General features: G+C 41.9%; 1 protein-coding gene across 2 annotated transcripts; it reads right to left on the reverse strand.

Annotated features, from left to right (window-relative positions):
• Positions 1 to 3311: 3311 nt before the first annotated feature.
• On the reverse strand, positions 3312 to 27936 carry gjc1 (gap junction protein gamma 1). Of its 2 annotated transcripts, none has more exons than XM_060902660.1 (2): positions 27906 to 27936; positions 3312 to 4828 (listed from the first exon to the last, which is right to left on the reverse strand). In XM_060902660.1, exon 2 carries the CDS (start codon positions 4784 to 4786, stop codon positions 3359 to 3361), a length of 1428 nt encoding a protein of 475 aa, XP_060758643.1. In that variant the 5' UTR covers positions 4787 to 4828; positions 27906 to 27936; the 3' UTR covers positions 3312 to 3358. The 2 variants fall into 2 exon arrangements, with proteins under 2 accessions (XP_060758643.1, XP_060758644.1); XM_060902661.1 differs by lacking the exon at positions 27906 to 27936 and adding an exon at positions 26575 to 26603.
• Between the last annotated feature and the right edge of the window lie 44153 nt (positions 27937 to 72089).

A 72089-nucleotide genomic window follows, 5' to 3' on the forward strand; every position in this document is an offset into this window, starting at 1 on the left:
ATCTGATGATGTTTTAGGTCATATTTATGCAGAAATATAGAAAATTCTAAAGGGTTCACAAACTTTCAAGCACCACTGTATAAGTCTCTAGAAATGGGACACAATGGTGTCTTATGTGTATTTCATTTCCTATGAGCTCTTAAAAATACAACTGCCTTATTCTCTAAAATAGTTTTTAGAGCATATAGTTAAATGTCTTTTTCTGCAGCTGTAGTTGGATTTTCTCCAGTAATGTTTGGATATTTGCCGCCATCCTTTCTTCACGTTCTTCCCCCCCAAACGTCCAAATTCAGATTGATCTCTAAACCAATCACGGTTTACTACAAGATTTCAAGATCTAAAGATATCGTAAGCATGGCCCACTGAATAAGCAATGCACTGTTTAAAAAGTTTGTATCATCTATAGCATCATAAAAAAATGAGCTTTGTTTTTGTTACAAAATTGAATGTAATGAAACAAACCCTACAAAACCGTATTAACCAAAACGGTATGATAAATACTGAATTGAAGTCCACATACAAAAACAGCAATATTTTTTAAAAAAATTTAAATATTTGACTACAACAAACAAGTCAAATCTTGCCGAGATTAATCATTTCACCCTAATACACAATCATCTTTACTGAAAAAGTATTGCTGAAATATAAAGGGTTTGTCCTCTCCATCACTCACATGTAATACAGAATTTATATATGGCCTTTTCTGCTCCGTTAGCTTGATGGCATAGCAGTAGGACGAATCCATGCCAACATACAGTATTTGGTCTCCCAGAGCATTCAGGTTTTGCTGTCAGACTGGTGCAGAAAAAGGGGGGTAAAGGCGGGGAAAAGGCTCAGAGTTGGAATGTGGCCATACAAGGCAAAATGGAAGACTTCACACAATACACAGGCCTTGTGGGCATAAAAATATACCAGTGACATCACAGTGACTGGATATTAGGTGCCTGTAATCCTTAGAGAGTGAATAAATACAGTATATCTGAACATGGCAATAATTACTAGAGATGTACAAAGACAATTTACCGTAACAGACTACACCACTCAACTGCCTTTTTACCAAATCTCTGCTGCTGGCTGACTGAAATGAAATAAATACGGTTAAGCAGAAGGGGCAGTGAGACAAAACGATAAACCTTTTCATCGACTGTACACTGTTGTGTGGCTCTATGACAGTTTTCTATGTGAAGGCTCTGAGTGAGATCGTAACAGGGAATGGTAGAGTCCAGAGGGGAACCGTCAAGGCCTTCTAGGTCTTCAGAGAAGCCCAAACATATCAGCATTTCAAATGTTATATTGAATTTCTTTCATTGTTTAATTTCTTTCATAATTTCATTATAATTATTCTCTTCTCATTCTAATTTGGCCTCATTTTCTATCAAATTTGCTTCAGAAATGAAAGCGTTACTGTCCTGAGAACATTAAAATTGAATTATCCAAGGAGATTTTTTTGTTTGTTTTCTCTAGGCTGAGACAAGTTTAGAGCTGGTTCACTCCACTCATTGGTAAGGACTTCACTGTTGGGACTGAAGGCCATGGCAGTGTATGTTTATGTAGGAAGTGACACACGAATTCACCAATCAGATTTTGATTTATAGTGGGTGGGACCAAAAATTTATCGCCCGAGAACTTCTCGAAGACCAACACTAGTGGTCAAGCCAGTGCTATTGAGAGCAAGTAACACAGGCTAACAACCGAGAAACTACAATTTCTGTCTCCAGACTCTTCTTCCACGCACATGTGGCAACATCATAATTTCATATGAATAAAGTTTTGGGGTTTTTTTTTTTTTGGGGGGGGGGGGGGGGGGGGGGAACTTACCCAAATCCCTCTATTGTAAAATATGCTCATTTGTTTGGTTCTGTTAATGGTTCCACTATTGTTTCTGATGAGGCGTTAATTAGTGTAACACACCTGTAGACATTATTGTGCTCGGGACGTCTGGAAAGGGGCAAGCTGGCTTTGTGAATTCTGCATGGACAATATTCATGAATACAGTATATATTTTTATTTTTTATCATACTTGGGATGTGTGGAAAGGGGGATGCTAGTATTCTTTCCCCTGTTTCTGTGTGCTGATAGTCTTGTCATTCATTTTTTTCCAGGATAAATGCTGACAGATGAACTCTTCGCTTCCTTTGCATCATTTATTAGCCACACAGAGACTTTTTGTTAATATTAGAGTAACTGACTGGTTATAGTCGGTTACACACACTCGCCCCAGTATTTTTCACTCAGACTTAAGTATTCATTTCTCTGTATAATTTACTTAGTTACTTTTAAAATCAACATCGACAACTACACACAACAGAGCTATCTGGCAGCCTGCAGCTAATCCCTTGCAAAATCCTTTGCCCTGTTGCTTTTTTGGTGTGTCTGGCGAAGGTTTGACTGAGCTCAAGTCCCAGCTCTAATAGTAACGGTTCGTCACTGGTAGGACGTTAGCACTGACCTGTACTCTGGCCTGTCATGAGTCAATAAGCAAGAAAAAGAGCTGACACATGTAGGGTAAAAGAGTTCTTTGAATGCGTATGTACGTGGTCGGTATTTTTAAACAAGCTCCATCCTCCATTCTGGAAGGAAAAAAAAACACAGTGTGACATCATTGTGGTGCAATGTCACAGTGTTAGAAATCATTGTGAAATTTGGCATTGCAATCTCATTAAGGATGTACAGATCTGATACTAATTATTGACCCAAAATGCTTGATTAGTACTGGATCAGATCTATTTTCTGATTCAGTCCACTGAAGGAACAACACGACACAGGACACGATCATATATTGACCTAAAGCGTGTCACCACAACACCTTGGATGGTTCGCATAACTTGGCATTGCGTAGCAGCTGATATCCTAAGCCCTGATATTACATGGCAACTTGAAAGTATGGGATCAGGGCATCTATAGATGTTATAGTCCCAAGTTTGAGGATATATTTTGGTTTGGAATTACCCTGCCAAATCCCAGAAAGACTCAGGAGCTTCTCACACCAGTGACAAAGTCCTTTTATCAAATCAATTTTTTTTAAAAAGGGGGAAAAAATGGCCAAGTGCTGATATAGAAATGAGTTCACTTAGTTGAAACAAGAGGAAGACCAGAAGATCAGTCAGAAGTATACTTTCACTCTTCCAGAATTCCCTGGATCATAAGGCACAGAAGATGTTAAAAAACCCTACAACATGCTATGCCAACAACAGTATACAGTATACAACCATACAGTGTATATGGTCTACCTAAAAACCGTATTATCTGTGTGTGTGTGTGTGTGTGTGTGTGTGTGTGTGTGTGTGTGTGTGTGTGTGTGTGTGTGTGTGTGTGTGTGTGTGGAAGTAAATGGCCAAGGATTTGTCTAGAGATAGTGTCAGATCCATACAGATGGTTTGCCTTCTCCAGATTTGCTACTGCTGCTGCTCCCAGCACTGCCTGCTTTGCCATGTTTCAACCGATGTTTCCTCTCTTTCTGAGGAACAGTGGGGATGTTACTTTGTGGCTTATCATCATTATTGTGGTTGACATGCATCTCATTATGGCTATTGCTGGCATTGTGTTGGAGGGCATAAGCCTGAATAGCTGCCTCTAGCTGGACAGCGTCTTCATTGATTGGTGGTGGCCGAGCATCACTTGCTGAAGGGAAGTTGTCCTCATTAGATCCAAACTGCTGCTGCTCCTCTTGTGCGATGTTGGCACGGTTCTGCTTGCATGCCATCTTGGCATTGCTTAGGTCTGTGTAAGGCAGGGCTTCAGGCTTCATCACGATGTTATAGCCTGGTGGTGCAGATGGTGTGCTCCAGGAGAATGGATAACCAACGTAGTCTGCTTCCCTGACTCTGTTCCCGACATCATCCGCCATTTCTCCTTCACTCAGTGCAGGCCCGCTTACTCTGTCAGACATGGCCCCGGCCCCCAGCAGGCCCAGTTGGTATTCCTCTTCAGCTGTGGCAGTATGACGTTTTTGCAGTGCATCTCTAATGGTGCCCACTCCAAGGTGAATCATTTCCCACACATTGAGTAACAGGCAGAGGCAGCTGACGCCATACATAATGCGCAAGAAGATGGTCTTCTCTGTGGGGCGTGAAACAAAGCAGTCCACACGGTGTGGGCAAGGCTCGCCTGTACACACGAAAATGGGTGCCACATGAAAACCGTACAGCAGATATTGACCAGCTAGGAAGGCTGCTTCCAGAACTGAACGTGTCAGTAGCTGCAGTACATACACTCGCATCAGGCCATCATCCTGAATGCGCCGCCGTCCATCATGCCGCTCTTTGGGCTTGGGGCGCGGTGGAACAAGCTCCCGTTGAGTGTTATCTATCTCAGGCACCTCATAGATCATTGGGTCATCCTCTCTCTCCTCCCCTGAATTCTCGTGCCCTGCCCGATGCTGACGTGCCCCAAAGTAAAGCTTCCTTGGCCTTCGATGCGTGTACCCACCTTCTGCTCCACCCCCTGCTGGATCTCCATCCCCAGTCCCTGGCATCTCCTTGGTGTGGGAGATCTTATTGGCTGCATAACCCATGTAAAGGAGTGATGGCATGGCAGAGAAGATGATCTGGAAGACCCAGAACCGGACATGCGAGAGCGGTGCAAAAGCATCATAGCAGACGTTTTCACAACCAGGCTGGCCTGAGTTGCACACAAACTTGCTCTGCTCATCATAGTAGATGGACTCTCCACCCACTGCCGTAAGCACAATGCGGAATACGACCAATGTTGTGAGCCAGAGTTTCCCCACTGGTGTGGAATGGTTTTGAATCTCCTCCAGCAGACGCGTCAAGAAGCTCCAGCTCATGGTGTCGGACGACAGTGTCCCAGATGGCAAAGTTCACAGACTCTACAAAAGACAAAGTGGAAAGTGAATGAACGAGAGTGCATCTTAAGTTAAACATAGTATTTGAATACATTTCTGAAGGATCAAGATATAGTGTCACAGTGTTAATGACATTGAAAGCAACAGTTCGGTCATGCTACAAGACATGGCATGACATTAATTTGCAATTTGTTTACTTAAATATGTCATAGATTATGAGTTATAGTGCGTGTATTACAATCAACATCAGAAGTGCCTGAAAGTTTGAAATGTTTATGAATCTGATATTCAGTGATATATAGCTGCAACTGTTATTATTATATAACAAAACTGTAATGCTTATAATAAAGACAATACAATTACCCGAATACTTCAATTTGATTAGAACCAGCATGAGCCTACAGTGATGTAAGCAATATGATAAATAGGTTACTTTTAATAAGGACAAATCAGTGCAGGTCTGCAGTAGTAGATGACTTCCTGATTTAAATGAATATTGTGTTATCCTGTGTCTGTGTCCTTAATCATTATTAAGAGTAAATACTGATACCAAAACACACATACACCTCATACCTCTGCTAGAATTACAGGCTTTGCTGCTGCTCTGTGCTATGTTTACAGTCTCTGGTTTCTCTCCACTCATTTTTCCAAGCTAAATGTTTACATTTTGCCTCCCGATAAATCATTTAAGGTATCGATTGCTATGGCTATATAAGGACAAGTCTGAGAATTGTCAGGGCATTCAGAGCATATCATTGTGGGAGAGAGAGAGAGAGAGAGAGAGAGAGAGAGAGAGAGAGAGAGAGATGAGTGTTTCTGTGACTACTGAGAAATTTGGGTTGGGCAATTTGGCAAAAATGAAGTATGTTGGGTTCTGGTATAAATACTGCCAAATGATAGTACCACGTCCCAAGTGAAAGGCAGATAGCAGAGCCGCACTCAAATGTTTTTATATTTTTCAATACGCAATACTAATCACATACATCATTTTGCGAGATGTCAACTATGTGACACACTATCCATCCATCCATTATCTGTAACCGCTTATCCTGTGCAGGGTCACGGGCAAGCTGGAGCCTATCCCAGCTGACTACGGGCGAGAGGCGGGTTACACCCTGGACAAGTTGCCAGGTCATTGCAGGGCTAACACAGAGACAAACAACCATTCACACTCACATTCACGCCTACGGTCAATTTAGAGCCACCAATTAGCCCTGCATGTTTTTGGACTGTGGAAGAAACCAGAGCACCCGGAGGAAACCCACAAGAACATGCAAACTCCGCACAGAAAGGCCCTCGTCGGCCCCTGGGCTCGATCCCAGAACCTTCTTTGCTGTGAGGCGACCGTGCTAACCACTACGCCACCATACCACCTGCACGGATAGACCAGCTACTATCTATTCCTGTAATACAATCCTGGTGGCTGTAATTCTTAAGTACTTTGATCAAACAGCTTGTTGTCTAGAATTTGGCTTCATCAGTAGACATTGTTGGTGGAATTGTAGCCTGCACTGCAGTATCCAGCAGCATTGGCAATGCTTAATCTACCTTAAATTTGACGTCACATAGTTGACAAATTTTGGGCTTTTTGGCTTGCCATGTCAATTGGTATCAACCTATTTGTGGATTTCAGTTCCACCTGCAACACCATCATCCCAGCTCTTCTGCAGGACAAGCTCTCCCAGCTGAACGTCCCTGACTCCACCTGCAAGTGGATCACTGACTTCCTGTCTGACAGGAAGCAGCATGTGAAGCTGAGGAAATACGTCTCTGACTCCCGAACCATCAGCACCGGATCCCCCCAAGGCTGCATCCTTCCTCCTGTACTCTTCTCCCTGTACACCAACAGCTGCACCTCCAGTCATCAGTCTGTCAAGCTCCTAAAGTTCGCAGACAACACCACCCTCATTGGACTCATCTCTGATGAGGATGAGTCTGCCTAAAGGTGGGAGCTTGACCATCTGGTGTCCTGGTGCAGGCAGAACAACTTAGAGCTCAGTGCTCTCAAGACAGTGGAGATGATTGTAGACTTCAGGAGGAACTCTGCCACACTCTCCCAGTTTGACTTGCCAGTAACCTCTGTGGAGTATTTCCACTTCCTAGGCACTATAATCACCCAGGACCTTAAGTGGGAGACGAATACCTGCTCTCTCACCAAGAAAGCATAACAGAGGATGTACTTCCTGTGGCAGCTGAAGAAGTTTGATCTGCCAAAGACAATAATGATGCACTTTTACACCACCATCATCAAGTCTATCCTCACCTCCTCTATCACCATCTGGTATGCTGCTACCACTGCCACCAGGGACAAAGACAGACTGCAGCGCATCATTCGCTCTGCTGAGAGGATGACTGGCTGCAACCTTCTGTGTCTTCAGGACCTGTACAAGTCCAGAATCCTGAGGAGAGCATTAAGGATTGTGGCCGACCCCTCTCACCCAGGACACAAACTTTTTGAATCACTCCTCTGGTAGGAGGTTGCGGTCCATTTGAACCAAAACCTCATGCCATAAGGCCAGCTTTTTCCTCACTACAGCTGGCTTCACCAATCAGGTCAGAGACCCCCACTGACTCTAATCTCACACTTCCAATCTGTGACATTAATGCACTTTGTCTCTGAACTGCAATTTTGCACATTTCAAGGTCATGTCCTACATCTCCATTCTGTGAACCTTTATTGCACATTCCAGCTCACATTTTACAGCTTGGTTATTGACTTAGCCCATCCCATTACACATATTCTCTTCCTCTCACCCAACCTTATCATGCCTCTTCTCCATCTTCATCACATGACCCATTCTTGCACATTCCAGACATACTGGACAGCTCGGACTCCAACAGCTCATGCACATACCCCTTAAATATGTCCACTTTTCAAATTTGTACATTCCAGATTCTTCTGTTTCTTATTCTATGTACGTAGCTACTTCTTGTCTTTGCTAAATTGTTCGATTTTGACTGTTCAAGCGCCAACCACCAAAGCAAATTTCCTTGTACGGTATGTGAGAACGTACTTGGCAATAAACTTGATTCTGATTCTCGCCTAGGGTCATGTGCATGAAGGGAGTGTACTGCCACTTTGTTTCATCACACTGACTACTTACCACAGTTAATCACACAGATGGGCACTTTTTTACGTGTCAACACCGTCACATGGTTGACACGTAAAAAAGGTACGCTTCAATTTTTACACACTCAACTCCACACACACACAAAAAAACCACCATACCAAAAGCAGTACACACTATCGTGTGTATGAGATGTTGTTCTAGTGCCCTGCCCTGCAACGCTGGGGCTGAATTCAGCACCATCACAGAGTTGACCAGAAGTTCGTGGGACACCTACTTTGACTAAGCTGCAGTCGAAATGATTAAAAGCTGCATCAAGTTTAGTTGTATTTTTTTGAAACACGCTCATATCCATGACATGCACAGAGGGTAATCTTGTCTGCTGGCTTTCAGTGGAGAAATAACACCGTTAGTTCAAACCAAGGTTGCAGGTGGGACAAGCCAGGTTGGCCATTTTCACACTTAGTTTGACTTTTTCCAACAACTAAGAAATGTCAGAGAGGTCTGCTGAATTGTTTTCACAGTAGGCCCCAGGGAGTTCTTGCTGTATGTACAGGTTTTAGATCTCTCCACATTACACAGGCCTAGAGATGGCTCTGAGACACAAATTTCTCAGTATTCACATATTGCCCTTCCCAGAATCCTCTGCTCCAAGTAGCAAGTCAATATTTTCTACATAAGCAATATTCCTAACCAAGCCGCAACAATTTGGCAACATCCTAGGCCATAAGTCTTAAACTGTAATGTGAAATCGAAGCTATAAATTCTTTCAACCATCCTGTACTGTTTTTAATATTGTTTTTCCATTGTAAGGGATCAGAACGGGCCTCGGCCAGCTTGCGGGCAGCCGCAAAGGGAAGAAAAAGTAAGGTATATTTTCTCCAAAGTGTCCACATATGACATAGCTAAAGAAACAGTTGCGATGGGTTCTGACTGGATCACTAACAGCGAGTTTACAGAGGTTATGCTGCACAGAATGATGGAGACCGGGGCGGATCCAAGAAAATGGGAAGGGAGGGGTTCAACCCAGTAAGGCCAGGGTCTGGGGGCCGCCAGAAGCCCCCGGAAGCACCGCAGTTTTTAAATGCCTGAAAATGCAATTTGCGCTGTCAGAGACATGTTGTAAATGAAATCTCTGAAAGAAAATTACCATCCATCCATCCATCCATCCATCCATCCATCCATTATCTGTAGCCACTTATCCTGTCCTACAGGGTCACAGGCAAGCTGGAGCCTATCCCAGCTGACTACGGGTGAAAGGCGGGGTACACCCTGGACAAGTCGCCAGGTCATCGCAGGGCTGACACACAGAGACAAACAACAATTCACACTCACATTCACACCTACGGTCAATTTAGAGTCACCAATTAACCTAACCTGCATGTCTTTGGGCTGTGGGGGAAACCGGAGCACCCGGAGGAAACCCACACAGACACGGGGAGAACATGCAAACTCCAGAAAATTACCATATCAAATATATCTTTTAAAAGTAGGGACTTTCAAAACCATTTTATTAGTCACTGAAAATGATATTGTCAGAGTTGCAGGTATATGTGTAGAACATAATTACAACTGATATATAGTTTTAGTTAGTTTAGGCCGGGTTCTTGCCTGAGCTGATAATCACATCATCAGTTTTTCTCTGGCTAATCAGACACAAGGTATGACACCACAGGGTTTCCCATACATAGACCATTGTGTGGCGCAGCGCCACACAATGGATTCCTATTGCCACACAATCAGACTCGCGATTTTGAAAAAAAAAAATTCCGTTGCGTATCGTTCCGTTCATTCATAGTGCTCTTTCTTCTCATTCACATGCACGCGCAGAGAGAGAGAGAGAGAGAGAGAGAGAGAGATGGAGAGGCGTGTACACAGGCTTGCCAATGCGCATATACCCGGACTCCAAGTAGGCCTGTTAGGCTAATTAAAAATAACGCAGCCTTCCCGATTCGCCTCCGACCCCTTATTTTAAAAGGTAGCCTACGTCGTGCTCGTGATGAGCTTTATCATAGCCTTCTTGGCTTACAGGAAACGGATATCCCCGAGTCACGCTATAAACCAGTTTTGATGCATACAGTAGCAGCTTGATGCGAGGAACCGGCCTTATTGCATTATCCCGTTTATCCCGCTTCAGCAATGACTTCCCTTACGATAGGGCACTGGAGGGTTTTTTTTCAGGAAGCCACGCAGAATTAAATGTTCTGATAGGGCATGCAGGCTTTGCACCAATCAGGGTAATGCTTTTTCACTATTGTTAGTTGCCTTGGTGTTACCTTAAGTGGTTTCTTACGTCTCATCTCATCTCATTATCTCTAGCTGCTTTATCCTTCTACAGGGTCGCAGGCAAGCTGGAGCCTATCCCAGCTGACTACGGGCGAAAGGCGGGGTACACCCTGGACAAGTCGCCAGGTCATCACAGGGCTGACACATAGACACAGACAACCATTCACACTCACATTCACACCTACGGTCAATTTAGAGTCACCAGTTAACCTAACCTGCATGTCTTTGGACTGTGGGGGAAACCGGAGCACCCGGAGGAAACCCATGTGGACACGGGGAGAACATGCAAACTCCACACAGAAAGGCCCTCGCCGGCCCCGGGGCTCGAACCCAGGACCTTCTTGCTGTGAGGCAACAGCGCTAACCACTACACCACCGTGCCGCCGTTTCTTACATCTAATTATGATATTTTATTTTATTATTCTTTTGTTACATTATACTATTTATTTCATTTTAGTATTGGTTGAGGTAAGTGTTGAGTTCAATATTTAAAATAAAAACCTCCAGCTTGTTTTTTACAATTTATTCCTTGAATGTCAACTAAAGAATGATTGAAAGATTGCCACCAAAAAGGCAAAAAACTAAGGCCGTGGTTCTCAACCGGGGGGGCACGCCCCCCTGGTGGGGCGCGGAGGTACTCCAGGGGGGTCACGAGTAGGCTTCATGTATGGAGGAAAAAAAAAATCTGGGGCTAACAGGCTATAGTAGCTAAGCAGATGCAACACATTTACCCATGTCAAAATGCAGGACATTGGACTATTACATACAAATCAATACTATTATAAAATCTATCATCAATCTATCATAAAATCTTGTGTGTAGGTTATTTTAAGCCCGTGACGCGAACATGACGCAACGTCATGTGAGTGAGTCTGCATACACATTGCCACACACACACTAGTCTGGTTTCTTGCCGAGTTAACTCGTGCCGACTCTCGCTAGTCTACTATCATCAATCCATCGATACAGCGCAAAACCCAAACAGTCTTTTTAAAGACTACTACCCCACACTGTATTTTTGCTTTCCCCATTTCAGCTCTACCCAAATAATTTGTTGTTTTTGTTGTTTTCTTACTGCTAGTCTACTACCCCTTTGCCTTTTTCACCCTGCGTGTGAAAAATCCAACTGTCCCACACACACACACACACACACACACTAACACACACACACACACACTCACACGAGTAAGTACACCATTCACACCTCGTTAAAATTTGCAACTATAAAATCCCCGAATAAAGACATCGATCGTGTTTCTCACTGATAAGCCCCATACGTTCCCTCTGGTTAGCCCCCTTAGCCTACTACAGACTTAGCCTACTACAGACTTATTGTTACAACTTTATTACACACGTTTATTCACAAATACTTTAACAAAATGGATAGATTTCTTGTCAAAAAACCCAAGACAACTGACGTAGGTCTACCACCAGCTGCGAGAAAGCTTCGGAGGTACGATGAATCATACCTGCAGTTTGGTTTTACTGTCACCTCTGATCTTCATCCTCAGTGTGTCGTGTGTGCCGAGGTGCTGGCAAACGAAAGCATGAAGCCATGCAAACTTAAAAGGCACCTCGAAACGAAGCATGCTGGCCTGAAGGACAAACCGCTTGAATACTTTCAAAGAAAGCGTGATGGCCTGCATCAGCAACAGGCAACAATTTCCGTGCACAGCACTGTATCTAAGCAGTGCCTGGAGGCATCATATGTGGTGGCAAAAAGAATAGGTAAGCTAGGCAAACCGCACACTGATGCCGAGAAATTCGTTTTGCCAGCTGCGCAGGACATGTGCAGAATATTCTTCGGGGATAGTGCAGCAGCCAAATTAGGCACCGTGCCACTTTCAAATGACACAGTTGCTCGGAGAATTGCTGATATGTCCAATGATATCAGAGAGCAATTAATACAGTTTATTAAAAATAGTCCATACTATGCCTTGCAGTTGGATGAGTCTACCGATATTGCTGGACAGGCACAGCTTCTTACATATGTCAGGTATGTCAGGGATAAATTAATTGAGGAGGATGTCCTTTTTTGCCGCCCTCTTCAGTCACACACAACTGGAGAGGCCATCTTCAATGTCCTTGATTCATTTATTCGCGAGAATGGGTTGGCGTGGGACTGATGCGTTGGCTTGTGCACGGATGGCGCACGAGCAATGACGGGCCGTGAGCAAGGTCTAGCTGCTCGCGTTAAGCAGGTAGCTCCACTTGTAAAATGGACCCATTGCATGGTTCATCGCGAAGCACTCGCTGCAAAAAAAATGCCGTCTCTGTTGGAATCCGTGCTGAGCCAATCAGTAAAAATGATCAACCTCATCAAGTCACAGCCGCTAAACTCTCACTTGTTTGAGGTCCTCTGTCAGGAGATGGGGTCAGAGCACGAACAGCTGCTTCTGCACACTGAGGTTCGCTGGCTGTCCAGGGGGCGGGTGTTACAACGTTTGTATGAGCTGCGAGATGAGGTGAAGCGGTTTTTGACACAAATCAATTCAGACCTGGAGAAAAATCTGGATGACCCTTTGTGGCTGGCGTGTCTCTCCTATTTGGTTGATATATTTGACCACTTGAATGGCTTGAACCTGTCTTTGCAAGGCCGAGAAACTCACATTTTGCTTCTCGCAGAGAAAGTGGATGCCTTCAAGCAAAAACTTGACCTCTGGTGTGGCCGCATCAGTTGGGGGAACTGTGATATGTTCCCAAGCCTTGCAGACTTTATCAGTAATGCAGGCACTTCCCACGATTTCTCATCTGTCTTTCAAGCAGCGTCAGAGCACCTGTCGGTAATGAGAAAACAGTTTGCGGCATACTTCACAGAGGATTATCGCTCTTTTGCGTGGGTTCGAGATCCATTTGTGTGTACTGCTGACGAACTTCCAGTTGACATGCAGGAACAGCTTATTGAGCTGAAGAGTGACAGTAGACTTAAGGCAGTCTTCACCTCATGCCCTCTTTCGACATTCTGGGCAGCATTGATGCAGGAGTACCCGCAACTGTGTGACGTAGCCTTGAAACTGCTCATCCCATTCGCATCGACCTACTTGTGTGAGGCAGGATTTTCAAAAATGACTGCGCTCAAAACGAAATATCGCAATCGTGCGCAAATTGAGGATGACTTGAGACTGTGCTTGTCAAACATTTCACCAAAAATTGAGGATCTTTGTAAGGCAAAGCAGGCTCAGGTCTCGCATTAACGCAAATGCAGATCACAAAGGCACAGTAAAAAGTAAAACCTAAATTCACGCCTGGTCCCAATTCCCAATGATATCAATAGCCAGCTAATGATAAGCCTAATAAAATACCTAATAAAAACACTAATAATAATAATAATAATAATAATAATAATAATAATGATGCCTATTAATAATAATAGCATAATAATAATAATAATAATAATAATAATAATAATAATAATAATAATAATAATACAACCCCGATTCCAAAAAAGTTGGGACAAAGTACAAATTGTAAATAAAAACGGAATGCAATAATTTACAAATCTCAAAAAATGATATTGTATTCACAATAGAACATAGACAACATATCAAATGTCGAAAGTGAGACATTTTGAAATTTCATGCCAAATATTGGCTCATTTGAAATTTCATGACAGCAACACATCTCAAAAAAGTTGGGACAGGGGCAATAAGAGGCTGGAAAAGTTAAAGGTACAAAAAAGGAACAGCTGGAGGACCAAATTGCAACTCATTAGGTCAATTGGCAATAGGTCATTAACATGACTGGGTATAAAAAGAGCATCTTGGAGTGGCAGCGGCTCTCAGAAGTAAAGATGGGAAGAGGATCACCAATCCCCCTAATTCTGCGCCGACAAATAGTGGAGCAATATCAGAAAGGAGTTCGACACTGTAAAATTGCAAAGAGTTTGAACATATCATCATCTACAGTGCATAATATCATCAAAAGATTCAGAGAATCTGGAAGAATCTCTGTGCATAAGGGTCAAGGCCGGAAAACCATACTGGGTGCCCGTGATCTTCGGGCCCTTAGACGGCACTGCATCACATACAGGCATGCTTCTGTATTGGAAATCACAAAATGGGCTCAGGAATATTTCCAGAGGACATTATTTATTAACATAATTCACCGTGCCATCTGCCGTTGCCAGCTAAAACTCTATAGTTCAAAGAAGAAGCCGTATCTAAACATGATCCAGAAGCGCAGACGTCTTCTCTGGGCCAAGGCTCATTTAAAATGGACTGTGGCAAAGTGGAAAACTGCTCTGTGGTCAGATGAATCAAAATTTGAAGTTATTTATGGAAATCAGGGACACCATGTCATTCGGACTAAAGAGGAGAAGGACGACCCAAGTTGTTATCGGCGCTCAGTTCAGAAGCCTGCATCTCTGATGGTATGGGGTTGCATTAGTGCATGTGGCATGGGCAGCTTACACATCTGGAAAGACACCATCAATGCTGAAAGGTATATCCAGGTTCTAGAGCAACATGTGCTCCCATCCAGACGACGTCTCTTTCAGGGAAGACCTTGCATTTTCCAACATGACAATACCAAACCACATACTGCATCAATTACAGCATCATGGCTGCGTAGAAGAAGGGTCCGGGTACTGAACTGGCCAGCCTGCAGTCCAGATCTTTCACCCATAGAAAACATTTGGCGCATCATAAAACGGAAGATACGACAAAAAAGACCTAAGACAGTTGAGCAACTAGAATCCTACATTAGACAAGAATGGGTTAACATTCCTAGCCCTAAACTTGAGCAACTTGTCTCCTCAGTCCCCAGACATTTACAGACTGCTGTAAAGAGAAAAGGGAATGTCTCACAGTGGTAAACATGCCTTGTCCCAACTTTTTTGAGATGTGTTGTTGTCATGAAATTTAAAATCACCTAATTTTTCTCTTTAAATTATACATTTTCTCAGTTTAAACATTTGATATGTCATCTATGTTCTATTCTAAATAAAATATGGAATTTTGAAACTTCCACATCATTGCATTCAATTTTTATTTACAATTTGTACTTTGTCCCAACTTTTTTGGAATTGGGGTTGTAATAATAATAATAATATCAACAACCAACAACAGCAATAATAATAATAATAATAATAATAGGCCTAATAATAATAATAATGCCTGAAAGAACATAAGTCTTGTACTACTGCCAACAGCTTAGTAATGATAATAGGCCATAATAATAATAATAATAATTATAATAATTATAATTATAATAATGCCCGAAAGCAGATTAGACATGTGGTGCTACTGCCAATTATAACAATAGCCTAATAATGATAATAGGCCTATGTATTTCTATGGAATGGATAATGCTACTACTGCTGCTACTGCTACTACTACTACTAATAATAATAATAATAATAATAATCTAGCCCAGGGCTATCTATCTATCTATCTATCTATCTATCTATCTATCTATCTATCTATCTATCTATCTATCGGTCGATATAAGGTGCTGTAGGTCGGGTGGCGTCACTGCGGGTGAGTGTGTTTGGGGGGGGGATGGGGGCGGGCGAGAAGAGGGGCCCCCAACTGCAATGAACCAGCTTTGGTGGGGCCCAGGTTGCAAAAGGTTGAGAACCCCTGTACTATGGCATTTCATGGTGATTCTAAGTACTATGAACCAACCATAGCATTACTGTGGTTTATCCATAGTACTGCAGTAGCTGTGGTAGCATCATAGTTGTATGTGTAATAGGTCATAGTAACTATGAAATTAGTTTAAAAAGGGATAGTATGGTTTTTAAAAGGATGCACTAACTGTAGTATTACCATGCTTTCGTCCAACAGTCAATGCTGTAGAGAAGGATCTCGATTAGCCCAGATACATTAACATTTACCATAGTGAAACCATGGTTAAATCATGGTTAAACCATAGTCATGAACCATGGTTTTCATGGTTACCCAAAAAACCATGAAAACCATGAATAACTATAAACCATGGTAAAACCATGGTTAGTTTTCATAGTAAAACCATGGTTAATTTTCGTAAGGGTGAGGCCCTATGTCTGGTCGGAGTCTCATCACATCGCTCCTGTGGAGGACGGCCCCATATGGACAGTTGAAAGTCATACTTGGAAGACGCTCTGGACTCTTACAGTAATGCTTTTATGGCTGAGGACTACAGTTGACTTGCTAACTTTAGGACTGCAGTTGTCATGAACAGTTTTGCACTCAAGTTTCCATCAATAAAGAGTTATAACATCAACGAAACTGACTTCATGTTAAAACTATTAATGTTATAGTCATGTCTGTTGTCACCCAAATGAGGATGGGTTCCCTTTTGAGTCTGGTTCCTCTCAAGGTTTCTTCCTCATGTCGTCTGAGGGAGTTTTTCCTTGCCACCATCGCCACAGGCTTGCTCATTGGGGATAGATTGGAGATAAAATTAGCTCATGTTTTAAGTTGTTCAAATTCTGTAAAGCTGCTTTGTGATAATGTCTATTGATAAAAGCGCTATAAAAATAAACTTGAATTGACTTTTGGTCCCAAAGTTGTTTCTCTAACCATTTGGCCATGGCTTCCCCCTATATATAGGGTAATATTTATGAAAGTTGCATTGTCATGTAATGCATTACCACATGACACACTACAGCAGACCTGGGCATTTTACGGCCCGCTGTTATTATGGAAATGTATGAAGTTCCCACGCCCTGTTAAAATCCAACAGGACTTGCCCAGCTTGCTTTTCAGTGCATTCATGTCACGAGTGAAAAAACCTAAGCTAGGAACCTATTAAATATAAATTTATACCATAAACTCTTCAGCTCAATCAAACATAAGGATTTATTTTGTTTATTTTTACCTTCTTAATTAAAAAACAGCAGACATACCTCGGTATCTACAATACATCTCATCTCATTATCTCTAGCCGCTTTATCCTGTTCTACAGGGTCACAGGCAAGCTGGAGCCTATCCCAGCTGACTACGGGCGAAAGGCGGGGTACACCCTGGACAAGTCGCCAGGTCATCACAGGGCTGACACATAGACACAGACAGCCATTCACACTCACATTCACACCTATGGTCAATTTAGAGTCACCAGTTAACCTAACCTGCATGTCTTTGGACTGTGGGGGAAACCGGAGCACCTGGAGGAGACCCACGCGGACACGGGGAGAACATGCAAACTCCGCACAGAAAGGCCCTCGCCGGCCACGGGGCTCGAACCCGGACCTTCTTGCTGTGAGGCGACAGTGCTAACCACTACACCACTGTGCTGCCCCCATCTACAATAAAATTAAGTCACAATTCCAAATAGCCATGTACTAAAACTACCCCCCCACAAAGCCATGCCAGGAGACAGACAGAAGAAGAGAGAAAGAAATGTCACTCATTTACAGTGGTATTCCTGCCTTTTAGGAACCGTAATCCTGACGTGCACTTAAAGAACTCGGCCTATCAGGCCAGAGCTCGGACTCTTGGGGCTTTCCTAATGTCTCCTGCCGAGAGGAGAGCTGTGAATCTGGACATGGTGCTGACATCCTTCCCAGCTCTCCCCTTCCAGCAGACCCTGCTATCCCTTCACCTCTCATCTGTGTCTAACAATGCTAGTAGTAGCACTGAAGGTGACAAAGGACCTAGAAAATGATGAGTGAGTGAGTGACTGAGTCTCTCTCTCTCTCTCACACACACACACACACACAGTATAGCCTCAAACCCCCTGCCATTCAACTACACACAAACAATCACATTAGCCTCTGGAGTCACATAATAATATAACATTTTTTTAACAGTTATTCTACGAAATCGAGTCCTACATGAGCTGATAGCTGATGAGGTGCATAACGCTGAGTCGGCTATAAGCCATGTACAACGAGATTGAGTGGAATAACTGTTTTATTCTATCCACATTCACTGGATTTTGAGAAACGGAACATTTTTATTTAAATTTTTTTCAAATTCGATAAAAAAAAACTTGATACAAAATGTCCAACAAAATAATTTCCATATTGTTAGTTTTTTCTTTTTTATCAGACATCTAATTTTTTAGGTTTGTTTACCTCGGCGAAACTCCTTGATGCTTTTATCTCCACAACTTATTCTTAATCTTTCAATATAAGGCATAATGAACGTAATCGAAAGATTAAGAATAAGTTGTGGAGATAAAATAATTTCCACTTAGAATTAGGGATGTACTGAATCCTGATTTTTAAGGTTCTGCCGAATACCGAATTCACTGCTTAAGATTCGGCCGAATCCGAAACGGAATACCGAATCCTACTCCGAACATTAGCTAGTACATTATAATGCAGTGAAAAACATTGCACATTTCCTTTTCTTAATAGTAAGATAGAGATACTTTATCCAGAAGGAATATTTTATTATTTTATATTAAACTGTAAAAACATAGGCAATAACTTCTGCCACTATTTTGTATTTGAATAGTCACACTTAGGCCCAATCCCAATTCTAATTTCTACCCCTACCCCTCCGCCTTCCCCTCCGCCTTCCCCTTGGCCCTTCCCCTTGAAACTGAGCTACAAGGGATAGGGCTTGAAATTCAACCCTTACGTATTGGGATAGCCCTTCAACGATCGCATACGTCATCGCGTACCTCCGTCAGCGTTTACGTTAGCAAAACGCGACGCGTCATTGGCTGCGACCAGCCGCTACAGTCAGAGCCAGAGGCAGAAATCTCTGCTGGCAGGGTGTGATTTGTTAACTAACACCACTGAATGGGATATCTTTGGCGCTTCGTGCACCACATCCGACAGAATGAGGTGTCAGAACACTCATGTAAACAATAAAAGCGAGAATAACAGAACAAAACGTACGCAGTAAAGCAACCGAAAACAATACTCACTCCCAAAGCTTTTTAGCAGCAGCTTGGATTTCAGAAATCGCTGCTCATTCTCAGCTCGAAAGCGAATCAAGCGGCGTGTTTCCTCTGGATAACAACTTAAAACACGTAAATAATGGAGAAAATACATTTATGACAATCTTTCGCCGCGGGAACCGCCATCTTTCTGAAATCCGCATGAAATCTCGCTGAAATCCGCATGGCATTGTGGGAAATCACTCAAACCCCTTCGTTCGGAGTCTGCTCCAGGAAAATCTCCGTTTGGAGGGGTACAGAAGCCCTACGCCTTCCCCTACCCCTCCGCGTTAACTGGGATTGGGATACCCCTACCCCTTCACGTGAACGCGCAAAATGGAGGGGAAGGGCTAAGGGGTTGGTCCAAGGGGTGAAATGGGATTCGGCCTTAGAGAACACCACTGAAATTTTCAGCTTAAAGTCATTCAATGTACAGGCTTTAATATATTGTCCATTATAAAGAACAAAGAAAAAGAGCAAAAAGTGACATTATTGCTAAAAGAATAAGGCCTGTCAGTAACAGTGAGCCATTGCTGAAGTGCTCTTTGTTGAACAAAAAATAAAAAGTAAAAGAATCTCTGCAGATAGAATGCAGCAAAACATAGCACATTTACATTTTAACTCTTGCATACATGTAAGCCTACTTAATTTTCAAACAAAAAGGTGATATTTAATGCTGAATCTGTTTTCCTCAGAAAAAAAAAAAACTTACTGGGGATCTTGATCATGTTTAAAGGGATAGTTCGGGATTTTTGACATGAATCTGTATGGCATCCCCATCAATAGTGTCGTGCAAACACACTGACTTACCCCTGACAGCATCCTGTGAGTCCAGTTCTTGTCCAGTTTTGGTCCAGACGAAAGTAGTCCGGCAAGTTTGTTGGGGTCACGAAAGTAAAACGTTTTTCGTCTCAAAACAGTATGTGTTCAAAAGAGTGCTATATTTGCATCACAAAACCGTTGCCAAATAAAAAGTCAGACCTCGAAATCGCTTGGCACTATTTTCTCTCCCTTCTTATCACTGCGCGCTGCCGCCAGGTGACAGCCACGGCTGTTTCATTCATTGTTTACTAGTGATGGGAATTTCGGCTCTTTTGGCTCTTCTTACTATAAGGAGCCGGCTCTTTCGGAAGATTTTTTATAATTATTTCTCATGACTTGTACATTCACATCGAGTACACATATCAATGCAAATTAACACGAAGGGATTTACTAGACCAATTTATATCTGGAACTATTTTCAGCCACAGCACAGGCAAAGCACTGCTGCAGGCGCAAAGACACCGCGCAGCGCCTGAAAACGGGTTTTCAGGCGCTGCGCACCCCGTTTTCAGGCGCTGCGCGGTGTCTTTGCGCCTGCAGCAGTGCTTTGCCTGTGCTGTGGCTGAAAATAGTTCCAGATATAAATTGGTCTAGTAAATCCCTTCGTGTTAATTTGCATTGATATGTGTACTCGATGTGAATGTACAAGTCATGAGAAATAATTATAAAAAATCTTCCGAAAGAGCCGGCTCCTTATAGTAAGAAGAGCCAAAAGAGCCGAAATTCCCATCACTAGTAAACAATGAATGAAACAGCCGTGGCTGTCACCTGGCGGCAGCGCGCAGTGATAAGAAGGGAGAGAAAATAGTGCCAAGCGATTTCGAGGTCTGACTTTTTATTTGGCAACGGTTTTGTGATGCAAATATAGCACTCTTTTGAACACATACTGTTTTGAGACGAAAAACGTTTTACTTTCGTGACCCCAACAAACTTGCCGGACTACTTTCGTCTGGACCAAAACTGGACAAGAACTGGACTCACAGGATGCTGTCAGGGGTAAGTCAGTGTGTTTGCACGACACTGTTGATGGGGATGCCATACAGATTCATGTCAAAAATCCCGAACTATCCCTTGCTTACACTCACGGAACATAAATTATAGGCTATTTCACTTCAATTTCAAGCACTTACAACTGTAGGCTTAATTAGATACATTAAACAAAGTGTAGCACAAAAAACTCAAACATGTCTCTACGTAGGCCCGGGCTATTCGATTGGCGGCCCCCGGGCCGGGTCCGACCCCTGAGGAATTTTGTACCGGCCCTTAGAGTGTACTGTAATTATTACATATGGATAGTCTCATATAGCACATGCGGTATGCGCGCACGTTTAAGTCATGGTGGAAAAACAGGTAAAATATAGCTGGTTTAGCCGGACATAATTTTGGGGGATCTCATGACTTCCGCGAATGGCTATTTTTGATTGGTCATTTAAATGACCAATCAAAAATCGCCATTCGCGGCGCGGTCTAGTGCAACGATCTGACCGCCCTGACTTTCTTTCAAGCAAGAAGACAAGCTAACAAGACAAAATGTCTCTCTCTACCTTAAAGAAAAGAAAAACTGACTCGGAGAACAGGCACTTCAACAATGAATGGACGGAGAAATATGTGTTTACTGCTGTCGATACGAAGCCTGTGTGCTTAATCTGCAATGAGTGCCTCACCGTGTGTAAAGAGTATAATTTGAGAAGACATTTCAACACAACGCATGCTAACTTTAACACTACTTTCCTGCCGGGCTCTGCCGCTCGGAAGCAGAAGATATCGGGGCTTACATTTTACATTTGCGAAAATGTTTACTGTTAAAAGTGCTATACAAATAAATAAATAATAAACATTTTGTTATGAGCAAAGACTTCGGCTATTGTTCCGGACTTGTACAGATCAAGAGAGAGCAACGGCGGCATCGTTACGAGTGGCATGGATATTGGGAAAAAAGAAAAAGCCGTTTACAGACTCAGAGACAGTCAAGGAGTGTATGCTGGCATCCATTGATGAGGTGGTAACAGATGAGAAAACGCGAAAAAGCGTTACGGAGTCGATCAAGCAAATTCCAATATCTGACACGTCAAATATGAGGAGAGTCGAGTCCCTTGCATCGGATGTTTTCGAGACACTTTTGGACAAGCTGAGGTGATGTCTTTGCCCGTGGATGAGTCGACAGATAACAGCGATGTTGCGCAGCTGTGTCTTTATGTGCAATTTTTTGATGGAGAATGTTTTTGCGAGGATTTGCTTGGTTTAATTCCCCTGGAGGGGCAGACCACCGGTGAGATTTTATACACCAAAATTTCTGCATTCTTTGAGGAGAACAACTTGGATTTGGCGCGCATCAACATGCTGGTGACGGATGGTGCGCTCTCCATGGTGGGCAGGGATCAGGGGCTGGCCGCACGGCTCCGCAGATGAGATCGCTACATTGCCTTATCCACCAAAGCCTCCTGTGTGCCGAACTCAGTGGTGAGTTAAAAGAGACCATGGACTCTGTCATGGCAGTTTGGTTTTCTATTTGTTGATGCACTTGGAATTTAAGTTGTTTAAGTTGTCAGTTAAATTAATGAAAATGTAAACAACTGATATGGCTCACCTAAACTGGGTGCAATTTGAAATATATTGCCTTGATAAAATACCACGCACTGTTATGTTGTTATAATCCTTTTCTGTACCATACTACAGTATGCACTTTGGTTTTATTTTTGTTGGTGGAGATAAATTTGATGGTGCCTCTCACTTAAACGAGTGCAATCTTAAGTATCTGTAATATGGCTGACCTAGACTGATAGACTGTTATGATGTCTGATTCATGTTCAAAATAGACAAACGTTATTACAGTAGCAGTCCATGTGTGGATTTACGTGCATATGTTGTTCTGCATTTCTATTGACTCCTTCAGTATGTTGTTGTAATTTCTTTATTTGTGACTGTGATTACTTATATTCTCCGGCCCCTTATTTTGCCTCAGATTCATGAACTGGCCCCAATTCCAAATTATTTGAATAGCCCTGATGTAGGCTATTTTACGGAAGCCAAGAGAGGCCCTTCATATCCTTTTTTTATTGTTATCCCGAGATAACGACATAATTAATTTAGGATCTCGAGAAAACAAAACCATTATTTCAAGATCTCGAGAAAACAAAACAATTGTTCCGTGATCTCGAGAAAACAAAGCAATTATTTCATGATCTCGAGTAAACAGCTGAGAAATGGTTCATTCAGGTGCGCCAAGAGACTTGTGATATGCTGACTTTGGGGCTATTTCTCATTCTGTATAGACGTAACTTTGGTCATTAGAATGTCTGGAATAATCGATCACCTAATAAGGCAATATTTTGATCAGGGGTTGACACAGGGAGAGATTGCATTAAGTCTTTTAATAAGAGATAATTTCAAAATTAGTCCGCGGCACCTCCGCAGAAGACTGGCCCAGCTTCGTCTCTACTGACGGAGATACAGTGATCCAGCTGAGATCATGAAATAATTGTTTTGTTTTCTCGAGATCTCGAATTAGTTGTGTCGTTTTCTCGAGATCCTGAATTAATTATGTCGTTATCTCGGGATAACAAGGTGAATAAAAAAAAAGATTATATGAAGGGCCTCTCTCGGCTTCCGTACTATTTTGTGACTGTGCGGTTGCGGTACCTGAAGCCTCACTGACGTTAGATTCGGCCGTGCACAACTTGTCCTCCGTCGGATGCTTTGAGTGAAGATGTTTTAACAGCAGAGATGTTGTGTACTGTTTAGCGTCTTTCCCACCACGAGACAACTCTGTACTGCAAAGTGTGCATGCTGCGCCACTTGAATCTCCCTCTTTCACTTGAAAGTACTGCCACACAACACTCTTTCAGCTCACTGCTTCCATTTCGACTGCGAGCACAATGGAGGCGATCTTCTCCTAAACATTGACGACGTAATCGCATGCACGTGCGCCGCACGTAGGATTTGGTTCGGAAACCGAACCCCTTTAAAAAGGCCAAGATTCGGCCGAATCCGAAACCGAATCTTGGATTCGGTGCAACCCTACTTAGAATGTAAACACCCGGCGAAATGACAGGAGCAATTTGTGAAAAATGTACGGAAACCGAGAGAGGCGGTCCGTGTATCATCCGATCATTCAAGTATTCCATTCAATCTAGAAAACGAAAAACAAAAAAAACACTGAATATTTCATTTTCCTGTTTTTCTGTATGACCAAAAAATGAGGGATTGGTGTTTGTTTTCCTTTTTTCAACTCAAAACAGAACAAATAATAAACAGGGAAACCAAAACGAAATAATAACTCTAATTTACGATTATTGATTTTCTCTATTCCCCAAGCTACATTAGCCTTCCCATGATCCTCACTTTAACAGATTCTAAAATGGTTTTGAACATCACAACAAACATGTGTGTTCTTAAAGGCAAAGGGATACCAAATCATCTGGCAGGGACAGGAACGCTGAGAAAGATCACAGCAGATCTTATGCCAGATACCACTGTAGCAGCTGACATGTACGAGAGGGACATGGGATCTTCCCTCACCAGAATATCTTCATTTGGAAGTGACCCCTTTATGTCGGAGACAGACAAAGTGAGAGCAGAGCAGCTCTTTACACAGTATTACCCGGACCTTTCAGTTCTTTTTGATAATGCTGTCAATTACAACTACACTCCATTCAAAGACGCATTGATCTACCTCATTGATGTAACAAAGAGATGTTCTTAATTTCATTTGAGACTCTGATGAAGACGTGGCAAACGTCGAGAAAGTTGTTTCACTTCTGAGTTGCTCCGGTGAACCTCCTGTTCTTAATTTCATGTTTATCTTAATTTCATGTCATCTATTAAAGTACATATGTCTTAATACAAGTTTGGAGAAGATCTTTATGTTCTCTTTAAGTAGACCTACTGGAACTATGGCCATTATGCAGTCACAACTGTAAAAGTACAGGGTAGAGCTAATGTTGAGCCAAATGTTAATAACAAAAAGTCAATTCTATTTTTTTTTAATCACAAAAAATATTTATTTTGCTGGAAAACAAAAAATACTTGTAAAAAGAGAGAACAATGGAACAGACACACAGTCAGTGGGTCCAGCTTTGGGATCCTCCTCATGGAATGGAATGGCACATGAATACACACACACACACACACACACAACACAGTGTGGCGTTCCAAACAACACAGCTAATTCGAGATCTCGAGAAAACAAAACAATTATTCCGTGATCTCGAAAAAACAAAACAATTATTTCATGATCTCGAGAAAACAGCTGAGATTTCTAGCAGAGCTGAGACGAAGCCGGGCCAGTCTTCTGCGGAGGTGCCGCGGACTAATTTTGAAATTATCCCTTATTAATAGACTTAATGCAATCTCTCCCTGTGTCAACCCCTGATCAAAATATTGCCTTATTAGGTGATCGATTATTCCAGACATTCTAATGACCAAAGTTGCGTCTATACAGAATGAGAAATAGCCCCAAAGTCAGCATATCACAAGTCTCTTGGTGCACCTGAATGAACCATTTCTCAGCTGTTTACTCGAGATCATGAAATAATTGTTTTGTTTTCTCGAGATCTCGAATCAGTTGTGTTGTTTTCTCGAGATCCTGAATTAATTATGTCGTTATCTCGGGATAACAAGGTGAATAAAAAAAAGGATTATATGAAGGGCCTTTCTCGGCTTCCGTAAAAATGCGATGAACAATAATTCTTGAAAAAAAAAAAGATACGTTCTTACCATGAAATACTTTTATTCCATATTTTGTTGCCTTTTTGGCACAGTAAATAGTAAATAATAAAAATACAGTAAATAGCCCGATTCCATAACTGTAGTAATCCATATCACGCCAAGAACCGCTCAACTAAGAGAAACGACATCCATCATTACTTTAAGACATGGTGTGTTTTGATTCATAAAAATAAAGAAAAAACATTGAATTAGAAGGTGTGTCCAAATGTTTGACTGCTAGTGTCGTATAATTTCATTTATTTTATATTAAAGGTTGTTGAACATTCAGAAAAGTTAAGTTCCTGTTCTCCCTTAAGTTATATCAGTCTTTGTTCTCTCATCAGTCTCTCTTTTTTCTCTTTCTTGAAGTTAATGAGACAAAAATTTGCAGCTTGTCATGTCCTCTTTCAATCTTCCCAAGCTGAAAATTTAAGGTGAGATTTCCAGTTTATTCTGTTTATTAAAACACTGACACTTGAGACTGCTTTCAGAAAATGCTAGATATCGTTTCAAAGAAAGCGTCACCGTATCAGCAAATACACACGCTACATAAGGTTTCCATATGGTATGATTTCAATTTATAAGGCAACAATTCAAATCTGTGATGATATTATGATGTGATGAACTTTGTTCGGAATCTGGGCTAAGCCTACAGTTAATTTGTGAATGATGATGATGAGAAGGACTACATTAAGTATCAGAGTTACAGGCAAATCACTTTGCAAGCTAAAAGTATTAAAAAATGAATGTATCAATCCAAAATCATCCTTTCATTACAACCCTAATATGTTCTGCTCTAAAGCTGGGTGATATAGTCTGCATATCTGGCATTGATCTTACCAAATTAGACACTTTCTTTACTGCACATGAGCCACATTGTAGGGAAGAACGTGACCATACAATCCTTCATGCAGTGTTATAAAATTTGCAGGCAGCACCGTGAATTCAAAAATTGCTGAGTCCATTTAGTGACTATGTTTAGTAATGAGTTGTCTCATCACTTGTGCCCTCCCCTTGGGCAGTGGAGAACGACAAAAAGAGCACATGCTCAGCAAAACGCTCATCAGGGCTAACCTGCTTTCATAAGCCACCTTCATCTCTCTCTCAGCCTCCCTCTCTCTGGAAACGGAGGTGTGCTGCCACAGAATTACTGTCAAGACAAAGTCACTGTTAATTACTAGCGTTACACACAATTTCGGCTAGTTTTGTGCCACTGGCTCACCCCTGCCAAGCAGCACACTAAACATCATCACCACTAATGTCACTGGAGAAGGACAAGCTTTTGTCTTTCCAACTGCATTTGTGCATGGAGTCTTAATGAGCCTCTTTTCCAAATTAGCTACATTACCCTGTCTCAGAAGAGTATCACGGCTTCAGTATTATAAATTGGATTAATTTTGGTCTTCATGACGAATATCCTAATCAAATTTCTATCAAAAATTTAAATTACTGGGTTTCTCTAGAGGGGGAAAAAAAACTGATCACTTGCATCACTACTGTATATTTGAATAATACATCTTTTTGCTAGATTTGCTTTTTTGTCATCTAGCAAGGCATGCAACGACAACTAACTTTTACAGAAAAATGATTTTATACACACCAGGATTTCAGGGTTGTATAAAGCCGTGGAATGTTAGTTGAAAACCCTGGAAGATTTAGTTGGTTCCCTTTTAGCTTAGAGTAGTAAATAAATAAATAACTGTAGATATTTCTATGTACTAGTATGCAGGAATACATGGCCAAAAACCCATGATGATGACACATTTTTAAGGCAATGTTATAGAAAGAAAGAAAGAAAGAAAGAAAGAAAGAAAGAAAGAAAGAAAGAAAGAAAGAAAGAAAGAAAGAAAGACTTCATGTCATCTCGACTGAAACGGAATATTCACTGCATTGTTTTGTTTTGTTTTTTTCCCTCTGGAGGTCTGAAGAGGTCAGAAAAGAATGAACAGATCTTGTATTCAACAAAATGGACTAAAAATAGAATTTCAGACCATTTACGGGACTCGTGCAGCGCTAGGAGTGAAAAGAGAAAAAGAATGAGGCAGCATATATGTGTGTGTGTGTGTGTATGTATGTATATATATATATATATATATATATATATATACACACACATACACACACACAACCACTTGGTGTGGGTGTATATATATATATATATATATATATATATATATATATATATATACATATACACACACACAACCACACACACACACACACACACACACACACACACACACACACAACCACTTTGTGTGGGTGGGTGGGTGTGTTATGAATGGATTTGGATATGGGAATGCTCTATGCCATCAGAGTAATAGTTCCACCAGGAGTCTTATGGCACTAACACACACACACACACACACACACACACACACACATACACCAAACTATGTACTTACATACATTCGGGTGTCCCTGCTGCCTATCCTCTATTGTGTCTGCCTCTTCACCCCTTCTGGTTTCATCTCCTGCTCTTCTCTCTTTCTCTTTCCTTTTCATTCTTTCACAACCTTTGAGATCAGTAGCCACTGACCTTAAAAGCAGGAAGCAACTGGACCCCCATATTTATACGCGCAATCTGACAACCATGTGGGACCGCAGTGTGTGTGTGCGCGTGTTTGTGTGCGGCATGTACAATGAAGTGGGTGGGGGGTTGCATGTCTTCATTTCCTCCTCTTCTTTCTGTATGAAACACACACACACTGGACCCCTCTTACCCCAAAACTGGGTCACATACGGGAGTGAGGTCTATGTGAGAGGTTAATGTCCTTACAGGCAGGTGAAAAGGGAGTGAAGTCTGAAATTATTTTATACTGGTGTCCGGAGGAGTGAGTGTAGTGATGGGGGGGATGGGATGGATTAAAGGCAGACCCTTTCAGCATGATGTCTTCTCTACTCTGCGACTCAGAGACTCAAACACTTCCCTTCTTTAACCTCCTCAAAAGCCCTTCTGTCTCCTTTTTGCACTGGAACAATTACATCCTAATATCTGGTTTTCTATTCATCTTGCTATCTTTGGTCACGGTTAAAGATTCAAGCTTCCAGCTACCTCTCTATAGTCTTTGTCTATTCTTTCTTTTAAAATCATTTTCTTTCCACAGTTTCCAGAGAAGCCCGATTACAATCAGGGGATTTTCCAGCTCCACCCACATACAAGCCATAAGCTAAAATTGACTGTGCGTCTGTTGGGAAAGTGTCTTACGTAAGCATCTTAAATGTCAAGGTTTCAAATATAATATAATTTTTTGACATGAATGTGATCCTTAACTTATCCTTTGGGGATTATACAAATATTAGAGCGTAAGTGATAAAAAGAAATTGTAAAATGTGCACCTATAAATGTTCCAGAGACAGAAGGAATATTTATTGCTTTGGCTTAAAAATACATATACTGCGATACCAAAATCAGCCTTTTCTATAAACCACCCTCACTAATGCAAGACTCTGTACATCACCAGAAGCATACCAGCAAACCCCAAAATATACCAACAGATCTGGAGAAATGAGAAACACATCCATTATCCATAACCACTTATCCTGTGCAGGGTCGCAGGCAAGCTGGATCCTATCCCAGCTGACTATGGGCGAGAGGCGGGGTACACCCTGGACATCGCCAGATCATCACAGGGCTGACACATAGGGACAAACAACCATTCACATTCACACCTACGGTCAATTCAGAGCCACCAATTAGCCTAACCTGCATGCCTTTGGACTGTGGGAGAAACCAGAGAACCCACACATGCAAACTTCACACAGAAAGGCCCCCGTCAGCCACTGGACTCGAACCCAGAACCTTCTTGCTGTGAGGCGACAGTGCAAACCACTACACCACTGTGCCACCCCATCAGAACAAAATAAAGACTCTTTATTATCACTTTAATTTCTTCGAAACAGCAATGAAATCAGATGGAAAGGAAAGGGAGATGTCATCTGCTTAAGGTTTTACCCCGAGGGAAAAAAATGCACAGCTTCCCCCCCCCCCCCCCCATGTCATTTCTTTGTCTTAGCTGTTTAAAAATGTATAATTATTGCGCAAGAGCAGTTTTCTGTTACTTTCAGTGAATGGATTCTTCTCATTTATTCAAATCTATGTCACTTTGAAATGGCTGAACCGAGAAGTATAAGAAATGCAGTCTTTCCTCATCGATCATGCAATATAAAAGAACAAAAGTCAAGTGGTCAGTTTATTTCTATTGTGCTTTTAACAACAGACATTGTCACAAAGCAGCTTTACAGAAAAATAAAGACTTTAAATATATGAGCTAATTTGATCCCTAATAAAATTTATTTATCCCCGATGAGCAAGCCTGTGGAGACGGTGGCAAGGAAAAACTCCCTCAGACAACATGGGGAAGAAACCTTGAGAGGAATCAGACTCAAAGGGGAACCCATCCTCATCTGGGTGAAACTCGCTTCTATAACTGTGTCCTATATAGTTGCAAAGTACAACTGTGTAACCAGGAAATTCATTATAGTTTTAACATGAAGTCTGTTTTGTTGAAGCTATCAACTGTTCATTGACAGAGACTTAAGTAAAAGACTGTTCATGACAACTGCAATCCTAAAGTTATCATGGCAATTGTAGCCCTCAGCCATCATAGCAAAACTGTAAGTGTCCAGAGCCGTCTTCCATTTGCGACTTTCGACTGTCAAGTCAAGTTTATTTCCATAGCGCTTTTAACAATAGACATTGTCGCAAAGCAGCTTTAAAGAATTTGAATGACTTTAAACATGAGCTAATTTTATCCCTAATCTATCCCCAATGAGCAAGCCTGTGGCGATGGTGGTGAGGAAAAACTCCCTCAGACGACATGAGGAAGAAACCTCGAGAGGAACCAGACTCAAAAGGGAACCCATCATCATCTGGATAACAACAGACAACATGACTATAACATCAACAGCTTTAACATGGGGTGGCACGGTGGTGTAGTGGTTAGCGCTGTCGCCTCACAGCAAGAAGGTCCTGGGTTCGAGCCCCGGGGCCAGCGAGGGCCTTTCTGTGTGGAGTTTGCATGTTCTCCCCGTGTCTGCGTGGGTTTCCTCCAGGTGCTCCGGTTTCCCCCACAGTCCAAAGACATGCAGGTTAGGTTAACTGGTGACTCTAAATTGACCATAGGTGTGAATGGTTATCTGTGTCTATGTGTCAGCCCTGTGATGACCTGGCAACTTGTCCAGGGTGTACCCCGCCTTTTGCCCGTAGTCAGCTGGGATAGGCTCCAGCTTGCCTGCGACCCTGTAGAACAGGATAAAGCGGCTAGAGATAATGAGATGAGATGAGCTTTAACATGAAGTCAGTTTCGTTGATGTTATAACTCTTCATTGATGGAAACTTGAGTGCAAAACTGTTCATGACAACTGCAGTCCTGAAGTTAGCAAGTCAACTGTAGTCCTCAGTCACAAAAGCATTACTGTAAGTGTCCAGAGTGTCTTCCAAGTGTGACTTTCAACTGTCCATATGGGGCTGTCCTCCACAGGAGCGATGTGATGAGACTCCAGCCAGACGTAGGGCATCAGGATGGATCAGGCAGGTCCGAGGAGCAGAAGAGGTCAGCATCTCGAGCTCAGGATTGGCATGTAACTCAGAGGGACAGATGGGGGGAGGGGACTGTCCATATGGGGCCATCCTCTACAGGAGTGATGTGATGAGACTCCAGCCAGAAGTAGGGCATCAGGATGGATCAGGCAGGCCCAAAGAGCAGGAGAGGCCAGCATCACTGGTGTCTCAAGAACAATATGTAACTCGACAGAGAGAGACAGACAGAGGGAGAGAGACAAAGATGGGTTGTTAGGTATGCCTGGTGTCACCTAGGTAAGAACAGTGTACATGTTGCGCTGAGTGCAAGCAGGGACTCCAGCAAGACTAACTATTACAGCATAATTAAAAGGGAGAGCCAGAAGGTAGCACAGGCATGAGGAGCCCTGGGACATAAAGCAGCCAACCACTTCACTGTCAACAAACCCGAGTAAACGTATGTGTGGGGGGGGGAGACAGCATCCATACATCCCAGTTTACCAAAACACTCTGTCTGTGGACCCTTCAGATCTACACCTTTACCTAATAAAACTATTAACAAAAGGCTTGACTAAACAGACATGTTTTCAGCTGAGACTTAATCACTACTTGGAAGGCTGTTCCATAACTGTGGGGCTTTGTAAGAAAAGGCTCTGCCCCCTGATGTAGTCTTCACTATATGAGGTACCGACAGATAGCCTGCACCTTTTGATCAAAGTAGGCATGGCAGGTCATAAAGGACCAGAAGTTTGGTCCGGTACTGTGGCGTAAGACCATTCACAGCGGTCTCAAAAGTAGCCGGTCACCGGCGGCAAATCGCCGGCTATGGCTTGTTATGCCGTTGGCTATTGTCAGTCGAGTCAGAAAATTTAATATTAAATATTTCTGACAGCAAAAAAAGTTGTGAACATAAATTACATCCACTATGTCATGTATGTCTGTTGCCGCGTCAACTGTGTTTACATCCTCGACATGAGTGCAGCCGTTACTGCCGCCTGTGTTGCCAGATTGGGAGGTTTCCCGCCCAATCTGGGTGGTTTTAAGTGCATTTTGGCGGGTTTTGAACATATTTTGGGCTGTAAAACGTCAGCAGTATCTGGCAACATATTTTTTTACTTAATACAAGAAATTAATGGATGCCAACGTTTTTGCCAAAATGGTATTTTATTTTCCATTGTTTAGGCAGCTTCAGCATCATACTGTGAGATTCTGTTCAAATTGTTTTTTTCTTCTGTGAAGCCTGAGCCATTTATTTTATTAGTTTATAATTATTGTTTAATTTAGTCTTCAGGAGAGACTGCCTGCACACAGTACTAGTATTAATAGTTTTTTTTCTTACATGAAAGCTGAGGCATTTATATTATATTTTAAGGTAACTTCATTTTGTGCTGTGAGGTTCTCTGCACTTTAACTTTTGAACCAACAGGTGCATTTGGATAAGTAAAACCTATTTTTCTGCATTTTTGTAGTCCTGGTAATCTTTTACATTGGTAAAGTTGTTTATAGGATCATTTCTCAGTGTCTGTTTTTTTAATCAATAGTTTTTCAGTAATAACTTAATATTTAACATATCACTCAATTTTAAACAACCCCCGCACCTCTCCCATGGGCTGCCCCCATAGTCTCCAAAATTTCTGTGGGAAACACTGGCGTGTGTAACAATGCTAATCAAGCTTAAGCTAGACGACCCGCCTCAAATACCCGTCCCGGGTAAATGTTATCCCAATTTTAGATGGCCTGTTCCAAACCATCCCACCCCATGAAAAATTCGTACTTGCATATCTCTCTCTCTCTCTCATATATATATATATATATATATATATATATATATATATATCCCTGCACGCTTTGCGCGCATTATGTCTGCCGCTGGCAGACATTTTACCATTTTGCACCCTGCTGTAAATTATTTGTACCCTGCTATTCTCCCAAACTTTGAAGCCCCTGCTTTCAGTGCTTTATAGGTCAATAGTAGCATTTTATAATCAATACAAAATTTGATTGGGAACCAGTGCAAATTTTGATAAGACAGGGGTGATGTGGTCATATCTTTTAGCTCTAGTAAGGACTCTTGCTGCTGCATTTTGAACTAACTGGAGCTTGTTTATGCACTGACTGGAACATCCAGACAGTAAGGCATTACAGTAATCCAGCCTGGAGGTAACAAAAGCATGAAATAGTTTTTCTGCGTCATGTAGTGACATTATATTTCTTAACAATATTTCTGAGATGAAAGAAAGCTATCCGGGTAATGTTATCGATATGAGTTTCAAATGAAAGACTGGAGTCAATGATCACCCCGAGGTCTTTTACTGCTGCACGTGAAGAAACAGAAAAGCCATCCAGAGTTACTGTGTAATCAGAAAAACCTACTTCTAGCTGCATGTGGTCCTAGTACAAGTACTTCTGACTACTCAGAATTAAGTAGAAGGAAGTTAATAAGCATCCAGTGACCCTAACAGGCCGGCCTTGCCCTCAAAACTACTCCAAATATCGATAAAGCCCAGAGTGTTTTCAGTTTAAAGTGCACATGTTCACATTATTTAAAGTGCGAAGAGATTTCTGACTCCATTTCTCCAAATGCACTGCAGCTAGGAAGCATGTGATTGTTGTCTCATGGAACATCTGATATATTTTTTTTTCTTGTAAATTTTTGACTTTTTAATCTTGAAATTTTTGAGCTTTTTCCTCACAAATTAAAGACTTTGTAATCTCGGAGAATATCCCATTGTTTTTTTAATAGTAAATTAATGTGTTATGTAAAGGGGACAATAAATGGATGTAAGTGCAGGAAGATTTTATTAAAAGCATGCTAGCAAACAGATCCAAAATATAAGCCAAAGTCGAAAAACAGGCAAGGGTAATGCGAGGCACGGACAGAATATCAAAGGCTGAGACAAAGGGCAAAATACAAAACAGTCAAAACCAGAAAGGCAATAAAAAGACAAAAGGCTTGGTAATGTGAGACACAAGGTACAGTGTGTGTACTTCGCGAGTTCTGTGTGCACTGCGATTACGCTCTAATCAGGAACAAGTGCATGGTAATTAGCTCCCATGAGCTTGAGAGTGGTGTTGTTATGCTTTATTATTATGCTTGGGCTTTACTTTGAGTAAAAATATTTTGAACGTAATTTGAACAAGATATCACATTTTCTCACTACCATTTTGAAAATATTTCATTTGAGTTATATGAATGTAAATTAGGTCCAACTTAGCACAAATAATGAAACTGTAAGTTTTGATTTTCCTTTGTCATCACTGCTAAACCATATTTGGTTCACTTGGCCAGAATTGCAGCAGTAGGTCAGCCGGTTCCTTTCTACGCACTCACGGGCAACTTAGAGTAGCCAGTTAACCTAACTGCATATCTTTGGACTGTAGGGGAAACTAGAGCACCTGAAGGAAACCCACACAGACACGGGGAGAACATGCAAACTCCACACATAAAGACCTGTGTCTGCCACTGGGCTCGAACCCAGAACCTTCTTGCTGTGAGGCAACAGTGGTTACCACTACACCACCCAATTTTCCTTTGATTGCACTAAAACAGACTTAGCAAGTTTTGGAAATAAGCCCTTCAATTGTTGATATTGTCAAGCATTATGAGAAACTAGCATTTTTTGAAGGAATGTCCAGTATCAGGGCTTTGTAACAGAGATAAAGCTGTAACGTCACGGTTTTCTAACACAGGAACGTCTTCAGGGTGGAGGGTTATGTGGTTTCTCGGTAACATATAAACCCTGGGTTTTCTTTTGTCTTATTAAAAAATGAGGCTGATGAGAGAAAAACTTGAGAAGAAGTGACAAGGGGAATGAACTCGGCATTTCATTTACAGATGTTCCACAACATTAATTGTAACTATAAACAGATAAAAATATTGATGTGTCATTCATTAATGAATATAAAATGTAATCATTAGCAAATTGTTTTAGGACAAGAGCAATAAAACTCTTCAGAATGTCCTGTTATAGGAAACTAATCAACTACGGCGTGGTAACAGTGAATTCGCTTCACACTGGGCCGTTTTACACCAGCTTGACATTGATTATTTTCCTATAATTGCATGCCCTGTTGTGTTTTATTCCTTAATTTATTCCTATATTATTGCTTCTGATGTTATATGCCACATTTTGTAGGTTAGTTGCTTCTCTGTTAAGATAAAATCCTTGCCAGGTTTTTTGAAAGAGAGACAGTTAAATACGTTGAGACAAAAAATATGCCATGTAATAAGATTTTAAAGAAATGTCGGGATAGAGAGATGATGGGAAAAGGATGTTGAAAACTATTGAAAAAGTCAGAGGGAGTGTGTAAGCGAGCATAAGAGGAAGTGGAGTTATTAAATGAGGTTTTCTGTCATGAGAGAGCATCTGTAACGTTTATGTAATGATGGGGCATTAAGGTACGCCATGAATCCATTGGGGAATTTTATTTAAAACAACAACAATCACACATTTGCTGCACGTTATGAAACACTTCTGTGCATTTATCACATAAAGCCCCTTGAAAGAATCTGAAACTTCAGTACGAGTCTGTAAAAAGCTTAGCTTCCATCTGGAAACGGACACCTGACCTAAAATCTGAATCACGCCAACATCTGTTAACATCTGTAATCTAAAACTGGTATATCTCCAAATCACTTTTCCCTGAACGTCATCAAATCCTAATCATCTAAAAATATGCATATTAAAAGCGCATTCTTTATAAAATCTACATTTTTTTCTTTCATGGGACTCAGATCGGATGTGTCTGATTAGATCCAATGTGCTTGTCAAGAACTAGCAAGCACAGGACCGTACTCATTCATCTCCCGCATTCTCTTCATCTTGCACTAGAGAACAGGCAGAAGTTTGTGCTTTTGAGATGTATGAGTTGGCTTCTTAATTTAGATCTGAAGACCCCCAGCTATATTTTCCTATTATTCCCATGTTATCTCACATTCCCACAGTCATAAGTACCTTCTGGCTTCTCAGACTGTAATATTGTCAGCACACCACAGTGTGATTAAATCCTCCAGAATTAGCTCGGTACGGACATTGTGTTGCTCATGCTTTTTTTAATGCAACATATTTTGGGATGATTGTCCACCTGAACAAATACTCCGCTCATTCAGGTCATCAACAAGCCCTTGCAAGCAGAACCTAGCAGATTCTTTAGCTATTTCTAGAGAGAAATAAGAGAAAAGCCAAGGAACAGTCATTCTAGCATTATCTCATCTCATTATCTCTAGCCGCTTTATCCTGTTCTACAGGGTCGCAGGCAAGCTGGAGCCTATCCCAGCTGACTACGGGCGAAAGGCGGGGTACACCCTGGACAAGTCGCCAGGTCATCACAGGGCTGACACATAGACACAGACAACCATTCACACTCACATTCACGCCTACGCTCAATTTAGAGTCACCAGTTAACCTAACCTGCATGTCTTTGGACTGTGGGGGAAACCGGAGCACCCGGAGGAAACCCACGCGGACACGGGGAGAACATGCAAACTCTGCACAGAAAGGCCCTCGCTGGCCACGGGGCTCGAACCCGGACCTTCTTGCTGTGAGGCGACAGTGCTAACCACTACACCACCGTGCCGCTCCATTCTAGCATTATATTCAACATTATTCTATCCACATTCACTGGATATGAGCAATCACATGGTCTGATTGGCTACTCTACTACTAGGATATCAGCTCATATACCGTGAGTAGAGAAAAACAAAATGGCAGAGCGTGTTGCTTAACCAGCCGAGGACGAAATAAAAACTCTACTCAAAAACAAAACCCCCCAAAAATACAAAAAAAGCAACAAAATATGGAATAAAAGTATTTCATGGTAAGAACGTATCTTTTTTTTTCCCCTCCAAGAATTATTATTATCGCATTTTTCACAAATTGCTCCTGTCATTTCGCCGGTTTGTTTACATTCTAAGCAGAAATAATTTTGTCGGACATTTTGTATAAAGTTTTTATTTATCGAATTTGCAAAAAATAAAAATGCTCTGTTTCTCAAAATCCAGTGAATGTGGATAGAATAAAGCAGTTATTCTACTCACTCAATCTCGTCATACATGGCTTATAGCCAACTCTGTGCTACGCGCCTCGTCGTCTATCAGCTCATGTACGACCAGATTTCGTGGAATAACTATTAAATGTACATACAAATGATGAAAAAATAAACAAGAATCTGCCACAGATTCTGCTCGCGCACCCCCCTGCCCCCCCTTCAGCATCTGACATGTCACCCTCACAGTCCCCCCCCAACACACACACATACACTCTCAACGTTCATTAACACACTGAACTCAGGGACCGCACATCTCACTTTACCTCGCTCATTTGCACTATTCCGCACTACCTCACCTTAACAGCTATTAGTTTATTTGTTTATACTGCTTATTTCATGTTTACCTGCTATACCTCAAGTGCTCTTGACTGTTTATTTGTACCAATTTACGTATATATATATATATATATGAGAGAGTGTGTTTAGTCTATGCCTAGTTCTTATCTAGAGTGTTTATACTGTTTTTTTTCAACTATTCTATTTCCATTTATTGCATTGCCTGTTTGCACCGTGGGTCAGAGAGGACTGAAATTTCATCTGTGCTGTATGTCGAGCATGTACCGGTATAGCATATTTGACAATAAAGTTGACTTGAACTGAGTTGAAAATATTGCAGTACAACATTTTTCAAATGGAGAAAAGAGAAAAACAATCTCTCTCTCTCTCCCCACCCACACACACACCCACACACCCACACAGAGGACAAATGTGTCACAGGACACATGTACAAATTGAAAATGCCCTGAGGTGAAACAGACTCGTCCTCGTCTGCTTACACACACACACACACACACAAATACCTCCATACCAAACCTATTATCTCACATATGTGTCCTCATCTTCTGTACCTTTCCCTTCCCTTCCATTAAATTAGATTTTCAGTGAAACACATTATCGATTGAAGGGGATTTTTATTAAATTAAATTTTTTTTTTAATCTAATATGCATTATTGATATCAGACACCATGTTTGTGAAATGCACCACACGCCTAAGCCATACATAATTATGTCCTTAATCAATTAGTGAAAAAAAAAGACGAAGTTGAGATGAAGAGAGATGGAGAAAAGAGATTAAAGCTGGCCTCTTTCACCTCTATCAAGTCTGCAGTAGTTATAGTATAACTGAATCGATAGCTGTGTGTACTTTGTATGCAAGTAGTGTGTTCATGCTGGCAAAGTAAGCGAGATGTAGTGTACTGCCCAGAACACTGAAAAATGAAGTGCGGGAGAACACTTGTCACTGTCGCAACATGCATTACGTAGTGGAAAAGGAAAAACCAGCAGAAACCACTCGAAACGTCAACTAGAACACCAAAACATCACAAAAGCAAAACGTTAAGATCAGACATTTTGTGTTTTCACATTTTGTTTTCTTTTGTTATTTCTCTTTAGTTCAAAAGCTAGTGTTCAATTATCCATGTTACTGAAGGACATGGCGTGGCGTATAGTGTAGGAATACAGTGCAGACACAGTTTATCTGTTTGCATCATGTCTCCTTTCTGCTTTTCCCCACTTTCTGTTTCCTGTCTTCTTTCAGCTATAGATCTTTTGATTAGAAACATTAAAGGACATGATGAGAATGATGATAACAAATATACAGCACATCCTCCCGGTTGTGAGCTTTCAAATCAGTTTCATCATTCGTCAACCTGACAAGCCGTGCATTTTCCCCCATGCAGTCCTTTAACCAGTTTTTCTCCAGTTCTTGAAGTGGATCAGTCTAACATTCGCGAGTGTTACATGCACAAACAGGGTTCTCCATAGCCTGGGCCCGCCCATCCTAAGTGTGACGCAACACGGGGGCCTGCTGCGAGCTTAGTCTGGCAAGGCAAGCTATCTCCAGCTCTTCCAAGCTCCCGAAAAATTGGGAGCCAATCAACTTTGAGCATCTCCAACGGCCCTGGGTAGAGGCATGTTCAAGGCAGTGACGTAGTAGAACTGCGACCGGAAGCCATAGATTGTTTACAGAATCTATGCCGGAAGCGCTTCATTCACTAGAAACATTACGAACATGGAGCAGCGGCAAGCCTTTGACACAGCGGTAGATGCTGTATTGAAAGCATTCAACGGGAAGTTCTCATTGAAAACGGAGCAAAGAGCAGCCCTGGAGGTATTTATCTTCTTCCCAAGCAGTTCAAGCAGTTTCCGTCGCATCACATACGTCAGAGGAAAGAGTGATGTGATTGGTTTAAGCTTCGTCACAGCCTTTTCTGGCTTCGACCAGTAGCAAACTGAGGCATTTCAGGGAGGCGGGTCAACCACGCCTTTGGGAAACGGTTGGGCTTAATATCTTTGCCAGACCAAATGCTCGCAGAGCTTTGAAGTCACGTTAGCCAGACTAGGTTCTCCAGAAAATCTGAAGTAGCTGGATAAAAAAAAAAAAGTAGTAGGGAGCTCTGAAATTTTTGACAGCTAATGACAGGAATGATTTTGAAATTTACACACCTTCTGGTGCATTCTCAGCTAATAAATTACTAACCAGTTCTCTGTAAAATATTTGCAAAATATGTATGAAATTTTCCTCCAGATGTGTATGTGTGCTTGGCTTTCTCATTTCCCTTCTGTAGTATGCTGCCTGGCTCGGTAACATAACTACATACGCTACGGCGTGGTCACGTGGTCTGGCTCAGCCAATCAGAGTGCGAGAATCGATCAGTAAATCTGGCGTCGCTTCTGGTCATGATAGACCCGAATCGAAGACAATTTTGTGGTGGAATAATTGGATTTGCAGCAAATTATAGGCAGCAGAGACGATATAAATCGCTTGAACATTGAAAGGCAAGTTTTGATTTTTTTTTCTTTCCTGGGATCAAGTGGCTGGCGCAGACCATCTGTGTAGGCAGAGAAAACTGCCAGTCGCTGGCGCTTGTGGACATCTCTGCACAAAATATTCCTGGTTTTGCCCAAGTCAGTATTCCTGCTAAACTTTGCATGACCAATGAAAATGAATATTGGATTAATATTTTTGTAATGTGCATGTAAACGTACTCAAGCAGTAATCTGATGCATTCATAGATATACACACACACACACACAGACTACACATGTATTCACCTAGCAGTTGCACATTAAGGAATAAATATTAGGTGGAAAAATTGCCTGAGGACACAGAGGCAGAAACATACAGTGCGTTTACATGCACATCCAAATCGAGCTGCTGTCGGTAATCGAGCTAAGGGTCCCAGCAGGGGTGCCAGAGAAATCCAATCCTACATGCACACAAGGAAATCGAGCTATTGTGTGAGGTACACTGCGCACCCGAGCCACAGGTGGCGCTACATGCCCCATCGTGTTGGTACACTTCCGGTTGTCGTCATGAAGAAGAGCTATTCAAGAGTATTGTGTGATCTGATCTCCAATGGTGAAATAAACCGGTTGTGATATGAGTACAGTCTGTTATTTTAGAAGATAAATTTAATATATAATTTAATATATAGCCTAATAAAAAATAATATTTTATAACATAATATCACGACATATTACTGTCTGTAACTGTTCATCACTAAAGCGTTTTCTAAGATCATAATGTCTGATATTATTATTTTTTTTTACACACACAATAGGTGTGTGCGTAAAGTTATAGTAAACCACCCCCCGCCTTTTTTTTTTTGAGTCGCCGGACCCACCCACCTCCTGCGTTCCGGGACCTCCCACTTCACAAATTAAGCACTGACAGCAACATATATATATTCAACTCCTTAAGCTGAATGAGCATGAACTCTATCTCCTCATTGCTCCAGAAGTGCACGTTTCTACTACTGTTGTCATGCCGACCGAGGCTGTTGTGTTTCCCGCTTGTGGTCTCGTCACCCGTCACTTCTGGAAGGGGCAGTGCTGAAGTAAGTAGCTCGACTACGTAGTTCGATAGGGTTTACATGCACCAAGTAGCTCGGCTACAATCGCATAATCTAGGTCGCGTAGCTCGATTACGAGAAATCCAGTTCAGTTCGATTTCAGCCGCGCTAAGGTGTTTCCATGGCATTTAGAACTTCGATTTCAGTCGAGCTATGGCAGAAATTCGATTTTCTCTATGTGCATGTAAACGCACTGACTGTCAGTACACACACATGCATGCACGCACTCACTCGTGCTTTCTCTCTCACACGCCTTTATGCTCTTACTCAAAGCGATTATTGTATTGATTGGAGTGATTTGTTACCCATTTGACTTCCTTAGTCAGCCGCTTACAGAGCCAAACCCTGAACTGATACATTTTGTCACAGAAAGCTGAAATCACATGGCAAATACCACAAGCACGACACCTTTCCATTCTTGGATTATTTGACTGGTTGATTTCTGAAGGGATCTGTAGGGCGACATGTGACGACAGATCTGATAGCTGTCTGACTTGTGATTTATCCACAGGAGCTCTGACATAGTGTATTATCCCTTACGAATAACCATGGTTTTACTATGAAAACTAACCATGGTTTTACCATGGTTTATAGTTATTCATGGTTTTCATGGTTTTTTGGGTAACCATGAAAACCATGGTTCATGACTATGGTTTAACCATGATTTAACCATGGTTTCACTATGGTAAATGTTAATGTATCTGGGCTAATCGAGATCCTTCTCTACAGCATTGACTGTTGGACGAAAGCATGGTAATACTACAGTTAGTGCATCCTTTTAAAAACCATACTATCCCTTTTTAAACTAATTTCATAGTTACTATGACCTATTACACATACAACTATGATGCTACCACAGCTACTGCAGTACTATGGATAAACCACAGTAATGCTATGGTTGGTTCATAGTACTTAGAATCACCATGAAATGCCATAGTAGATCCATGGTTACTACCATGGATAAACCATAGTAATACTATGGTTGGTTCATAGTACTTAGAATCACCATGAAATACCATAGTAGAACCATGGTTACTACCATGGATAAACCATAGTAATACTATGGTTGGTTCATAGTACTTAGAATAACCATGAGATACCATGGTAGAATCATGGTTACTACATAAAAACCATAGTATAACCATGGTTACTACATAAAACCATGGTAAAACCATAGTTAACCATGGTAGATTTTCGTAAGGGATATTCAGAGGTGGATAAAGCGCCCAACTTCATTACTTAAGTCAAAGTACAGATCCCGCTGGTCAAATGTTACTCCGATACAAGTGAAAGTTGTCCAGTCAAATTTTTACTAAAGTTAAAGTACTGAAGTACTCGCTTTTAAAAATACTTAAGTATTAGAAGCACATTTTCTGTCAATGCATTGATGTATTATTGCCACAACACTTACAAAAACCTAATGCCGTTACCAAAGACAGAAATGTGAATTCACAAAATGAACGCATGCTGTGCATCATGGTGGTTTAACGTTAAGCTAGCTAGTCAGTGAAACTCCACCTGACATGCTAGCGAACTCTTTTCAAATTCGAAATCATATTGGGTAGCTAATGCTACTAGAAAAGAAAGATTTCTGCATTCTGTTTATTTGGCAAGATTATGCTAAAACATATTTCTGAAAGGACTTCAGATAAGTTAACGTTATTCATGTTAACGTAACTCCGTTTTTACATTCTAACTAACAGCGTCCAAGTTAACTAGCTACGTGTAAACGTTAGCCGTGGACAAGGCTACAGCAAAATGGCGGGCAAATCCATAGAAAGTCATTTGACTAACCAGACTGCATAGCTATTGCAACGTTATCACTAGCTCTAAAAGCACAGACAACTTTGTTGCAAGCTTTCCCTTGGAATAAAATGTTTGCAGACCTCAATATGCTTCCGCAGGTTGGGTGGCGAGTTTTTGTAGGCCGTGACGTGGTTCGTTTTCGGCAAACAAAGCAAACATTTAAGACAAAATGAATCTTATCCCTTTCAGAAAACTGAAACATGCATTCAAGGTAAAGCCATGAGTGCGTGCATTCCCCCATCAACTAATCGTGTTAAATAATGCTGTGGAGAAATCATTGATATTCATTTTATACAGTCTATAGACGTGACGTGACGTGACCCTAGTGATTACTGATAGGCTGTCTCAGTGTCACCTGCAGAAAAACCAATCATATTTTAGAAAAGAAAAGAAAAAAAATCCACTTTCAGAGCTGCTTCATATTAACGAGTAACGAGGACCTTGATAGAAATGTAGTGGAGTAAAAAGTACAATATTTGCCTTTTAAATGTAGTGAAGTTAAAGTCATAAGTTTCCAAAAAAAAATACTTAAGTACAGATACTCAAAAAGTGTACTTAAATACAGTACTCAAGTAAATGTACTTCGTTACTGTCAACGTCTGATTACATTGTAATGAGGAGGTTACCTGGCGTTGCCTGAGTTTTGCAAAATTCTGGGTTGCCCCCAGACTTCCATGTCAAATTTGGTGAAGATCTGTCGAGAAATGATGTTAACTCAAGACAAACAAAAATCCAAACATCCATCACCCAGGGGCCCACTGGGGCCCAAATATGGAATTTCTGAGTTCTGCCAAATTGTGGCTCTCTCCTGTACCTATGCGCCAAGTTTAGTGAAGATCTGTGAAGAGTTTGTGTTGATAAATGTAATGTGAAAGGCATTGAGGGAGGGGGTGAGTGGATGTTGTGCCCCCCAGGGACCTCCCTGGGGCCTGTCAGGGCTTTCCACCAAGGCTCATACTAGCCAGCCATGACAAATAAGTAGCCAGCCGGGGGGGGGGGGGGGGACAAAATAAACTCCTGTTCCCAGGATTAAATGTATTTTCCACAGACCATTTATTTATTCACTTTACTCAAATACAAAGTAAAATGGCAGTAAATCTTCTTTCTTTTCTTGCGTATTGCATCATGAAGAGTTCCTGGCTTGTAAATCTCTTATTTTCGGTGCATGACACATTCACGCAGCTGAGCATGCTACGAATTAACAACGACAACGGTCTGCAGTGGGGCTACACAATTAAACACTCAGCGAACATTTCTCCATTTGTGTATGCAAATACACTCCAATGACTCAGTTTGGTTTCATTTACAACCAACGGTGTCTTTTGATGCCAGCACGTAATTGAACGAGAGAAGGCTGGTTTACCGGAGACAAAACAAGCGTTATCTCTGCTTCTGTTCCCTCTGACGGCCCCGACACACTACTGCCTCCGCCGAGTGCGCGCACACACCGCATGTCGGGGCCGCGGATGAGTTACTCTCCCTTGATCAACGAAGTCGGCGGGGAATTTGTGGTTATTATCGGTACAAACAGCGCGAATCACAACTTAAATGAGTGCGGTTCAGTTTGACATTAGTGTCAGTCCGTTAGATAAACATTTAAATTTTATTAAAATCGAAAATTAATATTTAGAGCCTGTGGGCTACAAAAATAATAGTCATTAAAGTAGCCGGCTGGACTTAATTGTGTAGTTGGCTGTATGGCCGGCAGCCGGCACTTGTGGAAAGCCCTACCTGTACATGAATTTTGTTTATATCTGCAAAATTCCAGGTGATCTCCGGACCGACTTGCCAAATTTGGTGAAAATCCGTCGAGAAATGGCGACGGTAGCTCAAGACAAACAAAGAAACCTTGCCGCTTATTATACGTCTAGAAGAATATTTAACAGTTGTTCCACGAAATCAAGTCATACATGAGCTGATAGCTGACGAGGCACGTAACGCCGAGTCGGTTATAAGCTGTGTACGACAAGATTGAGTGGAATAACTGTTTTATTCGATCCACATTCACTGGATTTTGAGAAACGGAGCATTTTTATTTTTTTGCAAATTAGATAAATAAAAACTTTATACAAAACGTCCGACAAAATCATTTCCGCTTAGAATGTAAACAAACCGGCGAAATGACAGAAGCAATTTGTGAAAAATGCGATCATAATAATAACAATTCTTGAAAAAAAAAAAAAAAAAAAGATACGTTCTTACCATCAAATACTTTTATTCCATATTTTATTGCGTTTTTGTATTTTGGGGGGTTTTATTTTTGAGTAGAGTTTTTATTTCGTCCTCGGTTGGTTTCCAAATTCCAATCACAGTTCATAATGAGTGTCATAATGCTGTAGGTCAAGTCTAAATAAATGCCTTCTGAGCAGGATAAAGCAGTTGCATGAAACAAACATATAGATTTCATTTTCTATACCGCTTATCCATTGCAGGTCACAGAGAGGCTGGAGCCGATCCTAGTTGACATTAGGTGAGAGGAAGGGCATGTCCGGATGGGTCATCAGTCCATCACAGGGAGACAGACAGCCATTCACACTCATATACACACACCTACAGGCAATTTAGAGCAGCCAGTTTACCAAATCCACATGGTTTTGGACTGCGAGAGGAAACCCATGCAGGCACAAGGAGAACATGCAAACGCCACACAGAAAGGCCCGTCAGCCATAAGGTTCGAACCCGGAACCTTCTTGCTGTGAGGTAACAGTGCCACCCAGTTTCCATCTTTAACCCTTTGATGCAAAACATGGGTCAAAAGTGACCCGGCTGAGTTTTTATCTTCTGTATCTTTGCAATAAATTAATTCCATCATTCAGTATTCAAGGTATTCCTCAATTAACTTGTTTTTGATCATCATACATCCTTATTTTATTTTTTCCTTTCTTACTTTTTGAATAAAAACCCTTTTTGTATCACTACCCTTCTAATGCACAACATGGGTCAAAAACGACCTGCATTCATTTTCCAGGTTATTTCATGTATGGCTGAGTGTTTCTATGATCTACTTTTGAAATAAATTCATTTTGTCATTTACTTTTCCAAATATGCAGTAAATATCTTGTTTTTGTTTAGCACAAATCATCATTTTTATTTTTCCTTTCTTAAGTTATGAGCAAGCACAGCTTTTGTAATTCTACATCAAGTTTACACACATGGGTCAGAACCGACCCGCATGCATTTACTCCAGCGTTTGGTGGGAACTGTGAATTGTGCTTGTGTCAGACATTTCACAGCTCAGCACAGCGCCCTTTGCCCATCTAATACATGGAAGTAATGTTTTTCAATTGTTCTAACATTACCTTAGAAAAAAATTGATTATGTTTAGGTTCCCTTGAGAGTGAGTAGATTACTTGTCAGAAAGTTACAAGTAATTACTATTAGCTACCGAGCTGTTGACATATTCTACTTTAGTTAGCTAATTTTATTGTAGTTGGCTTAGCTAACTACATGGTTAATAAATAAATAACTGGCCCCATTCACTGCTAAAGTAATTACTTGAAACAAATTATTCTTATAGTATTAAGACATTTAATTTTAAATCACACTTGGATGACCCATGTGTAGTAATATAAAAAGTATTTTTGTTCATAAAGTCGGAAAGAAAAAATTAAATTAATGATTTGTGGTAATTAAAAACAAGATATTTAAAGAATACTTGGAATATTCAATCATAAAATAAATTGATTTCAAAAGACAGAGCAAAGAAAAACTCAGTCAGCATGAAATAACCTGGAAAATGAAAGCGGGCCATTTTTGACCCATGTTGTGCATTAGAAGGGGTGTGCATATGTTTTGCATCAAAGGGTTAAATTATTCATCTTTAGTAACCGGGTGGCACGGTGATGTAGTGGTTAGCACTGTCGCCTCACAGCAAGAAGGTCCTGGGTTCGAGCCCAGCAGCCGGCGAGGGCCTTTCTGTGCAGAGTTTGCATGTTCTCCCCGTGTCCGCGTGGGTTTCCTCCGGGTGCTCCGGTTTCCCCCACAGTCCAAAGACATGCAGGTTAGGTTAACTGGTGACTCTAAATTGACCGTAGGTGTGAATGTGAGTGTGAATGGTTGTCTGTGTCTATGTGTCAGCCCTGTGATGACCTGGCGACTTGTCCAGGGTGTACCCCGCCTTTCGCCCGTAGTCAGCTGGGATAGGCTCCAGCTTGCCTGCGACCCTGTAGAACAGGATAAGCAGCTACAGATAATGGATGGATGGATGGATGGATGGATGGAAAATACTCCACTACAAGTAAAAGTCCTGTTTTCAAAACCTTACTTAAGAAAAAGTTTGTAAATATTATCAGCAAAATGTACTTAAAGTATCAAAAGTAAAAGAACTCATTCTGCAGAAACACGGTCCCCGTCAGTGTTTTTTACTATTAGATATAATATTTTTGGATTAATATTACTGCTGCGTAAATGTCCATGTTGCATTTTACTGCTGTATACTTTTAAGACTGAGCTAATTTTAATCGCCTTATGTACTGTTTGGTTGTTTAATCTACAGTCAAACATCATATTCTGTAAGATCATCATATGTTTGTAGTGTCACTGCTCTGCGAGAGCTACATATCTCTAAAAAGTCAGCTTTTCGTGAGCTCAGAAAAACAGCCCTGTTTTCATCTTTGTGCCAATGCATTTCCCAGCTAATCCAAGAGGGATTTAAAAAGCTTATTTCTCTTAAAAATTAAGACAATTTCTCAACCCATAAAAAAAAAAAACATTGACTGTCAGTTTGCCACAAACATTCAAAATCACCACATTTGGAGATCAATTGTTTTTACTGGACAGGAAGGATCTGAAAAAGTGTAATCTGAAAAGTAACTAGTAGCTAAAGATGTCAGATAAACGTAGTGGAGTAAAAAGTACAATATTCGCCTCTGTACTATAGTGGAGTAGAAGCATGACGTTGCATGAAATGGAAATACACAAGTATCTCGAATATCTACTTTTATTCTATCCACATTCACGGGATACGAGCAATCGTGCGCTCTGATTGGTTACTCTACTACTAGGATATCAGCTCAAATACCGTGAGTAAAGAAAAACAAAATGGCGGAGCATGTTGATGAACCAACCGAGGACGAAATAAAAACTCTACTCGAAAACAAAACCCCCCAAAAATGAAAAAAAAAGCAACAAAATATTGAATAAAAGTTTTTGATGGTAAGAACATATCTTTTTAAAAAAAATTTCAAGAATTATTATTATTAAATTTTTCACAAATTGCTCCTGTCATTTCGCCGGTTTGTTTACATTCTAAGTGGAAATTATTTTGTCGGATGTTTTGTATAAAATTTTTATTTATCAAACTTGCAAAAAATGAAAATAAAAATGCTCCGTTTCTCAAAATCCAGTGAATTGTGGATAAAGTGAAAGAGTTATTCCACTCAATCTCGTCGTACACGGCTTATAGAGCCTCATCGGCTATCAGCTCATGTACGACTCAATTTGGTGGAATAACTGTTCAAAGTACGGTGCTTGATTAAATGTACTTAGTTACATTCCACCACTACTTACATTTGCATCTTTACTGCTCCTAACTAAAACGGTAAACTAATCCCGAATGCATTGTATGGAGTACTTGTAGTTTTAAGGTCTTTATATTTATAATACCAGTCAAAAGTTTGTACACCCCTACTCATTCATAGGGTTTTCTGTATTTTGACTATTTTCTACATTGTAGAACAATACTGAGGACATCAAAACTATGAAATAACATAAGGAACAGATATGGAATTATGTGGTAAAGAAAAAAAGTGTTATGAAAATGTTTCATATTTTAGATTCGTTAAAATAGACACCGTTTACCTTAATGACGCTTTGCACACTATTGGCATTATCTTAACCAGCTTCATGAGGTAGTCACCTGGAATGCTTTCCAGTTAATAGGCGTGTCTAATCAAAAGTTAATTAGTGCAATTTCTTGCCTTTTTAATGCATTTGAAACCAAATAGTAAATAATAAAAATACAGTAAATAGCCCTATTCAACACCACACCTGTAGTAATCCATATTATGTCAAGAATGGCTCAACTAAGGCTACATCCACACGACAATGGCAACGAGATTTTTTTTTTTAAATATCGCGTCCACATGGGCAACGGATCAGTAAAATTTCAGGTACATATGGCAACGCAACGCTTGCTGAAAACGATGCAATACACATGCCACACCACTACATGCGCTGTAAGACGGTCCCATCGGAGACACCAGAACAATAGAAGAAGTAGACGCATGCGCATAAACCCCTTCTTCTGTAGCATCAGCCACATAAAGTTTTGATTATTAATCAGTAGCATAAAACGAAAGACGCGGAAAGAGGAATGAACGGGGGTAGATGGAAGCCGGTACGCCAACATTCTGATATCCTCCAGAATTCTTTAATGGTCCGGAATAAATTGAATGCTACACGTTGATGGATTACTTTATTCTTCTACACCCTTTTTGAGGAATGTATTGTCGGACTTAAACCAACATCTGAAGAGGTGAGATTGCTCCTTTTTTTTTTCCCTATTTTTGCTGGCGGGATTGTTTTTGTTTTTGGAAAGCGCACGGGCGGTGCACAGTTTGGTACTGCTTCCGCAGTGTTTGGACTAAAGACTCTGCCCTAAGGGCTATTCTCTCACTCTCTCTCTCTCTCTCTCTCTCTCACTTTGCACCATTACACAATAAATATTCACAGTGAAAATATTTTGTAAGCGCGTTTCATGAACCAAGTTATAGGATTTGTTGACAACTCGCATCGAGTTCGTTACACTTCTACCCGGCGTGAAGCACTGACAGTCATGTGGTTGTGACATCATCGTAAACAAATCCGTTCTACTCATCCAGACGACTTCGCAACGGCGCCGTTGCCAGATTTTTTCACTCTGGAACCCGTTCTCAAAAGATTTCGTTTTGGGGCACCCAAAATGCCGGTGCCGTGTGGACGCCAGGCCGAAACGATAAACAATTTTATCAGATTCACCTGAATCCGTTGCCGTGTGGACAGGGCCTATGTAAAGAGAAACAACATCCATCGTTACTTTAAGACATGAAGTGTTTTTTAATTCATAAAAATACAATAAAAAAACATTGAATTAGAAAGTGTGTCCAAACTTTTGACTGGTACTGTACTTGCCTACCATCAACAGCACAGCAGCTACAGGCTCATGAACATATTACTGTGTTGTTGGGGTTTTTTTTGGTTTTGTGTGTGTGTGTGTTTATAACACTGAAATTTTAACACACAAGCATGTGCCCACATGCAAAGAAGTATTTTGAAATGAATGAATTGTGCAAAAATACCACTTTATTATTATCATCCAGTGTTCACCTGATTTCATCATTTGCCAATTTCCACCAAGACATGAAGCCCAACACTGCATCTTTTTTTATTTCTGCACATGCTCTGTCACACAGCAGCTCAACACACTTCATCAATCACTAACTAGCTGGTTAATATCACACTGATTGACAGGGGAGAGAGAGGGTAATGCCCGCCCACCCAGACAGCAATTTTACTCTCTGGGTCTCCTGGCCACAGACGGCTACAGCTTGACTGGGATTTGAACTCACAATCTCTCAACTATGCAGCAAACTCTTTTGTGTTGCATCACCTGGGAGCCAAGGAAACATTTACATTAGTTAAAGCTGTACTGCCTTTCAGCTTTTTCAAGTGTAGGTCATGAAAAGAATTTTCCCCGACACCCAGTTATTTTTGTTTAGTGGACCGAAAGCTACTGAATTTGAATCACAGACTTCCGATTTTATTAGTTTTTTTAAATAGAACAGTTAATGAATTTAAGGCCACATGGCCCTAAATTCTCCGCTATTTTTTCCTTCTTCACCATGACCCAATTCAAGATACTACGTCATGCATGACGTGGTGGGCTTTCCCCGTTTGCACAAGGCATTGTGGGATACAAATTTGAAACAGGAGAGAAAAATGGAGGACGTGAGTGTGTGAATGAAACGTGAAAGACCGATTACAGTAACGGAAAGCGAGAAGAAAAGATGTTATGTTATATACAAAGGAAAGGAAACGCAGGATCAAACTAATAAATATCGGCGCTCAGCGAGCACCTCGGTGTGATCAGCTGTTCGTTTAGTGACAGAATGATGAAACTGTCAGCGCACGGCCAAAGGTAAACCTGCACATGCGCACACACATGGACTTCCTCTGTCTGCTCGACTGCGCGAATTGAGCGATTTCATGCACATTATTTGCTTTAATCCCCTCAAATTAAATAACTTCCCAGCCACAGAATGGCCTGATATTTTGTGAGATATTACAGAAATAAACATATATCAAAATGGCCAAATTTCAGAGGGAACTAAATTTCACTGATTTTATGAAATCGAAAGGCCGTCTCGCTTTAAGGAAGTTCAAATACTTGTGCTAGCTTTTGCAAAAATCACGAACTATGTATGTAATTAGAAAGTGGTCATGATTGGGAATATATCACACACACACACACGGCAGATGTACGGTATATGAATCCTAAGTGACGTTCCCAGTGGGTAGGAGTCTCATGTGATTCTTTACTCTGACTGAGCAGTACAGATTTGCGCATTACACACACACACACACACACACACACAGCTTTTGTTCCCATGCCTGCCTAACATCATCTTCTTTAAAACACATGCATACACTTGCTCTGTCTCTTATCACACACACACACAGAGAACATGACTGAATATGACACAGTATCTGTGTCACATTGCAGTGCACATGGTTGATTGCTTCAGACACAGCTGGAGCCAGCAGCAAAGAATGTGAAGTAAAGGAACAAGAAGTTAGATAGAAAAGAGAGAAAATATACATAAATGTACTTTATAGCGCAAGAGAATGATATGAAATGTTTATGTTCTTGTGTTGCATGCTGTAAAAGCCTCACATCAGTATTTTATCAAGATGCCAAACGCGTGTGGTCTGGGTAGAGTTGGAGTCTGGTCCCCTGCTGTAGAGCCACATTCCCACCCTTAAATCTCTTTCACCAAATTAAATGCTAGTGCACTTAGCGCACCATGAATATTAGATCACAAAAACCAAAGTGAGAGCAGTACAGTTATAGTTATTTGTGGGATCAAATCATTCTTCACGCCTGTGGAGGACGGCCCCATATGGACAGCCTAAAGATACACTGAGAAGATGGTATGGATGAATTAATACAAGCAGTTTTTGCATTCAAGCCTCTATCAATGATCGGTTGATAACTTCAACAAAATAGACTTCATGTGAAAACGATAATGAATCTCCTGGTTGCACAGCTGCACTTTTTGACCACACAGTTATCGAAGCGAGTTATTTATAATCACGCACTCTGGTGTCACCCACATGAGGATGAGTTCCTTTTTGAATCTGGTTCCTCTCAAGGTTTCTTCTTCCTCATGTCGTCTCAGAGAGTTTCCTTGCCTCCATCACCTCAGGCTTACTCATGAGGAATAAATTTAGAAATTCATATCTTTAAAACATATATCTCAAGGGGGCATCGTGGCTCAGGTGGATAAGGCACCATACCATAAATCCGGGGACCCGGGTTCGATTCTGACCTGAGGTCGTTTCCTGATCCCTCCCCATCTCTCTCGCCTGCTCATTTCCTGCCTCTACGCTGTCCTATCCAATAAAGGTGAAAAAAGTATATCTGTAATTTATATACAGTACATTTCTGTAAAGCTGCTTTGTGACAATGTCTTTTACTGAAAGCGCTATACAAATAAAATAGAATCGACTCAAATTGAAATAATGGTGGAAAATGAATTACGGGATGTCAAGGTGTGAGGTTGGATATACTCTCCCCGGCCACTTTAATAGGAACTTGCTTTTGATTGTAAGATTCCTGTTCTTGGCTCTTTAGTTTTCTCTTCCATTGAGAACAACGAAAGAACATGAAGGAATCAGCATTAGAGAGACCCGAGTGTACATGACTGTCTATATATTTACTCAGCCTTTCCTCCCGTCATGTTCTAAGCCCTTCGTTCACCCATGGCTGGGTTTCCATGGCCACAAGGATCGTGCCAATCAGAGCGCAAGATGGCCATGTGCTCCAGACAAGGAACAGAGCCCGTCGGCAACATACACATGCTAGCATGCTAACAGAAACACAACATCTTTTCCTCATTTTCCATTACTCTCTCTCTCTCTCTCTCTCTCTCTGCAACCTGCTGTATAGTCTCCTCTCCGTTGCCCTTTTAGCTGTTTGGTGTTTTAAGCAGCTCAGGGTATTTGTAATGTGTCCTCTCTTGTTGTTTTTTTTCCTCTTTAGGCAAGACATTAATAATGAGAGTGTAAAGAGGGACAGAGCAAAAGAAAGAAAAAATGTCCTTCAGACAAACAAGTAATAACTCATCGTGTTTAGACAGCCAGAAGATCGTGACTCCCCCCATCAGCTTTGTGTGTGTCTGTGGCGAGTGTATTTATAACGGGTGCATGTGTAAGAGAAGGAGAGAGTCAGAGAAACTGCATTCGTAGACGTTAAAATGTCATGAATCAGAACGGAGAGATTAGGTCGTGTAAATATATTTTTTTTTCCAGCCACACACTTCTAAGAAGCCAAGCCTTTCTTTGTCATATGTACACTCAAGCACAGACTTAAACACACAGTGAAATTTCTTCTCTGCATTTAACCCATCTGAAGCAGTGAACACACACAAGTGAGCAATGAGCGCACGCACACACATACCCAGAGCAGTGGGCAGCTATGCTCCAGCACCCGGGGAGCAGTTAGGCGTTAGGTGCCTTGCTCAAAGGCACTTCAGCCCAAGGCTACCCCATGTTAACCCGACCTGCATGTCTTTGGACTGTGGGGGAAACCAGAGCACCCAGAGGAAACCCACACAGACAACATGCAAACCACACAGAAAGGCCCCAGTCGGCCACTGGGCTCGAACCCAGAACCTTCTTGCCGTGAGGCACCAGTGCTAACCACTACACTGCTGCGCCTGGCTGTAAAGCAAGGATTTGTTTATTTTCCAAGGACTTTGCCGTGTTCAATTATTTCAAAAGAACAATTTGAACAAATTGTCAGTCTCAAATACAGAGCCATGTACAGTATGTTTATTTTTTCTGAAATCTGTTTAGCTCTTTATATTTGGGATTTGGATCTGACCAAGATTAAGTGGTTACTAAAGATCCATCCATCCATTATCTGTAGCCGCTTATCCTGTCCTACAGGGTCGCAGGCAAGCTGGAGCCTATCACAGCTGACTACGGGCGAAAGGCAGGGTACACCCTGGACAAGTCGCCAGGTCATCACAGGGCTGACACTGAGCCCATGTTTACATTAGACCATATCAGCGGATCATCAAATTAACGTTTTTAAAACGATTAGTGTGCACACAGCAACGCCAATACACGGATACGCTCGGCTCCACAGGCATCCTGCGCTCCAAATCACTCCGCCCTGAACAGCGAGTGCCCTCTGGAGGGTGCGCACTCCGGCCCTGCGCAGCTCACAGAGCGCGCGAGTGAAGTGCACGAGCCACGATTCAGGACTGAGCCGCTGTGTGTGTGATCCCAGCGCATATCACTTACCACTTGCAAGTGGAAGGATGGCAAGCCTAAAGACAATCATAACTACACAATGGGCAGTATTTGCATCAGTATTTGCAGTATTTTCATACTTTTATACTCTTTAATGAAAGGTGATACAAGGCGGAAGTCCGCGTCGTTTTTCAGCAGTCGCGTCACATGACCAACGCCAGCGAATCAGGAAGGTGAATGTCACAGTGGCGTTCTCCAATGACGACGCCAGCTAGAGCTCAGCACAGCGTATCCGCGTATTCTCAATGTTTACACAGCACCGGACCACACACGATCTGGATTGAATACGTGGACGCTGGCGGATTCCCGTTTCCCGGCGTTTCCAGGCGGTTTAATGTAAACGGACAGTGCATCCGCGAAGAAAACGAGACAGATACGGTCTAATGTAAACTTAGCCATAGACACAGACAACCATTCACATTCACACCTACGGTCAATTTAGAGTCACCAGTTAACCTAACCTGCATGTCTTTGGAATGTGGGGGAAACCGGAGCACCCGGAGGAAACCCAGAACTAGAGGTCTGCGCGGGTCGGATTTTTCAGTCCCGCTCCCGCCGCCCGCGCCCGCAAAGAATTATGATTTTCAGTCCCGCTCCCGCCCTCAAAGCCCGCATGATGCAGACGTTCGCGTTATTTCTCAGGAAAGTTCTTGTCTTGACACAGCGTGATGGTGCCCCGCCCCCTACTTTGAGTGGATTTCAGCATAAATATCTACAGCTCATATCGTTATTATTTACCTTCTTTCGGAATTCAGCATATACTGTCTCTAATAATAATTATTAGTGCTGTCATATCACACATTTTTATCGTATGAGAAACCATTGTAATTCTCTTATCAACATAAAAAAAATGAATAGGCTTGCTTTACACCAATGTTGTGTGGGTTTTTTTTTTTTTTTTTAATTGCAGAGCAGACTTAATAAAAGAAGTGAGTTGATTTACTGCGTTAGTCTACAACTTTAGTCAGAGAGACATGTTACACAGTGACGGTAGGCTTGACTCAATGCTATCCCAGAAATCCTTCCTGTAATATGCAAATTTGGCCGCCTCTGATTGGACAGACAAATTTGCATATTACAGGAAGGATTTCTGGGATAGCATTGAGTCAAGCCTACCGTCACTGTGTAACATGTCTCTCTGACTAAAGTTGTAGACTAACACAAGAAGTAAATCACTTCACTAATAGTTCTCTTGCTAGCTGGGTGTGAACTGTGAGTCATTAGAGTGCTCAATGGCAAATTTATACATCTTAAAATGTTTTTATTAATGCCAAATAAAATATCCAGCGCAAATTATGTATGATAGACATAGATTAATAATTTATACATTTTATTTCAAACACATTTTTAGTTAGCGGGAGTGCAGCTGATCACCGCTCCCGCCCGCGCGGGCATATGTGCATTTCCGGTCCCGCCTGCGCCCGCAATGAGCTTTCAAAATTTGTCCCGCGCCGCACTGCTTTGCGGCGGGTCCCACGGGACTCCCGCGGGAGTGCAGGGCTCTACCCAGAACCTTCTTGCTGTGGGGTGACAGTGCTAACCACTACACCACTGTGCCACCCGTGGAGTATTTTCATGGTGTGGCATTCATACTTCTACTCAAGTAAGGGATCTGAAAACATCTTCTACCACTGGTTGTAAGTGCGCATAAACAAAATCATCGAAGAACTCTGGCATTCCTACCCATTTTCTAGCATTAGCACTGTTGCTCATTACGTCACCTGTGATCGACCACACCCCCATCATTCTGACCAGGAAGTAAATCAGGTTTTGTAGCTTTTATCGATATATAAATTTGTAATTAGGGTTATCTATTCATCTACATCTACCATGCTAGATTGTTTAGGTGGAGAAGTTTCAAATTATTAAATATTTTTAATAATAATAATAATTTATATAGTGCCTTTCTCAAAACCCAAGGTCGCTTTACAATTATAGGGGAAAAAAAAGTTCACCAAATAAAGGTCAGGATGTCATTCCAATGGTGTAGCAGCCACAGTCCTACCAAAAGGCGCACGAGAACAAGTCCCACACCACCAGCACAGCTGCCGCGACGCCACCGGGCAACATCATTTGGAACACCGCACCATGGATCCACAAAGTGAGCACAGACGCACCGCCACGCAGAGCGCTGGTACATCCCAAACCGCCTGCACAGCCGTTGTGACGCCACCGAGCAACATCGCTCAGAACATCACGCCAAGCACTAAAGCACTGCTGCACAGAGTGCTGGACAACCACGATGTTAAACTGAGCAACAAGCTCACTGCAGTCCATAGCTAGGAGCACAGGCATCATCCACGGCGAGCCAAGGCCTGGAGGGAACCGACACCCAAAACTGGGTCCGGAGCTACACCACAACCAGCGGACAAAACACTCAAACAAAAACAAACATCAAACTACACACACACAAAAAAAAAACCTCCGGTGAGAAGCAGCAGCCAGAATGCGCACGACGTACTCTCAACCAGAAACAGAAAGGTAGCACTGAGATCGTTAGATGCAAGTTGAATCCATATTGCCAGAGGCTCCTGTTCTCATTGAACCTTACCAGGGATACAAACAGCAAATGAGTGAATGATTTCAAATGCATCTTTCTTACGTTTCATACATTATTTAATGTCATTCAAAGATTCAATACAGATTAAACTATGAATCTTGAATTTAATTTCAATTAAGCCATAGTGGTTAGAGAAGCAGCTTTGGGATCAAAAGGTTGCCGGTTCGATTCCCTGGACCAGCAAGAATGGCTGAAGTGCCCTTGAGCAAGGCACCTAACCCCCAACTGCTCCCCAGGCTGATCAGGGTATGTTGTACAGCGCTCTGGATAAGAGCGTCTGCTAAATGCCTGTAATGTAATGTAAGAACAATTTAGAAAATTGCAACCTGATTGAGAAGCCACACCTTCTTCACCAATCCTGTGAAGCACACATCCTGTGCAGCCTTACATAATATGAGTCAAACCTGACAACTGGCGTTCCTTTGACTCTGACAGAGCTTAAGCAATTTTGTCATACCCAGATGTGCGAAATTGATTGAGACATAACCCAGAAGACAAATGTAGTATTGACCCAGGGGGGGAATACTTATGCAAACAAGAAACGTCTGCTTTTTTTGATTTACTTTGTGTCACAAAAAATGTTCAGATGCTGGACATATTGTGTAAATCCATCCATCCATTATCTCTAGCCGCTTTATCCTGTTCTACAGGGTCGCGGGCAAGCTGGAGCCTATCCCAGCTGACTATGGGCGAGAAGCGGGGTACACCCTGGACAAGTCGCCAGGTCATCGCAGGGCTGACACATACCCTGTGTCTGAAATTGCTCCCCACTCACTATATAGGGCACTATATAATGGAGACGCCATTTTGTAGTGCTGTCCGAAACCTTAGTGAGGATTATTTACACCCTATATAGTGCACTCAAAGTATCCCGCAATGAATCACGAAAAAGTAGTGTACAACGATATTCACTAACCAAGCAATATATCCCATCACGCATTGCGGTCGCGCTGAAAGAAATCAAATTAAAAGTCTCAAATCTGATTTAATAAAAGGCAGCGGCAAAGAAGAAAGTATTCAGCCTTGATTTAAAAAAAAAAGAACTGAAAGATGCAGGTACTTTGTATTGATTCATGTGGGAAATGCGCTCAGTATAATATGGATTTATCACAAAAATACATGCATGTGTTTATTATTTTGAAAACCCACCAGCCGACTGACGTTTTAATTGTGTGACAGTAATGATGTAAATACCAGCGTGACGGAGTAGTGTCCGAAAGCGTTTTTTCATTTCACCAATGAGCTCACTATATAGGGGCGGCATGGTGGTGTAGTGGTTAGCGCTGTCGCCTCACAGCAAGAAGGTCCTGGGTTCGAGCCCCATGGCCGGCGAGGGCCTTTCTGTGCGGAGTTTGCATGTTCTCCCCGTGTCCGCGTGGGTTTCCTCCGGGTGCTCCGGTTTCCCCCACAGTCCAAAGACATGCAGGTTAGGTTAACTGGTGACTCTAAATTGACCGTAGGTGTGAATGTGAATGGTTGTCTGTGTCTATGTGTCAGCCCTGTGATGACCTGGCGACTTGTCCAGGGTGTACCCTGCCTTTCGCCCATAGTCAGCTGGGATAGGCTCCAGCTTGCCTGCGACCCTGTAGAAGGATAAAGCGGCTAGAGATAATGAGATGAGATGAGATGAGATGAGATGAATGAGCTCACTATATAGTCTTCTGTATAGTAATTCCCTATATAGGGAGTGGTGAACGAGTGAGCAATTTCAGACACAGGGATAGAGACAAACAACCATTCACACACACACACACACACACACACACGGTCAATTTAGAGCCACCAATTAGCCTAACCTGCATGTCTTTGGACTGTGGGGGAAACCGGAGCACCCGGAGGAAACCCACGGGGAGAACATGCAAACTCCACACAGAAAGGCCCTCGTCGGCCACTGGGCTCGAACCCAAGACCTTCTTGCTGTGAGGCGACAGTGCTAACCACTACACCATACTGCCCTATTGTGTAAACCAAATGGTAAAAACCCCATTTAAGTCCATTTCAATTACAGGTTGGAGCGCTGCAAAATCTAAACGAGTGTAAGGGAGACATGGGGTTAATATTAATGCAGTGTAGGTTTGAAACAACAAACCAGTGAGAACCATCCACAATTCTACCATTCTGCATTTCTAACACTCGTAATGGAAAATTAGGTGTACGTGTATTGTATTACTGTCACACAGATGCCCCATCAGATGTCAAACCTTTCTCACCATACTGCATGGTACTGTACATATAGTAGATAATAAAACACTAATTAATTTACTACAGTCTCCACAGTGGGGCCTAATTGTAGTCAGCTGGATTTCTGCTATATCAAGGATGGTCCAAACTGGTCTTAACCAACTGGAACCAAGCTGTCTGTCCTCCTTCTGTACGTATGTGCACGCATGCATGGATTCATCTGTGTGTGTGTGTGTGTGTGTGTTAGTGCCTGACAGACCCAATCTGCTCCTTATGTCTCTCTTTATCAGACTACAGGCAACTTTTTGCTTCTTTTCCCTTTCCCTTCTTTCTCTGTTCACGGAGTCTAAAGGAAACATTACTGGATCACACTCTCAATCCTTCCTGTGGGTTTAAGATAGAAAAGACTATCGAAATGTAAAAAAGGATCGAATGAAAAAGGGCAGCAAGGCTGCAAGGGAATAACTGCAGTCATCCATCAAGAGAACACTGAATAAATGAATACTTATGAACACACAGACGGAAACACACACAGAGTGAATACGTAGATGAATACATACACACACAGATGCACAAAAATAAAACACACGTACAACATTTTGTGGAAGCGTAAATGTCTCTTGCAAGCACACACACACACACACACACACAGGTGCTAGTTAAATCTGCTGATAGAATGCCTGTAAATTACCGGTGAGCCACAACAATGAAGTGCACATGATTTTATTTTAGCTGAAATTAATTCAACATTTCAATTTACCTGAAAATCCCCATTAAATTCTGTTGTTCATTATTATTTCCTCTTCACAGGCTGATCTTTGCCGGTTTTAGCCAAGGTCATAACAAATGACCAAGGGTCCTGGGTGTCCATTTTTTTCTCCATGATCAGGTTTCAAGCATACTTCTCATGTTGCCATTTTAACCCCAGGCTTTTCTACCCATTTACTGAAGTTAACCGTTACACAACCAAGCAGGCTTGCAGTGCTCAAGTCCGACTCGTGCCCTAATTTTAAGGACTCGTGACTTGACTTGGACTTGAGCACTGATGACTCGGACTTGGACTCAGACTCGCAAATTGGAGACGAAGACTCAGATTTTTTTATTTTTTGTAACATACCATAATAATTTGGCATAAGATATTTATATCTACATTAATTTTTATACTAATTTCGTGCAAGAGAATGTACATTCACCTGTTCATACGTCATGTTCAGGAACAAACTAACGTTAATGGCGCTAAAATGCCTGGAGAGAAGCACCTAGGATTGTCCACTTTGCTTATACAGACTTCTCGTGCAGTTGGGAAAAAACTATGTGTTCCATATGTAGAAGAACTATCGAGGAGACGACGGGGACAACCTTGACCTTCGATCGTCATTGGGTAAGATCCCACCCAGAAAAGTAAGTGACACGCTATGTTCATTGCTCTGTTGATAGCGGGGCTTGCTTGCTGAGCGATGAACTAGCGAGTGTTAACCCTCTCTCATGTTATTTGCCCTGTTGATAGTGGGCGGGGCTTGCTGAGCAATGAACAAGCGTTTTATCTGTAGCCTATTAACTAAAATGGGTCAGTCGAGCAGTAACGTTAGTCCAACACAGTAGCAGAGACACTTTCACATAAAGGAAGCAACAGCCACAGTCACATGGTGCAGATGGAGTCTTGTTCTCGGACTCAACTCGGATCAATAGTGGACTCGACTTGAAATTTTCTTTAATGACTTTTAAAGAAACCTGACTCGGACTTGAACACTGGGGACTCGAGACTGGACTCAGACTCGAGGTTTAGTGACTCAACTACAACACTGCAACCAAGCACACCTATTCCCATTGGGATGACCATTACCTCTTTTATCTACCAAAGTCAAGCTATTTCTCTCTTGAGATCTTGATATTTCTCCATTTTCTCAATTTCCTTCTCATGGACCCTGGAATCACCTGGGATAGCAATATCAATAATCTTTCACACTTTTTTGCCCTTCTTTTCAATTACCACAATGTCTGGCCTTCTAGATTATTATTATTATTATATGAAAATAATAGCTGTTAACAGAAGCCACCAGCCAATAAAAAGGGTTACCAAAGTTTGTTAACCCACTTGAGAACTCGCAACACCTTACTCATCAACTATACTTTTGATTAGACCTGACAGAACCTTCCGGATACTTGTTTCTCCATCCATTAGAACCATTTTCTGCATTGTTCCAACCACAGAGAGAGCTTTCTCCTCTTCACCAAAGATTTTCCTTAATTCCTTGGTGACACCAGGGATACCACCACCACCTAAACAGCCAATCACCAATGGAACCACACATACTGTGTATCCCTGCCTTCTTTCTCAAATTTCAAATGCTAACTGTCGATATTGTGTTCTTTTCTCTGTAACAGGTTTTTTTTTCAATATTCTGTTCCTGGGGGCATGCCATGTCACACATTCATATTGGTTTCTTTTGTTTATCCTCTAAAATTAAGTCCGGTCTCCTAGCAGTTGATGTTTTCCTAAGACTAAACTCAAAGCCCCAGACTATCTTTGCTAAATGAGTTTCTAGTACACGCCCCCTTTCTCACTTTTCCCTATACCAAATGAGTGACCTGGTCCAAGAGGCCTCTTCCCTTTGCTGATTCTACAGCACATACCATCAGGACCCGGTTATGTCTGCTTAGGTGTTCTGTCGACGCTAGTAGTGTTCATCCAGCAAGTACTGTCTTATGTTTTCCACACATTATTATTACTACTACTATCCATCCATCCATCCATCATCTGTAGCCACTTTATCCTGTTCTACAGGGTCGCAGGCAAGCTGGAGCCTATCCCAGTTGACTATGAGCAAGAGGCGGGGTACACCCTGGACAAGTCACCAGGTCATCGCAGTATTATTATTACTACAAATGTAAAAACCCAACAGTGTGAATTATTTAAAAATTCGGTGGTACTGCACACTTGTGCATTCTAAGTAGTAGTGCCACCTTCTGACAGACAGGAAATACTACATCCATGAGCGAGATGGAAAGAACTCAATGGTGAGCCTGTTTCACCAACTTAATGACTTTCTTGGTTGATTTCACAACATTTAGACCACTTAGACCCCCATTCAGCAAAATATTCTTTTTCAAAACCAGCCAAACAACAAATCTAGCGACTTCTTGCGCTCACGTTAGTGAATCGTCCTGCACTCAGCATGACTCCCCAGCTCATATCACAGCTAGCTGGTTGGTTATAGAAACTGAGAGAGGAGGTTCACACGACTCATCACCTGTGTGTAAAGCCTAACTGATACCCCGTTTCCACCAACGCAAACCAGGTGCTAGTTCTGGGCTGGTGCTAGTGCTGATTCGGAGATGGTCCACCACGTTAGTGCTGCTAGCGCCAAGAACAACAACAATGACAGACTCTTCATTGTCTCATTTTCTTTTTGGATTAGTCAGACTAGATCCTACACTAGGTCGTTTTTTTTTTTCTTTAAATGGTGATCATAGTTTTATCTGATCTTATAGGTCATGATAATCCCTCATTATTGATGCTGCTCTGGAGCCAGTTTTCCTGGCCAAGACAGAACCAGTTCTTTGATTGTTGAAACACAAAGAAATGGTTGGAGATTAGGCACTGGTTCTGACCCAGCCCTGGTGGAAAAAGAGATATGCGTCAACTCATGGTGGAAGAGGGATGATATACGCTTTCTCCCCTGTCAATCACAGAGAAACTAGCCAAGCGTGAGCTCGTGTGCAGAAGAGAGTAGGTAGCACATCCCTCTGAGTGTGGAAAACATGAGCAGCAGCCTCGTAAAAGATGTGGCTGTCTGGTTTCATGTGTATCTGACGAGGAACTTGTTCACCTTCACTCTCCCGCCACCCTTTTATTGTATGATAAACAAAGAGCTGGCTGGTGGGTGGAAATTGGCAGGTGACCAAATTGGGGTGAAAACTGTTGGGGGGGGGGGGTATTTCCTTCAAGCAAGGTCTTTCTCGCTGTCTGGTTTTTTAACCATATATAAATTAACAAATCCAAATGTATTGTATATTTATATAAATAAATGTCTTGTATTTACTTGACACTGGTTTATTCTGCTGCCTAGATAGATAGATAGATAGATAGATAGATAGATAGATAGATAGATAGATAGATAGATAGATAGATAGATAGATAGACATGAAGGAAATCTTGGGACTTGGTGCAACCATTACATTTTAAGTAGCTCTTAAACTCAAACGTAGTGACAATTTACATTCAAACCACGTCATGATACAGGGGCGTAGCTAGGATTTTTCAAAGGGGGGGGTCATACACTGACTGGCAGCCTGAGTACATTATGTAACAAAAAATAACTACCGTTGCTAGTTTTAGGTAGCTTAGAAACCGGCTTTTCCATTATTGCTGTTTCTTCCACGTTTTCTTGATGTTGCATTCTAGAAGCGGCACTAAAACTTAGCTTCGAAGCAACAAAATGCAACTTTGATGGAATATATTATAAATTGCTTACCTGTCTTCATGTCGAAAGAAGGAGGAAAGTTTCGCTTGTTTTGACATGGCGAATTATTAACACAAGAGGAAATACTCGTAATTCGCAACTAAAAAGGACTGCAGCTACACTGGCAGCTTGACCATGCTTTCTAGTGCGATCGTGTTGCGCTTGCGTAGAACCGTGTCAGTCCTGTGCGCCTTGGCTCGTGCACCTGAAGGCACGCCTCAGGCCGCACGCGCACCGAACAAGTTTCGGCGCGAGCGCCGTTAACAAAGAACACCTGTCTTTAATCAATTAACTATGTTTGGACTATTTAAGGACTGCTCCCATGCAAGGACGATGCAAAGTATTACACCGCGTCTAGTGTGCCTTACAGAGCCTTGTTTCCTCTCCCTGTTCTTGTTGACCTCCTGGTTTTTCGACTCCTGTTTCTCGTCCCTTGATCTTGTATAGTTTTGCCTCTGATATTCTGTCCGCGCCTCGATTGACCTCCTGCCTGTTTCCTCGATTACGACTTTGCCTGCTGTTTCAGAGTGTTTGCCTGTTGTGTGCGTTTCACGCACTTTATGCTCATATCGCACTGTGTATTATTTAACATATCTGCACTTACATCCGCCTCTCCCACACACACTCTGACAAGCTGGGTTTTCGCACCCAAACCACAGGAAGTCCATACAAGGTTATAGAAACCCTAATGAGGCTGAGGTGACAATCTAGTTTAAAAAAAAATGTTTGAAAAATTACAGTGGGCGCTTTTCTAATATTCTTATGCGGCTATTGAAAAAATGTATGGTCCGACAAAGGGGGGGGGGGGGGGGGGTCACGGGCAACCCAGGATGCCCCCAGCTACGCCCCTGTGATAGAGCTTAAGTTTGACTGTTGCAACCAGCTACATCACTTTCAGAAAAAAAAGGGCTACTACATATACCAAATCCGTCCTTGTCATTGAAGCGCTACCCTTATCTTTTGCACCTTTAATGTCTTTTGCTTGGAAATGTGGATACACAGTACTGTGCAAACTTCTTAGGCACATGTAAAGAAATGCTGTCAACCAAAAATGGCTTAAAAATAATGAAATTAAATGTTTCAACATTAAAAAAAATACTATAAACAGTAAGCACTAAGCCATAATAAATGAAACAAAGCCGACATTTGGTGTGAGACGACCCTTTGCTTTAAAAAAAGAAGTCTGAGATACAATGAGTGCAATTTTATGCGGAAATGAGTTGTAGGTTTTACTGAGCATCTTCCAGAACCAGCCACAGTTCTTCTGGACACTTTGACTGTCACATTCGCTTCTTCATTTTGCACCAAAACCCAGCAGCCTTCATTATGTTTTCTTTTTTAATCTGAAAAGTGCTCTCTTATGTAATATGCTGCTCAGATACAAACATTTTTTTTCCTGTAACATTTAAAGGTAGACTGCCTTTCTGATTTTTCAAGTTTAGGTCATAAAAAAATTGCCCTGACACGCAATTATTTTTGTTTAATGGAGCGAAAGCTACTGAATTCAAATCACAGACTTCAAATTTATTAGGCTTTTTTTTAAATTATCTAATGATATAATGTCAGCGGCAGACAGCAACATGACTACTGGGGCCATATTTATTGACCTTTCTAAGGCGTTTGACATGGTTGACCACTACCTTTTATTAGATAAGTTATATGCTATTGGCCTCTCCAACAAGTCCTTATTATTTTTTAACTCATTTCTTCATAATAGAACTCAGTGTGTCTCCTTTCAGGGTAGTGAATCCAAATTTAAATTAATTGACAAGGGTGTTCCCCAAGGTTCATCGCTGGGCCCGCTTTTGTTTTCAATTTTTATTAATGATCTGCCTCAAATATGCTCTGATAGTCAAATTCATTTATATGCCGATGACACTGTATTGTACTCTTCCGGTGCCAGTATTTCTCACATTCAGTATTCTCTCCAATCAGACTTCAACAAAGTGCAACCGTGGTTTCTTTCAAATAAGCTTTTCCTGAATAAGGAAAAATCGTACAGTATGCTTTTTTTGTACTCGACCTGGCTCTCTGTCATTAACTAATTGGTCAATTACTCTTCTTGACGGAACATTACTTGAAAGAGTGGAGGAGTTTAAATACTTAGGTGTCTGGCTTGACTCTCAGCTATCCTTCAAACCCCATATTAATGCAATCTCCAAAAAAATAACTGGTTGTTTAAAATCTCTTTATCGTTCAGTAGATTGCTTTTCACAAGAAGTCAGGAAAAGAATTGTCACCCAGTTACTTCTTCCAACATTTGATTATGCGGATGTTGTCTATGGCAACACCTCTGAAACATATCTTCGCCCTCTCAATGTACTATATAACAGTCTCTGTAGATTTGTACTTAGATGTCCGTATAGAACACATCACTGTGTGATGTATGAAACTTTGGACTGGCCAGCTCCCAAGACCAGAAGGCAGCTCCATTGGTCAACCCTAATTTTCAAATGTATTCACTTAAAGGCTCCTCCTTACTTGAAACAGTTATTAACTCCTCTAAGCTCTCATTACAGTTTACGGCACATTGACCATTTGTTTCTAGTTACACCCAGAATTCGTAAAGAAATTGGTCGTCGTGCATTTAAGTTTAAAGCTCCATCAGACTGGAACAGCCTTCCTTCAACACTAAGGTCCATTTCTTCCCTTCACATTTTTAGATCATCTCTAATCACTCATTTTCAAACATCCTGCTCCTGTTTCTGAATGTTTTTTGTTTGTTTTTTCTCTTTTTCTTGGATTAGTTGTACTGATACCGTATGATATCGTATATAAATGACATTACTGTAGTATGCTGGGTGGGGGTAGTGGGGTAGTTTGGAGAGCAACGTTGGCAAGTGTGTGTGTGTTTATGTGTACCTGTATATGTCTACATGTCTAGTGTCTATATGTGTATATGTTTAGTGTATGTATTTAAGTCCTGTTTTTCTTTTTTTTTTGTATTGTTATTAGGACCCCCTTGAAAATGAGATGCCACATCTCAAGGGGTTATCCTCAAAATAAATAAATAAATAAATAAAATAAAATAGAACAATTAATGAATTTAAGGCCACGTGGCCCTAAATTCTCCGCTATTTTTTCCTGCTTCACCATGACCCAATTCAAGAGACTACATCATTAATCACATGGTGGGCTTTCCCTGTTCATAAAAGGCATTGCGGGATACAAATTTGAAACAGGAGAGAAAAATGGAGGACGTGAGTGTGCGAATGAAACGTGAAAGACCGTCTACGGAAAGCGAGAAGAAAAGACGTTATGTTATCTCATCTCATTATCTCTAGCCGCTTTATCCTTCTACAGGGTCGCAGGCAAGCTGGAGCCTATCCCAGCTGACTACGGGCGAAAGGCGGGGTACACCCTGGACAAGTCGTCAGGTCATCACAGGGCTGACACATAGACACAGACAACCATTCACACTCACATTCACACCTACGGTCAATTTAGAGTCACCAGTTAACCTAACCTGCATGTCTTTGGACTGTGGGGGAAACCGGAGCACCCGGAGGAAACCCACGCGGACACGGGGAGAACATGCAAACTCCGCACAGAAAGGCCCTCGCCGGCCCCGGGGCTCGAACCCAGGACCTTCTTGCTGTGAGGCAACAGCGCTAACCACTACACCACCGTGCCGCCGACGTTATGTTATATACGAAGGAAAGGAAATGCAGGACCAAACTAATAAATATCGGCGCTCAGTGAGCACCTCGGTGTGATCAGCTGTTCGTTTAGCGACAGAATGATGGAACTGTCAGTGCATGGCCAAAGGTAAACCTGCACATGCACACACACACGGACTTCCTCTGTCTGCTGGATTGCGCGAAGCGAGCGATTTCATGCACATTATTTGCTCAGAAATTCCCTCAAATTAAATAACTTCCCAACCACAGAATGGCCTGATATTTTATGAGATATTACAGAAATAAACATACATCACAATGGCCAAATGCCAGAGGGAACTAAATTTCACCGATTTTATGAAATCGAAAGGCCGTCTCGCTTTAATTTTATGCTGGAAAACGAACGTTTGGAACTCTAAAATGTTTTTGTACTGACTCGATAATGTAGAAGTCCATCCATTATCTGCAGCTGCTTATCCTGTCCTACAGGGTCACAGGCAAGCTGGAGCCTATCCCAGCTGACTACGGGCGAAAGGCGGGGTACACCCTGGACAAGTCGCCAGGTCATCACAGGGCTGACACATAGACACAGACAACCATTCACACTCACATTCACACCTACAGTCAATTTAGAGTCACCAATTAGCCTAACCTGCATGTCTTTGGACTGTGGGAGAAACTGGAGCACCCAGAGGAAACCCATGCAGACACAGGGAGAACATGCAAACTCCGCGCAAAAAGGCCCTCGACAGCCACTGGGCTCAAACCCAGGACCTTCTTGCTGTGAGGCGACAGCGCTAACCACTACACCACCGTGCCGCCCCTAACGTAGAAGTCATAAAATAGAAATCTATAACAAAGTCTGCATTAAAAAAAGCAGGGTTGCCTAAGACTTTTGCACAGTACTGTGGTGCACATTATAAAAGGTTTAAGATACATTAATAGACTGTAAATACCTTTTAGAGAATGTAATATGCATACTTTAGGTTCGTACCCCAGTGACAAGGAATGGGACCGGTTACTCCCCTTTGTTGTGAGGTTTTAAGGTGTGTATATATATATATATATATATATATATATATATATATATATATATATATATCAAGGGAACATCTTTTGTAGTCTACCACGAGTTCGAGGAACATAATTATGGAAAAACATCAAGGTACATGATCATCCCTAAGGAGCACTAGGTAATTTTGAGGAGATATTTACAAGGTTAGTAGCTTGAAGGGGTTTAAAAAAAAGATCCATATTATTTTCTGTAATGCATGAGAATATTTCAGGACAGACTATGCTGAGATGATGATGATGATGATACTATATATATATATTTTATTCAATTCTTTCATTCAGTGGGTTAGCTGTATAAAGTCAGACAACGAATAAGTGGATATTCAGACACATGAAACTTTCCTCTTGCGTAACCAACCATCAACATAAAGCTTGCAGATCAGACACAATAACACTGTTTCCAGGTTTATATCATCGTTTCCGAGGTAATTCAGACCAACGGTACGGTTCGCAACCAAGCACTTCAGGACATTTACCATACCGTCTCAGTAGGGCAACCCAGTCCTCCCATCAGGAAGAAGGAACAAAGCCATGACCACAAAATTCAACAAACGTCAACTGTTACTGCACTGGAACCTTTGGCCACCTTGCACCAGACACCTCATATACATTGCACTTTAAGTTTCCCATTGTGCATCTTCACTGGATGATGCTCTGTGAGAAATGTTGGATGGATGCGTATGGTTTATTGTGTGGCTTTGTGTAGACATGCAAGTCAGAAATGACTGGACTTTCTGTGCACATGACAGTAAGGTATAAGGACTTTGAAGCTGGAAAGCCTGAAAACAAAAGTCAGTCAATAAAATCATGTTAAACACAAACCTCCTACACATTGCAAACAAATGCCTTCTTCAGTGGGACCAGTAGCATCCTCAACTATCCACATGCACGTGCGCTGGGAGGCTATTCTTTAACACCTATAAGCATAAAGCAGAGCAGAGTGTGCCATCATAGAGCATCAGAAACCCGTCATGTGTGATGCATCTTACCGCTTTGCGAGTCCGTGGAGATTATTAAGAGAAGAATTTCACTCCGACTCGAAGAATCGGCCGCTTTCACCACGACAGCGTCGCCGAATCGCTTCACTAACGCCGTTTCTCGATGCAAATCCGCTTTTACGCGCTTTGGGAAACTGTGTGTAGAATAAACACACACACACACACACACACACTGCTCATCCACCGGAAGTCTATAGTGGAAAAGTAGGCTGCTGTATATAATGATGAGCGATCATCCAGGATGACAAGCACGAGCTCTCCAGTCTTGTTAGTCTCGCGCGTTTATATCCAAGATTAAACGGTGCCGCACTGTCACCATGGCAACCACGACATTCCACTGTATCGCCCAACATCTTTAGTGAAAGTGCATCTTTACTGAAGTCAAAAGGGAAAAAAAAAAAAGGTGTGGGCTCCGAACTATATATGCGCTCATCTCAAATAAGCTCCTCCCTCCTATTATTATTATTATTATTATTATTATTATTATTATTAAAGAGCGGCACTGTCGCCTCACAGCAAGAAGGTCCTGGGTTCGCAGCCGGCGAAGGCCTTTCTGTGCGGAGTTTGCATGTTCTCTCCATGTCCTTGTGGGTTTCCTCCGGGTGCTCCGGTTTCCCCCACAGTCCAAAGACATGCAGGTTAGGTTAACTGGTGACTCTAAATTGACCGTAGGTGTGAATGTGAGTGTGAATGGTTGTCTGTGTCTATGTGTCAGCCCTGTGATGACCTGGCGACTTGTCCAGGGTGTACCCCGCCTTTCGCCCGTAGTCAGCTGGGATAGGCTCCAGCTTGCCTGCGACCCTGTAGAAGGATAAAGCGGCTAGAGATAATGAGATGAGATGAGATTATTATTAAGTGATGGCACTGTCGCCTCACAGCAAGAAGGTCCTGGGTTCGCAGCTGGCGAAGGCCTTTCTGTGCGGAGTTTGCATGTTCTCTCCATGTCCGCATGGGTTTCCTCCGGGTGCTCCGGTTTCCTCCACAGTCCAAAGACATGCAGGTTAGGTTAACTGGTGACTCTAAATTGACCGTAGGTGTGAATGTGAGTGTGAATGGTTGTCTGTGTCTATGTGTCAGCCCTGTGATGACCTGGCAACTTGTCCAGGGTGTACCCCGCCTTTCGCCCGTAGTCAGCTGGGATAGGCTCCAGTTTGCCTGCGACCCTGTAGAACAGGATAAAGCGGCTAGAGATGATGTATGTATGTATTATTCTTATTATTATTAGGGCGGCACAGTGGTGTAGTGGTTAGCGCTGTCGCCTCACAGCAAGAAGGTCCTGGGTTCGAGCCCTGGGGCCGGCGAGGGCCTTTCTGTGTGAAGTTTGCATGTTCTCCCCGTGTCCGCGTGGGTTTCCTCCGGGTGCTCCGGTTTCCCCCACAGTCCAAAGACATGCAGGTTAGGTTAACTGGTGACTCTAAATTGAGCGTAGGTGTGAATGTGAGTGTGAATGGTTGTCTGTGTCTATGTGTCAGCCCTGTGATGACCTGGTGACTTGTCCAGGGTGTACCCCGCCTTTCGCCCATAGTCAGCTGGGATAGGCTCCAGCTTGCCTGCGACCCTGTAGAACAGGATAAAGCAGCTAGAGATAATGGATTATTATTATTATTATAAATATAGGAGACCCGCATTATTATTATTATTATTATTATTATTATTATTATAAGAACAACTTTATTCATCACACGCTTGTGAAATTCCTCTCTGCATTTAACCCAGCTGAAGCAGTGTGAACATACATGAGCAATGAGCACATAGACATACCCAGAGCAGTGGGCAGCCATGCTAACAGCGCCCAGGGAGCAGTTGGAGGTTAGGTGCCTCACTCAAGGACACCTCAGTCCAAGGCTGTCCCATATTAACCTAACTACATGTTTTTGAACTGTGGGGGAAACTGGAGCACTTGGAGGAAACCTACGCAGACAACATGCAAACTCCACATAGAAAGGCCCTCGTCAGCCACAGGGCTCAAACCCAGAACCTTCTTTCTGTGAGGCAACCGTGCTAACACCGCCATGCCACCCACGCATTATTATTATTATCCTCCTCCCTCCATCCGTAGCCACTTATCCTGTTCTACAGGGTCGCAAGTGAGCTGGAGCCTACTCCAGCTGACTATGGGCGAGAGGTGGAGTACACCCTGGACAAGTCACCAAGTCAATCGCAGGGCTGACACACAGAGACAAACAACCATTCACACTCACATTCACACCTACGGTCAATTTAGAGCCACCAATTAGCCTAACCTGCATGTCTTTGGACTGTGGGGGAAACCGGAGCACCCAGAGGAAACACATGCAAACTCCACATAGAAAGGCTCCCATTGGCTACTGGGCCTGAACCCAGAACCTTCTTGCTGTGAAGCGACCGTGCTAACCACCATGCCGCCCACGCAGCATTATTATTAACCCCGCCAACAGTAGTCGGAGAGGTTATTATTTTCACCTGCGTCAGTCTGTGTGTGTGTATCTGTCTGTCTGTCTGTCTGTGTGTCTACAAGATATCTCAAGAACCAATGGATCGATTTGGACCAAATTTTGTACGTGTTGCCAATCACCCAGGAGGGAAACCATTAAATTTTGGAGGTCAAAGGTCAAAGGTCAAGGTCATGGCAGAACTTCGAAATTTTCGCCCAATGTATTTTAATAGGGAAAAGGCGGGGTTTGCACTCGTTAGAGTGTCCCTGTCTAGTTATTATTATTATTATATTATTATTAATGGTGGTGTAGTGGTTAGCACTGTCGCCTCACAGCAAGAAGGTCCGGGTTTGAGCCCTGTGGCCGACAGAGGTCTTTCTGTGTGGAGTTTGCATGTTCTCCCTGTGTCTGCGTGGGTTTCCTCCAGGTGCTCCGGTTTCCCCCCACAGTCCAAAGACTTGCAGGTTAGGCTAATTGGTGGCTCTAATTTGACCGTAGGTGTGAACGTGAGTGTGAATGTAGTGGTTTCCCAT

This window comes from Neoarius graeffei, chromosome 20 (assembly GCF_027579695.1).
Source record: "Neoarius graeffei isolate fNeoGra1 chromosome 20, fNeoGra1.pri, whole genome shotgun sequence".
NCBI lineage: Eukaryota > Metazoa > Chordata > Actinopteri > Siluriformes > Ariidae > Neoarius > Neoarius graeffei.

Coding starts and splice junctions, on each gene's coding strand:
- gjc1 (XM_060902660.1), bottom strand. CDS start 4,786: ATGAGCTGGAGCTTCTTGACGCGTCTGCTGGAGGAGATTCAAAACCAT.